The sequence below is a fragment of the Patella vulgata genome, chromosome 5, assembly GCF_932274485.2.
Source record: "Patella vulgata chromosome 5, xgPatVulg1.2, whole genome shotgun sequence".
NCBI lineage: Eukaryota > Metazoa > Mollusca > Gastropoda > Patellidae > Patella > Patella vulgata.
Window position 1 is genome coordinate 43,972,720 of NC_065883.2, and position 72,089 is coordinate 44,044,808.

At 35.6% G+C, this 72,089-nt stretch overlaps 2 pseudogenes; both read left to right on the forward strand.

The window, feature by feature from the left end:
• Positions 1 to 9,844: 9,844 nt before the first annotated feature.
• On the forward strand, positions 9,845 to 12,388 carry LOC126821481 (uncharacterized; annotated as a pseudogene).
• A 22,410-nt stretch (positions 12,389 to 34,798) lies between these two features.
• Positions 34,799 to 37,577, forward strand: LOC130012891 (uncharacterized; annotated as a pseudogene).
• Positions 37,578 to 72,089: the final 34,512 nt, after the last annotated feature.

Consider the following 72,089-nt stretch of genomic DNA (forward strand, 5'->3'; position numbering starts at 1 on the left):
GTAAGTCACAGAGTCCGGGGTGGTAATGGGCGTATTGTGTCCAAATTTCATTGTTTTCGGACAATCGGTGCCGATGTCGTGGCGAAATTCCACTTTTTTTCGCCCTTACAGAAGCAGTAAATGGCGGAAAAAAACGAACGACAATGTCAAAATAGGCGATTTCGGTTTCTAGTGTCGATACATCGTTACGGTCATTTTAAAAAATTGTCTTTTAAGGATAATGTGTATAGTACCAATACCTATCACATACGGAAGAGGCGATAAAATCTCTTTGCATTTGCAATTTCAAAATTAATTAAAACCAATAATAAATTCCGAAAATTGTTTTTTTGCTAAAACACTTTTTTTTAATGGGATCAAAATGGGGGTAAAGCACAGAGTCCGGGGTTGTAATGGGCGTATTGTGTTAAAATTTCATGGTTTTCGGACAATCGGTGCCGGTGTCACGGCGAAATTCCGCTTTTTCCCCTCATGGAAGCCGTAAATTGACTTGAGGCCAGGGTCCTTTAAGTTGTACAGCTGCACCCGGTGACCGATATTTATTTAACGGGGAATAAGTGATAATTCATATTATAGCAGTAAATAATTAAAATATTTCATAGGGATTATAATCATATGTATATCATGTCTGGGTATTACAGGGTTAAAACCAATATTAAATTCCGAAAATCGTTCTTTTGCTAAAACTCTTTTTTTTTAATGGGATCAAAATGGGGGTAAAGCACAGAGTCCGGGATGGTAATGGGCGTATTGTGTCCAAATTTCATGGTTTACGGACAATCAGTGCCGGTGTCACGGCGAAATTCCACTTTTTTCCCCTCATGGAAGCCGTAAATTGACTTCGAAAAAAAAACGACGAAAGGCAGGTGACAAGAACAAACGACTTGAACGAATGCAGGTATCACCTTGAAATTTTCAGGCTACCTAGGTACCAACGTGAAAAGTTGTTCGCCGGAATTTAGTACTCATGGTACCGTTGGTTCCTGTGTAGCGCATTGGCGAAACCAAACCAGCTAAACTCAAAAACAACCTTGTCGGCACGGAAAACATCAAAGTAGAAATTCGAATTTTTGAAATATTCAAATACCAAACATTCGACCATGATCCAGGCTATCCTGAAATGTAATAATGTCGGTAATAGGAGACACATTCTCTAAATCACGACCAATTGTGTATGTTTTCAAGCCCATTAATGTGGATTTTTCACTATTTTTCATTTTCAATTTAAAATGGCGTCCATCAGTTGACATAAATCAAAATTCTACTGCATACATTTTATGGGCTTTCCTTCAAGGATTTGGAAAATATAATCCCCTTGTCTGTAAGTAAAATATCAAAAAAGCCTTAGCGATATTTCACATTTCAAGATGGTGGCACTTCCGGTTTGAGCTACAAACTCCATTTTTTGTGTACGAATCAGTAGTGTCGTAACTAGTAAAGCAATACAATTTCAAGGCAATTGGACCTATATTTCGTCGATTTTTTTTAAAAATTTGATCCTTAATTTCATCAAGGGGAGATAATACAGAAAATTTCTAATGACATTTTTCAAGTTGTATCGGTAAGGTCTACTTACATACTGAATTTCATGACAATCGTGCAACTATTAAAGAAGTTGTCAAGTTGATTTTAACTTCCGGTTCGAAATCACAGCGACGAATTTTCAAAATTCGAAAATCCGAAATAGCAGATTTGAAGTAAATGATTCAAGGTACTCAAAGAATTTTTTTTTAGTAAAATAGGTCAAAAAGTCACAAAGTTACAGCAATGTAGGTCAAATGCATTCGTTCGTAAAATTCGGTAATTTCGGATGTGTAAAACGTTTTGAAAACATACCTATTCCAAAGCCACCACCCATTCTTGGGGGTGGGGGGGGGGGTAGTTCAAAGTTTCAGAAAGATCCCACGGTTAGATTCTGAGATATAAGATTTGCAGGAAAAACACACAAAAAATAATAAAATAATAATAATAATAACTAGATCTGCATAACAGATATCAAAGCTTTCATATAAACTTCACAAGGGGTTATTAGAATCTATGAATCAACAATCACTTTGACGGAAGATATTCTCTCGGCTAAAAAATCTTTCTTCTCTCAGCTACGAGAGATACGTAGAATTAAACCGGCCCAGAGCCGATCGTGTTGATAAGAAGCCGCTTATTTGACATTGACACATAACCGAAGGTGAATAGGCCTACCCGTCCAGTTAATACAATGGGCAATCTCACATCGGTCCACTAAAGAGAGGCACATACTAGTCGCCTCCTACTTCCCCAAGACATTTAGTCCAAACCTTGACTCTCATACATATAAACCATTTGGTACTACATGTACATGTATTTCGTACTTATATCATATTAAACCCCTCTACCGCCATATTGAATCACATAGTATTTTAAAACGTTCTATATCCTAACATCTTTATGAAATCATCGACAAATCTAAACTTGGGAACTCCAATCAATTTTATTTTTACATCATTCAGTTTTTTTTAAATAAGTAATTCTATCACAAATTATAGTGAAGACTGGACCACTAAACTAGTTACCGATCAGTTTTTCTTATAATGCGTTCTACATTTTCAAAGCAATGATTCTTATAATTTGCGAGCCGCCATGACACCGGCGGATATTATAACTTCGATAGGCGAGAAACTTCAGGTAGCAGTTGAGTTTCATCAAATCATATAATTATGCGGTACGGCTTCACCTTTATTTCAATGGGAATTGGTTTATTATATGTGCAGTGCAGTTTTAGGTCAGTTTATGTGTAAATTAAGGGAGCTATACATAGGCCAGTAACCTTTTTGTAGTCATTTGACTAAAAAAAACTTGCGGAAAGGAACTCCGTAGGACAAGCCACTACTGTTGCAGGAGTAAGGCGGAAGACATCAGTAGTGGAACCATTTCTAAGTTAATCCCGAAGTGCGTCGTTATTGTAAGAATATATAAAATGGGGTTTACGGTCCCGCTTTTTTGCTGTAGTTTGAGTAATGAGTTAGAGCGTATATTTTGTAGTCAAAAAATCATTGCAAATAGAAGACCTCATCACCACCACCACCACCCTGTAATACACTAGCTAGCTTGTGTATTTCCATATTCCATTTCCGAGAGATAGATAGAGAACACGCGAAATATAAAGTGATTTTTCTTACAATCAGGGACCATGATTCATGAAGTTATGATTCGATATGCGCAAATATCGAAAGGAACCATATCTTTGGGTTATAAACATGCATGTCAAGTTTCATCAAAATCTTCCACTGTGAAAAACCGGGGCTAAGTCATCTGAAATCAAACAAATTTTACAATGTAGGTAGTGAAAACAAAATGTTATGTTAAGCGTTGTTCGAGGGTGGGGTGGGTGCATAAAATTCCAAATGCAAAGGGTTATTTTTCGTGCAGGCCAATATTCACACAGGATTTCGATTTTTCGTCCTACCCAAAAAACTGCACGGAAAGTTAGTTGTCGGGCCTTCGGTCAAGAACCACGGACAAAGGGAGAGAACGAGGACCTCTGTTTTGCATACCATCCAAGCGACTAGGCACTAATCCTTGCACCATGGACGAGGGGACGGGCGTTTTTCGTCCCATCGAAACGACTAGACACAGATCCTTGTTCGGCCTTCCATACTCCACCACTGTAACCGGGGAACCACTTTGACCTCGGGTTTTCGTGCCATCCGAACGACTAGACACTAATCCTTGCAAGGCCTTCCGTTCTGCACAAATGAGCCACTCTGGCCTCGTTTTGTCGTAACATACAGACGAATAGACAATGTTTCATAATTTAGTCATGTTCGCGTGGGTGGGTTGGCAGCAGAATTGATATGTACATGATTGTGACACGAGGAGGAGGGGGGGGGGGGAGCGGGTTGTACATAAATCACACAAATCAGAGCTTTGTAATACACGCATATACTTGATATACTAAATACACAAATGGCTGAATTTCGAGACATTTCTGGCACTCTTTTAACACATAATGAGTACATTGCATTAATTTCTATATATCAATAAAATATGCCTCAGACCCATTGTATCATATATGATACACTAAATTTCGACATTGATTTTCAGAAAAAAATATTGTTTATTTTTAAATTTGAATTAGACTAGTAATAAAATATATTTTCTGGCAACAAATAGCATATAAATAAAAATAGATTTACTTTCTGATTATTTTTTTAAATGAAATCATTCCAGGGCTTTTATTGACATTTCAGAAAATGTAGAGTTGGTCCCATGCACTTGAGGCCAGGGTCCTTGAAGTTGTTCAGCTGCACCCGGTGACCGATATTTATTTAACGGGGAATAAGTGATAATTCATATTATAACAGTAAATAATTAAAATATCCCATAGGGATTATAATAATATGTATATCATGTAGGTGTGCATATCTGATATGCTGGGTATTACAGGGTTAAAATTGTGACCTCTGTAAATAGGCCCGTTCCTTGCATTTAGTTTTACAGTTAGGAGTGCTAAAATTGAGAGAGCGAAATGGTGTTGATCGACCACTCGACACAAACTAGGTCATTTCGAGACTAACGTATGGTTAAATTTTATTTCAATAATTCGCTTGCGCGTAGGGGTCTAGCAGTGGGAGGAAACCGGGTGATCCTGAAAAAACACACAGGTTGGACGGGCGACCTACTCCTTGTCACGTACGGAAAGATGCCCCAGCAGTCAAAATAGGTCAACATAGGCGATTTCGGTTTCTAGTGTCGATACATTGTTACGGTCATTTTAAAAAATTGTCTTTTAAGGATAATGTGTATAGTACCAATACCTATCACATACGGAAGAGGCGATAAAATCTCTTTGCATTTGCAATTTCAAAATTAATTAAAACCAATATTAAATTCCGAAAATCGTTTTTTTGCTGAAACTCCTTTTTTTAATCTGATCAAAATGGGAGTAAGTCACAGAGTGGTAATGGGCGTATTGTGTCCAAATTTCATGGTTTTCGGACAATCGGTGCCGGTGTCACGGCGAAATTCCACTTTTTTCCCCTCATGGAAGCCGTAAATTGACTTGAGGCCAGGGTCCTTGAAGATGTACAGCTGCACCCGGTGACCGATATTTATTTAACGGGGAATAAGTGATAATTCATATTATAACAGTAAATAATTAAAATATTTCATAGGGATTATAATAATATGTATATCATATCTGGCTATGACAGGGTTAAAACCAATATTAAATTCCGAAAATCGTTTTTTTGCTAAAACTCTTTTTTTTAATGGGATCGAAATGGGGGTAAAGCACAGAGTCCAGGGTGGTAATGGGCGTATTGTGTCCATATTGCATGGTTTTCGAACAATCGGTGCCGGTGTCACGGCGAAATTCCACTTTTTTCCCCTCATGGAAGCCGTAAATTGACTTGAGGCCAGGGTCCTTGAAGTTGTACAGCTGCACCCGGTGACCGATATTTATTTAACGGGGAATAAGTGATAATTCATATTATAGCAGTAAATAATTAAAATATTTCATAGGCATTATAATAATATGTATATCATGTCTGGATATTACAGGGTTAAAACCAATATTAAATTCCGAAAATCGTTTTTTTGCTAAAACTCTTTTTTTTTAATGGGATCAAAATGGGGGTAAAGCACAGAGTCCGAGGTGGTAATGGGCGTATTGTGTCCAAATTTCATGGTTTTCGGACAATCGGTGCCGGTGTCACGGCGAAATTCCACTTTTTTCCCCTCATGGAAGCCGTAAATTGACGAAAGGCAGGTGACAAGAACAAACGACTTGAACGAATGCAGGTATCACCTTGACATTTTCAGGGTACCTAGGTACCAACGTGAAAAGTTGCTCGCCGGAATTTAGTATTCATGGTACCGTTGGTTCCTGTGTAGCGCATGCGCGAATTCAAAACCAGCTAAACTCGAAAACAACCTTGTCGGCACGGAAAACATCAAAGGAGAAATTCATATTTTTGAAATATTCAAATACCAAACATTCGACCATGATCCAGGCTATCCAGAAATGTAATAATTTTGGTTATAATTTTGTTAATAGGAGACACATTCTCTAAGTCACGACCAATTGTGTATGTTTTCAAGCCCATTAATGTGGATTTTTCACTATTTTTCATTTTCAATTCAAAATGGCGACCATCAGTTGACCTAAATCAAAATTCTACTGCCTACATTTTATGGGCTTTCCTTCAAGGATTCGGAAAATATAATCCCCTTGCCTGTAAGTAAAATATCAAAAAAGCCTTAGCGATATTTCACATTTCAAAATGGTGGCACTTTCGGTTGGGCTACAAACTCCATTTTTTGTGTACGAATCAGTAGTGTCGTAACTAGTAAAGAAATACAATTTCAAGGCAATCGTACTATATTTCGTCGATTTTTTTTAAAACTTTGATCCTTAATTTCATCAAGGGGAGATAATATAGAAAATTTCTAATGACATTTTTCAAGTTGTATCGGTAAGATCTACTTATATACTGAATTTCATGAAAATCGTGCAACTATTAAAGAAGTTGTCAAGTTGATTTTAACTTCCGGTTCGAAATCACAACGACGAATGTTTGAAATTCGAAAATCAGAAATTGCATATTTGAAGTAAATGATTCAAGGTACTCAAAGAATTTTTTTTAGTAAAATAGGTCAAAAAGTCACTAAGTTACAGCAATGTAGGTCAAATGCATTCGTTCGTAAAATTCGGTGATTTCGGATGTGTAAAACGTTTTGAAACGACGAATGTTTGAAATTCGAAAATCAGAAATTGCAGATTTGAAGTAAATGATTCAAGGTACTCAAAGAATTTTTTTTAGTAAAATAGGTCAAAAAGTCACTAAGTTACAGCAATGTAGGTCAAAGAAAAAAGAACAACAAAAATAATTATCAAAATCGGTGAAAAAGTCGCGAAGTTACAAGTCTAAATATAGTGAGAAACATTGCACCCGGGCAACAAAATAATCTGAAAACTAAAGGGAAATAACTGAGACTTGGATTGCTCTAATCGGAATGACTTTCCGTTCCAGGAGTTTCAGAAAAATGGATCAAGCCGTTTAAAAACCGGACGGATGAGAACATGAAACGAAAATGGCGGGAAAGAACTAAAAAGGGGCAGGAAAATATCAAAAAAATAAATGAAATAACTTTGAAAGGAACTAACATTGTTTGAATCAGATTGACCTTAGCTGTTAAGTTTGTAAATTTTGAAAATTAAAGGCATAAATTGTCCTGTTAACAACTTTGTCGGCACGTAAAAGGTCAAAGGCGAAATACGAAATTTTGAAAATTTTCAAACACCAAAAAATCGATCTTGTACTCGAGCTATGCTGAAATGCATTAATTTCAGAAATAAGAGACGCATTGAACATATTACAGCCTATTGTGGTTCATTTTCACGTCTGTTCAAGTGGATTTTTCACTGTTCTTCATATTCAATTCCAAATGGAGACCATCAGTTGACCGAAAATCTTTTTTGTTTTTTTTTGCTAAAACTCTTTTTTTTAATCGGATCAAAATGGGAGTAAGGCACAAAGTCCGGGGTGGCAATGGGCGTATTGTGTCCAAATTTCATGGTTTTCGGACAATCGGTGCTGGTGTCGTGGCGATATTCCACTTTTTTCGCACTTACTGAAGCCGTAAATGGCGGAAAAAGCCGAACGACAGGAACCGTGTGAAGAACAAACGACCTGAACGAATGCAGGTATCGCCTTGAAATTTTCAGGGTACCTAGGTACCAGCGTGAAAAGTTCCTTGCTGGAATTTGGTACTCATGGTACCTTTGGTTCCAGCGTAGCGCATGCGCAAAATCAAAACCAGCTAAACTCAAAGCAACCTTGTCGGCACGGAAAACATCAAAGGCGAAATTCGAATTTTTGAAATATTCAAATACCAAACATTCGACCCGTATCCCGGCTATCCCGAAATGTATTAATTTCAGAAATAGGAGACGCATTGAACATACTATGCCCTATTGTGTTTGTTTAGAAGACCGTAAATGTCGATTTTTCGCTATTTTTCATATTCACTTCAAAATGACGGCCATCAGTTGACCTAAATCAAAATTCTGCTCTGAACGTTTTTTAGGCATTCAGAAAATATAACTCCCATGTCTGTAAGTGCAATATCGCAAAAGTTATTAGGACTTTTCACGTTTCAAGATGGTGGCATTTTCGGTTCGATCGACAAACTCCATATTTTGTATATGAATCAGTAATTACTTGTCTAGTATCGAAAAAAAAATTAAGTCATTCTGACCTATATTTCGATGATTTTTTTGAAAGTTTTGATCCTTAATTTCATTAAGGGGAGATAATTTAGCAAATTTCTAATCATATTTTTGAAGTCTCATTGGTTAGATCTACTTACATTCTAAATTTCATGAAAATCGTACAACTATTAAAGAAGTTGTCAAATTGGTCATAAATACCGCTTCGAAATCACAGCGACGAATTTTCGAAATTCGAAAATCTGAATCTGCAGATTTTAAGTAATTGTCTCAAGGTACTCAAAGAAAAAAGATTTAGTAAAATAGGTCAAATAGTCACAAAGTTACAGCATTGTAGGTCAAATGCATTCGTTCGTAAAATTCGGTGATTTCGGATTCTAAAACGTTTTGAAAATATATTTAATCAACAGCCACCACCCATTTTAGGTGGGATAGGTAAAAGTTTCAGAAAGATCCTATGATTAGATTCTGAGAAATCCGATTTGTGGACAAAACACACACAAAAAAAATAATAATAACAATAATAATCTTAACAGAAACAATAAGCTTTCATATAAAATATGAAAGCTTAATAATAATTTAGTCTGAAAGCCTAATAATTTTAATAATCACAAGCTTAATAAGCATTGTTTAATGGTCGAGAGCGAGACATATATTGTAATTGTAACAACAAGATGGCCGTAGGGCCGAGTGTTTTTACAATATATTACGCAATGTCTTAAGCTCGTGACCATTAAACGACTTAAAATATACAGACACTGCTTTTACAGGGAAACACGTCACGCGAGTCCAATATTTCACTAGTATAGATAATGTACGATTGGCAAGTTGCCCGTACGACTATTTGAAATAATGGTACACCAACATCAAAGGGTGACGTCACATAATTATAATTTTAGTAAAAACAATAAAATTGGTAAGAAATTTGGAAACATCTTGAAAAAGAAAGACAGATAATCATTACCACTGAAATCATGTGGGCCGAGATAGTCTCAACACTTCAATACTAGTCTTGACTGTATCAAAAAATATATCACGATTAGTATTGAAAATGTCGAGAATATCTTAGAACTGAAAACAAACCACGAGAACACCAAAATAGCTTACCTATACCACTTCGCATTGCAAAATCATGGAGGCGCTGATACAAATTGTATCTTGCATTCTTGCTCGGGTGAAATAGACATCCCAATCATTCTCCTCACCAACGATGATCCAAAAATACACATTTTGATCAGTAGATGAAGAAAAAATGTTCTTTGTGAAAAACAACAAACCTTTATTACCATCTTGCCATTGTTTCTTTTGCTGCACATTAAACGCAGCAATTATTTTGCAAAAATTTGGAGACAAGCTGCAAAACCAATGATCGAACAAGATGACCCTGCAATGCATGGCTGGAATGGAGATCTGGGGCATATCAAAAGGATATATGCGAGCTGTTGATCAGTAACCAAGAAGATATATTATCCCGCTCATATGAACTTTGATTTTGAATCTTCTAATGAAGACATTAACTATAGCGATGTTCGCCATTACCGGATGTGATGTCATTCGAAATAATTGGTTGGCAGAAAGTGGTTTCAGTCAGCGCGGTTTATGGCAAACATGGCTGAAAGTACGTGCGATAATGTAATGTTTGGCAATTATATATCAGAGTATTTCCAGTCTTTGGCGTTAGATGCTAAACATAGATATAAATGTAAGCTATCTTAAGACTCGGAAACAAAGTTTTTGCCAGATCCATACAGTTTAAAAGACAAATGGAGTGGTGATCCGAACACATGGCCGGACCTGACTTTTGGTGACATTTACCTCTACCTTATCGATACGCCATCATTGTACACTAAAGAATCCACGAAAGCTTGCTTATAAATCATTAGAGGCGTATAAGTAAGTTGAAATTTAAATCAAATATAAATATATTTATATATAATTATACCATTTATCGATCTAGATAAACAGCTTCATTTCATGTACTGATGTAGGTTTTATCAAGCATTCAAGATTGTGCGTAAAAACGTAATAAATTGGTGCAAAGTATTTTAATAAGTAAGGCCTACCAAAGTACCCATAGCAAAGCTCTCTTATTTATTTAATTGGAAATTAAAAATATCTGAGTGCCACATCTTAATAACACTGAAGATAACCATAATGTATAATGTACCGACATAGATATATAAGAACATAAAACAGTTTTACCCCTACACTAGTACTTACTGGCATTGTGCTCTGTAGGCCCACACACAGGCCTATTAATAATCAAGTATTGAAGTATTGAAGTAAACAATTATTGTTATTACAGATTTGATCAAATCTATCATTCGTTACAAATTCATGGAAAAATATTCTTAATTACTTTTTACATTATTAAATATGTGGTCAGTGGACATGTACAAGCATTTATGTCACATCCAGTATCAGACACCTGTCCATATGTAGCACTCAAGTCGAAAGTTGTTCCATCACAGAAAGCCAGAAACAATTCACATGAACCATGGGTGTACCTCGAGAAGAGCAATGGTACTGTGTATTGTGCACACTGTACATGTATGGCAGGGTAAGATACAAAAACCAGTGTTCTATAATTACTATTGTCTGTCCCTGCTGAATGCCTAAAGATGGGTGTAATTAGCATGAAATCTCTTCTACTTTTACAGAATACTTTTGTAATAACCTGTTGCTTAATAGGCACTCATATTTCTTGTTTTCCATGTTACAGACTAGGTGAAGTATGTAGCCATATAGGCCATATAGCAGCACTTCTTTTTACAATGGAAATGGCAGTAAAGATGGGTTTGACACAGAGCAGCTCAAAGAGTCAAGCTTTCCAACGGAACAGTACATTTCGCAAGGAGGTAAGTGTTAAAACTGTCAATTACTTGGGTTGTCGCTGTGGCTCAAGAAGGCACGGCTCATTAACCAAATCTTGGGTTCTCTCCTGGTGTTGGATGGTTCCCCTAGTCAGTGATGAGTTGTTCGAATGGAACGTAAAAGAACCCTTGAAAGTTTGGAATTTGAAGTAACAGTAGGCTGTAACATAACTGTCCTGACATAATTTCCCTCTTGGCACACTCAATGACATATTATGCTTCTGTCTTCATTGGTCCATTCCATTTACTTTCTTTATTTCTAAATATTTTGTAAATAATTGCATTTCATAATTGACAATTTCATTTCAGGTTACATCCGCAACAGTAACAGTAAAGGGATTGCTTCTGTTCAAGCTACTTGGACTACTACTTTACCACCTTTAGAAGTCCTGGAGTGGAAGAACTGTATTCTATTCTACCAAATGCATCCTTTTTTACATCCATTTCCATTCTAAATCAGCATACCAGTACCAGTACCCCAGTCAAAATTGTAGAAAAGTACCCTAAGTTAGTGGCTAGCATTACAAATGATCTCAGTGATTCAACAGATGATGAGATATATGATAATTATAGTGTTTCCGACTATCAAGAAACAATTTAGAATCGGTAACACTAAATCAGTCGATTAGTCCTCTGTGGTATCAGCATAGGTTGGGTCGTGTAACAGCTTCAAGAGCCCCATGATATTCAAACTAGGAAAGAAACAACACTACCTGATAATCTAGTGAAACAAATAGTTGGATATACAACATATGATCTTTCAAAAAAGCAGCAGTCAAATGGGGTATTGATAACGAAGAGGAGTGAAGAAAGTTGTTTACCAAACACCAGTCAGCAAATCATATAGATTTTGTTTGTTTGTGGGATTAACACATGGTTCAATTTTATTTCAATAATTCGTTTGCTCGTAGGGATATTTAGCAGTGGGAGGAAACAGGTGGACCCGGAGAGAACCCACGAGGTTGGACAAACGATCCTGCTCCTTGTCACGTATAAGCCGTCAATTGAAACAACGCCACTTGATTCAGTGACAGACCTCGTGTTCACAAGTTTTTCGTAATGGGGACCAATTGAGGGGTGGGGACTCTATGAAACATTGGTGACATAAAGAGATGAAACGGGTTCCCGGGTTGCTCCTCGCGTTATTCTGAAAACCTTATGAACACGAATGAGGATACACATTAAATCAGTTCTTTACTTCATATATTGGTGTGAAGCATTGCGGTTAATGAGAGAACGAACACTGTCGTTTCCTTCTGATCCAGAGACCCAATCCCTCAACATTATACACATTACGAAAACATAGTGAATCCGATAGAAGCAATAGTTTTTAACATATGTTTTAGGGTATTAACCATTGGGTTCACAAGCAAATGTGGGTAACACTAAGACGCTACCTCGCTAGCTTGGAGGTCGCGGGTTCGCTCCCGTTGCTGGCCGAGAAAGTTCATCTGGTTTTTGTCAGTGATGCAGGGCGGAGGGCCAGACAAGGAGAGCTGTCAAGTTCGGATTGGGACAACAACCGAGGTCCCGTGTACACCTTAATGCTCCAAACACCCAATTTGAAAATAAAGCATGTTGAGCATCTTTATCGATATGCGGTCGGACTTGAGGCGGTAGCCCTAGAACTGCGAAACAAATTAGGTCATTTCGAGACTAACACTTGGTTCAGTTTTATTTTAATACTTCGCTTTTGGGGGTGGGGGGGTGGGGTGTATTTAACAGTGGCAGGAAACAGGTGGATGCGGTGTTGGACAGGCAACCATACTCCTTGTCACGTACAAGCGGTCAATCTAAACAACACCACTTGACTCAATTACAGACCGCATGGTTTCACGCGCACCACTAGACCACCCAACCCGCATTTCGCTGGAACGGCAAGTCACATAACACTGAAAAATCGATAGGGTTCATACTCTTATGAAATGAAATGAAATAGGGTTCAACGTTCTACTCTTTTGCTTTGACTGAGCTATTGAAGGTTGGGCTGCTTCATAGAGTCTCCACCTCTCACATGGTCCCCATTACGAAAACCTTGTCAACACGAGGTCTGTCATTGAGACAAGTGGCGTTGTTTCAATTGACGCCTTCTACGTGACAAGGAGCAGGGTAGCCGGTCCAACCTCGTGGGTTCTCTCAGGGCCAACCTGCCCCCCCCCCCCACTGCTAAATACCCTACGCACAAGCGAAGTATTTAATTAAACTTGAACCATGTCTTAATCCCAAAGTAACAATTAAGATCACGAATGGTTTTTTTAACAAATTTTTATTCTTTCAATTGGGTGTTTGGAGCATTGGGGTCATTAGGCGACGTGTTAAATCGTAAATCAATTAATTCGATTATTCGAAATAATTATTTAGTTATAACGATTTAATATTTCGTTATAACGAATTAATATTTCATTATAACCAATGAATATTTCGTTTAAACGAATTAATATTTCGTTATAACGGGGGGTGGGGTGTATTTAACAGTGGAAGAAAACAGGTGGATGCGGTGTAGACGTACGATGTTGGACAAGCAACCATACTCCTTGTCACGTACAAGCGGTCAAACGAAACAACACCACTTGACTCAATTACAGACCGCATGGTATCACGCGCACCACTAGACCACCCAACCAGCATTTCGCTGGAACGGCAAGTCACAGAACACTGAAAAATCGATAGGGTTCATACTCTTATGAAATGAAATGAAATAGGGTTTAACGTCCTACTCTTCTGCTTTGACTGAGCTATTGAAGACTGGGCTGCTTCATAGAGTCTCCACCTCTCACATGGTCCCCATTACGAAAACCTTGTGAACACGAGGTCTGTCATTGAGACAAGTGGCGTTGTTGCAATTGACGCCTTCTACGTGACAAGGAGCAGGGTGGCTGGTCCAACCTCGTGTGGTCTCTCGGGGCCAACCTGCCCCCCCCCCACTGCTAAATACCCTACGCACAAGCGAAGTATTGAATTAAACTTGAACCATGTCTTAATCCCAAAGTAACGATAGAGATCACGAATGTTTTTTTTAACAAATTTTTATTCTTCAAATTGGGTGTTTGGAGCATTGGGGTCATTAGTCGACGTGTTAAATCGTAAATCAATTAATTCGATTATTCGAAATAACTATTTCGTTATAACGATTTAATATTTCGTTATAACGAATTAATATTTCATTATAACTAATGAATATTTCATTATAACCAATGAATATTTCGTTTAAACGAATTAATATTTCGTTTATAACTAATGAATATTTCATTATAACCAATGAATATTTCGTTTAAACGAATTACTTATTTCGTTTAAACGAATTACTTATTTCGTTTAAATGAAATAGGTAATTCGTTATAACGAAATTAATATTTCGTTAAAACGAATTAATATTTCGTTTAAACGAATTAATATTTCGTTATAACGAATTAATATTTCGTTATAACGAATTAATATTTCGTTATAACGAATTAATATTTCGTTATAACGAAATAATTATATAAGAGTGGAATTATGCACGAAAAAATTATATAAGAGTGGAATCGTGCACTTAAGGGGCTCCGTAAGATACAATGTCAGATGCATATTTCCAAATTATCTTTCTGTGACTTTGTTGTGTACACTAAATGTAGGCCAGCTCCCATTATGGTTATTGTACGCGTTCCAATTGATGTAGCATTTTGCAAAACTTTAATTTCAAAGTGCGAACTGTTCATTATTATTAATGTTTATTATTAAGGAGCTTGTCACAAAGGAATTGGAAAATCAAAAAGAAGAGACATCAGCATTTAATAACCAGAATAGAGTCAATGACCCTGTGTATTTGTTCGTAGGCGGAGTATGGACGCATGATCAAGTGTGAGAATTCTGATTGTCCGTATGAGTGGTTTCATTATAAATGTGTTATTGTTAGAAGAAAACCAAGAGGACAATGGTTTTGCCCAAATTGTGAAATATAGAAAAAAATATATTTCAGAAATATACCGGTGTTTTATTCAATAAGTAAATAAATAAATAGGTTTAGTGATTATAATAAAAAATAAATTAATATGTTTAATTAATGATTACAATAAATAAATAAATCAATACGCTTAATGATGACAATAAGTAAATAAATTAATATGTTTAGTGATGACAATAAGTAAATAAATTAATATGACAATAAATAAATTAATATGACAATAAATAAATTAATATGTTCAATGATGACAATAAATAAATAAATTAATATGCTTAATGATGACAATAAATTAATATGTTTAATGATGACAATAAGTAAATAAATTAATATGTTTAGTGATGACAATAAGTAAATAAATTAATATGACAATAAATAAATTAATATGTTTAATGATGACAATAAATAACTAAATTAATATGCTTAATGATGACAATAAATTAATATGTTTAATGATGACAATAAGTAAATAAATTAATATGTTTAATTAATATGTTTAATGATGACAATAAGTAAATAAATCAATATGTTTAATGATGACAATAAATAAATAAATTAATATGCTTAATGATGACAATAAATTAATATGTTTAATGATGACAATAAGTAAATAAATTAATATGTTTAGTGATGACAATAAGTAAATAAATTAATATGACAATAAATAAATTAATATGTTTAATGATGACAATAAATAAATAAATTAATATGCTTAATGATGACAATAAATTAATATGTTTAATGATGACAATAAGTAAATAAATTAATATGTTTAATTAATATGTTTAATGACGACAATAAGTAAATAAATCAATATGTTTAATGATGACAGTAAATAAATATAAATTAATATTTTATGATGACAATAAATAAATAAATTAATATGTTTAATGATGACAGTAAATAAATAAATTTTATGATGACAATAAATAAATAAATTAATATGTTTAATGATGACAGTAAATAAATAAATTAAGATGCTTTAAAATGATTACATGTATGTTTTAAATTAATGAAACAAGAAAAGAAATGGGGTTTAATGCAGTGCGCTATATATGAGGGTAATTTGTCAAGAAAACGCTACAGCCGACCCTTTGCCAGAACCACCGTCCATGGGCAATTCACGAAACAAGCTTTGGTTGAAGATTGTAAATTGCAGAACATATTGTAACATACAGTCAGCATGTGACACCATGTGTAGACTCATATTGCTACTAAGAATATTAAAGTTCTTTAGTCTCTCAATCGCTCTCTCAACATGAATTCTGACATGTACAATCTTTCGTGTCTATTCAACCTCTTTTACACTTAATTGGGTTTTTCCTCTTGTAAAAGATGGGATGATATTAATAAGGGTTGCATTTCTATTGGCCAGATCTTCCCCTATTAAAAATCCACTGTCTGGCAAAACCTGATCTTAATATTCTAGCATGTCTAAATAACTGCTACTTTGGTCTATAACTTTATCGGATGTTCTACCCCCAAATGCTCTTGAAACAAAAGAACTAACTCCAGTAGGAGTAATTGACACTAACAATTTTATTGTAATTAGACCATGTTTGAGCTCTTGCTGTCAGTTGTCCAGGTCTTTAAATAATTAAACACCTCGAAACAGTCAATGATGCTGACAGTTCTTGGATAAGAACGTTTAAAAACCGAGGGCATGTGTTTTATAAGGGTGTCTTTGTCTGGCCACTGAATCAAAAAGCTAATATTTCCTGCCTTGATTTAATATGTCGGATATTGTTGTAAGAGAAACAACAAAAATCTGTAAGTGTAAGCTAAGTCCCGATGTTGAAGATATAGACTAAGTTTCATCAGAATACAAATCAATACAGATGTTGGAGACATCACTTTACATACAGGTAATACACAGGAACAAAATGACAATAACCAAATAAATATAGCCTTTGATGAAATACCAGTGTACTGTAAAACACAGAATTTCCTTCTAACTGTTCATCAATTGCTGCCAACAGGTCTGTACGTTTAAACTAGACTTCAGCGATGTGTTCGCGGTTTGCAGTCTGCTCAGTTCTTTATACAGCTGTTCATTTTTAATTCTAAGCGAAGCAATTGTCTTGGTACATTGGTAATGTGGATCAATAACTGACTCCTCTATTATATGGAAACAAAAGTTAAGCTCAGATCAGTACAATGTAAGGTTCAGCATTCACTAATTATTTGTGACTCAATTATATGTAATATTGATTTTTTTTTAATGATCAATGAACAGTTTCATTTGAGAGTTTTAGCGAACACGGACACCATTTAAGTCTGTCAGTATATTCAAAAGTATAGATCAAGTATATCCTTGTGGTGGTAAGTTTTCTGTCTGTGATAAATCTAATAAAGCACTTGATTCTCAAAACGCTGGTACCTAACGTAGCAATACATACCTGACATCACCTTTTATTTCATTCCTCTGGTAACCCATGTGGAGAGATGGAACATAATCTGGAATTTCTGGATTACGATCGTCATTGCTCTTTTGCCCTGTAATGATAAAAAATAATATAGGCGAAGAAATAACATTGACGTCAGACAGGATTCTATGAATATTAAAATCATTATTCATCTATATTTTTTACAGATAGCCTATTTCATTAAAAAAAGAGAAATCATTACTTAGCAACCTTGCCAAGAGTTTTGATAATTGACTAGGCCTAAATGACAAAATAAAATTAAATATGAGCCTATAATATGAATAGGTCTAGGCGTATTTATATTAATTTATATTGTATATATATATGAATAACAATTATCTTACCACTAATAAAATGCCTGAAGCAAACACTGTCCAGTGTCATGATCTAAAGGTTCCCATTGCAGACCATCTTGACTTTCACGTTTAGATCTAATAGCTACAATCCACAATTTTCTTCTGTCAATGTGATCTGTTTTTTTGGAACCCGATAAAAACTTCCCGACTGACCCGAGGCTGGATTATCTTTCTCCAATCTGCTGGGCCTAGTGGTAGTAGGCCTAGTACAACCAATATCACAACACGATACAACCATTTTCATTGGAGATACGCAAAAAAATGCCTACGTACAATTACTAGACGAGCCTAACCGAAAGTCGCTCAGTAAAAAAACAACGTTAATCAGATTAAATACAGCATAAATGTCTCTCTATAAAAGCAACGTCAGTCAGTAAGCCATTTGTAAACAACCGATATTGCCAACCAATGACGTATATTGATATGTATACGTCATTGTTGCTAACCACTTGTGTCACCTGACTAATCGTGATGTCAAGGCGAACATCGCTATAAAAATAAACCAATAGGCCTAGTAATAGTAGCCTATTATTACTAATATCTAAACAAAAAACATGCCTCTTGTTTACTGTGGGTTTTTTTATTTACATTTCCAGATCTCTTGAATGAAGAAATTGGAACTAAACGAAAAAGCTAACGAGAAGCCAATTTTAAGGTCATCTTTGATTGATCCAAATGATTCCTGTCCGCAAAATACGCCCTCCGGCACCCACCCTCACACAGTTTGAATCTTATACACATTAAGCGATGTTTCATTAAGCTCTAAGAAATCAACGTGGCTTACCATCAACCCAAATCATTTGATTCATTACATTTCATCATAATATTAATAGTACCGTACAATGTTTATGCATCGAGACTTCGCCCAGAGGAGGCTGACATATTGGATTTCACGTCAAACTTGGTAACCTAATCTTAAAATGACGTCATCATGATTTTATGACGACAGGGTTAAAATGACGTTATATTATTATGATCATGGGATACGGTGCTCTAAAATCGATGTAAACAAGCCGGGTCGCGAATTTTTTTTTCATCTTCAACGGAATTATCAGTGAAATGAAATTCGATCGTTTGTCTGTTACCGCTCATTACTTCAGTCAGTTATATAGAAGGACAACTCATGTTTGTCATGTTTGACGTCCCGTCCCGTTTCTTCATGTGCTTGTTAGACATCTCCTGTAACAATGATATCTGTGTTAAAATTATATTTGGGATGTATTTAACGAGCTCTATCACATATTTTATAATGACTGACACCAATATTGTCCTTTAAGTTAATACTAGAGACAGGTCTTAGTAGTAGCCTATAGTAGTCAGCTACCCCTCCCCCCACCACACACCCACAAACACACACACACACACGCACACACACACCCACACACATGTAGTATTTGCTGCTTAGCGGCAGTCGAGTATATCGAGGCGATTTTTGTGTTGATATTAGTCAAACTTTCCTTTGTAATTTAAAAAGTATTAAAAGTGACGTTGTAAAATTATACACCGCTGCTAGTGCTAGCGTTCGATTTAATTCATTAAGTGACTGGTCAACGCTGTCTGATAAGGGGGGTCACTTGGCGATAATTTTGATCATCGGAACAGATTATAATGTAAGTAAGTGTAAATGATTTTATTTACTTTTTAGTTGATTTTGAACTCCAGCAGTGACTAAGTTTGATAAATGTCCATACACTCGAGTGACCATGTAGATATACACGTATGCTGTGTGTAGCGTACTCCTTTGCTTGTCATTTCGAATTCGACGGTTTGATTTTTGCTTTGCAAAAAAAAAAAAAAAAATAATAACAACCTCCCTCCCCCCCCCACAAAAAACCCCAAAAAAACAAAAAAACAAACAAACTGTGTATGAAAATTAAGTCTCTGTCCTCAGTCATATCTATGGTGGCCCATGGTCGCAATAGCGTTTTTTGGGTTATGAAAATTAAATGAAAAAAAAAAAAAAAATGAAAAAGAAAAGATAAAAAATAATGCCCGACGTGGCCCATCGTCGCAATAGTGTCTTGGGTATCCAGACCAGTATACAGCCATTAGACTTGAGCGACCAGAAACATTTTGTGGCCCATTGTTGCAGTAGTATCTCGATTATCATGTGTGTGATCTATGAAGAACGTATAGACCCGAACAACAAGAAACGAGTCTGTAGTTATCTCACATCAACATGTGAGTAACGTAACTTTGGCATGTTTATGTTCCCCTGGGCCCTGTTTATCGAAATCCAAATTTAGTAGATACTTCAATTTTGATTGGCTAAGCACTAAAATCACTCTAATATTATCTATTATCCAATCAAATACTAAAATTTGGATTTTTATCTTAGTTAAACAGGCCCCAGACGAATTCCACGTAGGCTATTATACTCCATTTTGTCTTTGAAATTGATGTTGTGCGCTATCGCACTTTCGCACCTCTTACCAGTTCCCGTGGTCGTAGCGGGAGACTAGCGATGACCTCAGGGAGAGCAGCGGTTTCACAAAACTGAAGCTAAAATCACTAACATAGATTTTAACTAAAATCAAAGTGAAATTTTAAATTTATGCGTTTCACGAAGATCGATTGTAACTTAAAAGTTAATTTTAATAGATTTTAGTGAAAATTACTTGTGCCTTGATGTGAGGTAACTATAGACTCGTTTCTTGTCGCTCGAGTCTATACGTTCTTCATAGATCCCACGCAGGATAATCTGAACGACAGACCCACCCTACATGTGCTTGTGTTTCGAAAATTTATAAAACATGATTAATATTTTTAAAAGATGAAAAAACGGAGCATAGCGAAGTGTCCTTGGATGAGAGGGTATATGGGGAAACAACAACTTTCAATAATTATCTTGCTCGTCTTTAGCGGAGGACCCGGAGAAAATCCACGAGGTTTCACAGGCCACCCTACTCCTTGTCACGTACAACCGAGGATTCGGAATCACGTCAGTTGACTCAATGACAGGCTTTATGATACAGCGTGCTAACCATTCGCCCCCCTCCCCCGGCTACTTAGTAGTTGTTAACTACTTTTGAAATTCGACAGTAATTTACAGTCCATTTACAGTTCGTAAAACGTGACAATTTCCGTTGGTTGAATCGCACCTTATATCACTACGCTCTGTCTAAGCTTCTATTAAAATTATTAATTATGTTTTGTATTAAAATTCCCGAAGAACACCCACAAATTTCATGTGTGACAATTCTAAATAGTTTCGGTCATACAAAATACTGCAATTTGGCACCGCCTAGGCCGTAGGAGATGTTTATGGTGAGGATCTCGACCTCAGGGAGACCAAGTGTTTTAAAAACATTTCAGCCTTTTGAGGGGAGAATAGGCCTTGTGCACTACCAAATCATTCTTATGTTTTAATAATCATAGAAGCTCTCTGAAAGTATGGGTTAAGGGATCTATATTGAATTATATCAATATTTGCTTTAAGCACGTGAAAGTAGGTTCCGTTTAGAAATCAGAATTCCTCTTTCATTCAATTCAAGTTTCAGAATTTCCCCAAATATTAGAAACCCGATTCATTTTTCATTCATTTCTGAAAACCAAATCAGTCGTTATTCCAGGATATTAATCTCTGAGTTTTTTCAACGGACGTGCTTACATGATATGAAATCTGTCATTTCCGTTTGATATATTCGTCCATTTAGGCCAGAAAATCTGTTTGAACGTGTTCACAACATCTCCCCCAACTCGTAACTTCAAAGAACGTTAATTTCAATTTGTGTCTAAATCTAATTTGGCTATATGGTTTTGTGCCAGATCAAAAACGGCGACAAACTATAATTGCCTTCTATTACACGCCATTAGTCCAATATTTCCATGTCGTAGATTTGTTAAGTAAACCCTGTTTGTCTCCATGTGCTACTGGATGCAATAAAATCGCTTTCAATGAGATAATGGCTCTGGACATTTCTACCCTTCTTAACTTTTATGAGCCTTCTAATCGCGTGTATGTTACAAGATGGGGAAGATGGCGGCAGGTGCAGCCACACACATGCGACGCTGTGCAAAATATCAACTATTAACAGGTTATTATATATAAACATTAATAATTCTGCTGTCCGGCGACGTAGAAACTAATCCCGGTCCACCGAAAAAACAGAACCCTAAGGGAAAGGTAGACTTTGAACAAGTAGATGATGAAAACATGGTCGACATATTGCGAGAAGTCTGTCGTGAAATGAAGGAGTTGAAAGCCAGTGTTCATGGTAATGTTTCGACACTAACAGAAACAGTTAATAAACTAACAGAAGAATTACAAGAAATGAAAGAAATTAACTGTCAATTGGTAGAAGAAAATAAAGGTCTGAAGAAAGTGGTGATGAAATTGGAGGAGAAAACTGATAGTTTAGAAAATGCATCAAAACAAAACAACATTGTGATGAGTGGACTGGACATTCAAGCAACAGACAATCCAAAAGATATAAAAGAAAAGGTAAATAAATTATTTAGGGAAACTCTGAACATCGCTAAAGAAATACCAGTCGACAAAATTATTCCTTCAAAGGATCGAAAATATTTGATTGTTACGTTAAACAGATTTATTGACAAAAATACAGTCATTACTGCTGCTAAAGATTTGAAAGATAAGGCGTACTATATTACCTGTGATTATTCATATAAGGTCCGCCAAACCCGCAAGAAACTAATCCGTTATCTAGTGAAAGCCAGAGAGGAAGGTAAAAATGCAAGTTTAAAATTTGACAAATTACTAATTGAAAGAAAAATATACTCAATACAAGCACTGGAAAATGGTGACTACTAGGATATAGGTCGGACCTGCTATGCACGAGAACATATTGATGGTGAGTGTAGTGACAATGAATGGCGATGTAAACAAAACAATCTCAAATTCGTAACCTGGAATGTACATGGACTTACTCGGAAACTGAACGATCCTGACTTTATAAATTATTTAAATGGGTTTAATGTGATATGTTTAACAGAGACATGGTGTTCAAATGATATCAATCTCGAAAAATATTTTCCATCTTTTGATGTTCATTATTATGTGAGAGGTAATGGTAAAATAAGAGGGGGCGTTATTGTTTTAATTGAACAGAAACTGAGATATGGAGTGACAAGAATTAAAGAGAAGTTTGATGAATCTTTGTTTTTCTTGTTTGGTGCTAATTTCTTTGGATGGTCTGAGAGTGTTATATACTGTTTTTATTACATTGCTCCTGAACGATCAACAATTTACACAGATTCAAGTGGAATTGAGCTTTTCGAAAATAACGTTTTGGAAGTTTATGAAGATTATCCTGAGTGCCTACTTGTTATCACTGGAGATTTAAATTCTAGGACTGGAGATGGATCACAGCAGGATTTTTTAATTGATGATAGTACTAAATATTTTGATACCTTAGATGCAGCTGATTATAGTGTGGATACTTTCAGTCTCCCTAGAAAGTCCAAGGACTGTGAGGTGAACAATTTCGGATTAAGGCTTCTCACAATTTGTGCCCTTTTGAATGTCCATATAGTGAATGGAAGACATTCCAATGAAAGTCCGGGAGCATACACGTGCATAACATATAATGGGGCCAGTGTTGTTGACTATTTAATAGTTTCATCTGACTTTTATAAATTGATACAAAACTTTTGTGTTATAACCAGAACCGAATCGGACCATCTGCCCTTAGAATTTGAAATAGCATGTAATATTATTGTTGCGCCTGATACTTCATATGATACAATACAGTATGATAAATTGGTTTGGAATTCTGACAAAGCTGATGTTTATAAAGATAATGTGAAATCCAATTTACATACTTTAGTTTCTCAACTTTCAAATTCACATTATGATGAGATTGATAAACCTGTCCAAATGTTTTGTTCTTTCATCTGGCAAACTGCTCACGATATGGTGTATAAACCTATTAAGATTTATGATATATCCAAAACGAAACAACCCAAATGGTTTAATCAGGAATGTCAGAATTTGAAAACTGAGAAGTATTTAGCACTAAATATATTTAGGAAGACAAACCTAGATATGCACCTTGACAATTATAAGGTGGTCAGAAATAAGTTTAAACATGTATGTGACTTGAGAAAGGTTGCATATAACCATGAACTTTGTGAAGTGTTAGAAAAAAGCTTGAATGATCCGGCTTGTTTTTGGAAAACCATTAAGAGCTTTAGGCCTAGGGCAACTATTTCTCACACTATTCAACCAAATGAGTGGTTCCACTATTTTGAAAATCTTTTGAATGTAACCCTTGATGATGCACAAACTGACCTTGTCTTGCAAGAAGCCCAATGTAACATTGATAGTTATACTGATCATTGCCAATGCCCAGAGTTATGTCCCCTAAATGATCCCATTTCAGAATCTGAAGTGAAACAGGCCATTACTAAAATGAAGGGTGGCACATCCCCAGGACCAGACGGGATTGGAATTGACTTTATTAAAACAATATCAAATGAAGTTACCCCAATTCTTACAATCATCTTCAATAAAATCTTCGACTCTGGTAATTTTCCAGACTCCTGGAGGAAAGTCCTGGTCATACCACTTCACAAGAAGGGAAGTAAGCTTGACTGTAATAATTATAGAGGTATATCGCTATTAGACTCTGTTGGCAAATTATATACATCGATATTAAATAACAGACTTACTCTTTGGTCAGAATCCCAAGAAAATTTCCATGAAGCCCAAGCTGGCTTCAGGGGAGGTTACTCGACTACAGACCACATTTTTACTCTTCATGGCTTGGTTCAAAAATATCTAAGTAAATCCAGAGGTCGTCTATACTTGTATGTGGATTTCTCTAAGGCATTTGACTCTCTCAACCGACAGAAACTGCTCTCCTTGTTAATAAACAAGGGAATCCATGGTAAACTATACAAATCGTTGAAGAGTCTCTATTCTTTGGTGTCATCTAGTGTTAAGTTGGGTTTCTACATCACTGATTATTTTCATTGTACTACTGGCGTCCGTCAGGGATGTATTTTGAGTCCTATTTTATTTTGTTACTACATAAATCAACTAATTGATATAGTAAAAAATGGTGACGTAAATGGCATCTTCACAAGCCAAGATGTTGAAGACATTTTCCTACTACTTTATGCAGATGATTTGTGTCTTCTGTCTGATACTGTTGGGGATGTGAGGAAGAAAATAAAACTCCTGGAAAAATTCACACAAAAGTTTGATCTATCTGTAAATCTATCAAAAACTAAAATTATGGTTTTCCGGAATGGCGGAAAATTACGAAACTATGAAAACTTTCACTTTAATAATCAACCTATTGAAATTGTTACCTATTATAACTACTTAGGAGTAATATTTTCCTCCAGGCTAAACTGGAGTAAGTGTATCCAAAATCTTGCTGTGAAAGCTGATAAAGCCCTTGTACCTATCAAAAGTCTGATTAGGAAATCTGATTTTCCATCTATGAATCTATCTTTTAAAATGTTTGATACAATTATTAAACCCATTCTTTTATATGGCTCCCAAGTTTGGGGGTTTGAATACCGATTAGACATTGAGAGAGTTCATGATAGTTTTTGTAAGTTTTTATTACATATACATAAAAGCTCTAGTTCTGCTGGGGCCTTGGGAGAATGTGGACGACGGAATATGTCTATCGATTATATCTCAAATTGCATCAAATATTGGTGTAAACTTTTGTGTATGACAAAAGAACGCTATCCGAAACAGGTTTATATCCTTCTATGTAGACTTGATGAGATTGGTCGTGTGACATGGGTTTCGAAGGTTCGCATGCTCCTATGCTCTCTTGGTTTTGTTTTTATATGGAATTCTCAAACAGTTGGAAATATTAAGTATTTTATGTGTCAGTTAAAATTAAGATTAAGGGATATAAATCTTCAGGAATGGTCAGATAAAATTTCAAATTCTGAATCCCTCCAAATATATGTCATTTAAATTAGATCTGTCTCAGGAATCTTATTTATCATTACCAATAAGTGCACATATTAAACGGAATGTCACTTTGCTGAGATTGAATATATTGCCACTTGCAACTGTTCTTTTCAAACGAAAACAAATCACTTCCCCACTTTGTAAGTTATGTGAGGAGTCTGATGAGGATATAAGTCATTTCCTTTTCCAGTGTACAGTTCTGGCGGAACTTAGACAACAGATAATTCCCCAAAACTTTCTCAGAAACTACAGTCAATTCAGTCTAGGCAATCTTTGTAATACAGAGTGCCAAAATTACATAATTGCAATTTCACAGTATATCGATAAAGCTAGTCAATTGAAAAAAACGTTGATTGATATTGTTGACATTATTGATATTGTATTTTACTGTTATTGTTGTTACCACCACCATCTTCCCACATTTTTGTTAAATGATATTGTATTATTTGTATCTTTGGGTCCAAGACCTCTAAATACTGAATAAACAAATTATTATTATTATTATATGTTACAAGATTGTGAAGAAAAAATTCGTCAACAATTTGTGCCAAGAGTTGGGATGTCAACTTTTACTGCTCTAGCAATGGTGTTCCATCTTGATTTCACTCCATCAATCACGTGAAATTTCCCGCGTTTCGTACATCTTGTCTCAGACTAATACTAAGTTCGCACCAAGAAGAGCCCCGTTTCCCGCCCTGGAACTGGTAGATCGTTCGCGACATCTTAAATGATTAAGGTCAATGACTTCAAACTTCATTATGTAGGCCTTTCCGGATGGGGAGATTACTCGTTTCTTGTCGCTCGGGTTATGCTAGACTGGATAACCTGCTCTAATACGCCAGACTCGCTCCTACGTCACAGGGCAAATCAAGGAGTATTAATAGACTGGAGATGGCATGACGTCACAATCTTGAAGCCGGTCACGTTAGCTGGCCGCCATCTTGGTTGACCCAAAACAAAGGAAAGCCTATCTATAGACGTGACGACTATTAGTATTAATACTCGACTTTGAATAAAATCATGCCGTCGTGTGCAGCATATGGCTGCACTAAAGTCAAAGTAAAAGGCCAGATATAAAGATCGACAACATTCTGTTACTTGTCACAGGTAAGTTTTACTGTAAAATTATTATTAAAAGTACAAGTTTTATTTTGAAGACGAGCGGTGTCCATGTCGACCTTGCACTTATCTTTTGACATTCATTGTTGTCAACTAAGCCTACTTGTCTATTGACCATTGAGGCAGTCTGTCAACACTACCCTACCCCAATGGGCCATTTAATTGTCCACCTGCCATTTTTGGCATCACAAATGTCATCTTTGAGATTGCGACAGTGCGACATTATTTAAGGTCTTCCCTATCTAAGAAGGCCAAGGCTAAGCGGCAAGCAAAGCACCCACTTGACTCCCTTGACGTGAGTTGACTGTCTAGGGCCGTAGGCCCTAGCCTAGGTCCGCTGAACTGAAGACGTGATGTGAAGTACTGTATAGGCCTATGTATACAATTGATAATAATTACTTTATTTGACATTAAAACTAACGAGGCCTAAGTTACTAAGTAAATGTTTTGGATAATTCATTAAAAAGAAAAACAGGATACAGGCCTATCCTATCTATGATACTATAGTAACAATAATAATTAATATGCTAGTTTGAAATTATTTTATTATTAGGCCTAATAATATGCTAGTGATAAGGGAGATAATTTAAAATAATAAGAATATCACAGATAAGAGGTAACAAAGTGTAAATTAACTACAAAAAATCCTGTTTTAATTGGTTTAATAATAATCTTCCTAATTAAATATTGAATTAATTTAAAAGCTCAATACCACTCTTGTTGTAACTGAATAATATGTCTCAATCTTTATTCTGGTCAACAAATTGTACTATTTTACAATATTCCAATTAATTGATGATACAAATATCATCTTAACACACCAAATTTAAAAAATTGGAAAAATTCAACTAAATGATTTGAAAAGCCTGACTTAATGGATAATTTACACAACAGGTAAGACACTAACACATCTAGTACTTAGAATAAGACTATTTTTTTTTATTTTCTGGAGCTGTCAAGCCAGCAAGAGTGTTATTGTCCCTTTAAACTATCCAGTTTTGAAAATATTTTCTCCAAAAGCTTTTCGCAGATTAGGATGTATTTATTACTTCCCTACGTGTATAAAAACATAAAAAGCATGGAAAACGGATTAATAAATGATGCATTCAGGTTTTATAAGTGTACGTATTAGTTGCTACACTATATGCCTATAGGATATAAGCTAATGTTTTGGGTCAACCAATATGGCGGATAAGCTCCGCCCACGGCTTCATTCTCGGCTGCGCTAAGAGTATGACGTGCCGTCTCCATACTATTTATACTCCTAGGGGCAAATGCATCAAACATGACGGAGTTGCAAAGTACAATGCGCAAAGACGAGTGCGCATCGAGTAGCTGACTGTATCTATTTATATCGTCAGCTGTGCTATAAATATCGTCTGCTGCTATTTATACTTATAATGTGGGTTGTATGGATTTGGACTTTACGGTTTTACTTACTTAATAATTAATGGGATGTTGCGTTCATTGAAATGTATGGAAACCATATATTATATTTGTAAAGATTAAATCAACATTTAAAAACGTGTTTGAAATAAAATTAAAATTTTGCATGTCTTTGTTTACTGTTCTTTATTGTAATCATTTAATGAAATGTCCTTTAATGAATAAATGAAAAAATACCACAAATTTTAAAACGTTTTTATTTAACAATGTTTCAGGCACTTTAAGTTTAAGCCTGCCAGGAAATCCAAGATTAATAACACAAAAAATAGAAAACAAAGTTATATGCCAGTCTGCGAATGCCGTACCGACCAAATCATAATGAAATGGGGTTTAACGTCCTACCGTACTGCTTCTACTTGGCTAATGCAGACGGACACATCCATACAATGTGTTATGAGGGGAATTTTGCCCGGGTAGCGACACTATGTTCCACTCTTATCGAATTCCTACTGCCAAGGCATTTTTACGTGCACGTCAGTGTATACAGGGGGCCCCGGTTTTTCGCACCATCCGAACGACTAGACAGCTGTACTTGAAGATCCCCCCTCCACCCGCCCTCCACCACTGACAAGGGGAAACCACGCCGGAAAATCAGGATGAACTTTCCCGGTCAATGCCGTACCTATATTAGTCTATTTTGTGATTTGCTTTACCCTCGGGCAGTGATTTTAAACAGAAGTTTGAAAGGATATACGATTTCTCTCCGTTATGTTTAATGTCCATCACATCTCATCCCATTCTTAATTGCATCCTGTATAAGGTATAAGGGAATTATGAGAAAATATCTGATAAATCTTATAAAGTGCAGTTTACGAAAGTTATCTGAAATGTCAAAATAATTTACTCACTTTACACAGGCCAATGACAATAAAACTGTGTAAATATATATTTTTTTTATATATATACTATTCAAAAAAAGTAGGGGATATTTGATTTTTAAGTGTTATTAAAGTCACCTAATGAAACTGACGAAGAAACAAATGACAAAATGAAATGAAGTTCACATTCATCGATTTATTCCAAATGATCGTTAGACTAAGTAAGGAACAGACTGACCATTATAAGGGTAAAATGATACCCGGGGTCAAACAGCAAAGTTACCACAGCATCACAACCAAGTCAGTAACGGGTAAATCCTCCTCTGTTTGCCAAACAAGCATTGATCCGACGTGGCATACTCCTAATGAGACGTATAAGGTCATTTTGGTCCAGATTGTCCCATTCCTGTTGCAACGCAGCAGCAAGTTCTTGGACATTGGCAGGACGTTGTTGACGTTGACGTAACGGCACAACATGGACTGCCAAGATGTTGTCCCGGTAGTACTGGCCTGTAACACGCCCTGCAACAACATGTAAAGCCGTTCTTCCAGCAACAGTGATGCCTCCCCACACCATAACAGAACCACCCCCAAATCGATCATGTCTGATGACGTTAACGTCTTGGAAGCGCTCGTTTCGACGACGCCACACCCTCCTACGTCTGTCCAAAAAATCAACAGTGAACCTTGACTTATCTGAAAACATCACATTGCTCCAGCGTCGATTATCCCAGTGTTGACGATCCCTACACCAACGACGTCTTGCCTGAATGTGATGATCTCTCAAACAAGGGATCACGCGAGGACGTCGGGCGCGAAGGTGACCCCTATGCAGTCGATTCCGAATCGTCTGGCCACTCACTCTCACACCAGTGTCTGTTTGAAGACGAGCGCTGATCTGATTTGCTGTGATGACACGATTTCTCAAGGCCAAGGTACGGATAAATCGATCCTGGGCTTGAGTTGTCGCCCTTGGTCGACCTGAGCGTGGTCTGTCCTGTACAGATTGTGTATCACGGTATCTGGACCATAGCCTGCTTATGACAGACTGAGAAACATTCATCGTCCGCGCCACAACCGCCTGTGTTGTGCCGATCTGTAGCATGCCAAGGGCACGTAACCTTTCATTTTGGGTAAGCCGACGCATATCAAAATTTGTTTTCTGGTCACTAAAACAATTAAACTGATGTTTCCACCCTGGAATTCAATGCCACAATGACTGTAACATTCAAAGTCAGAGTCGTGCAAATCTTGGGTTGGACCCCCATGATGATCCCAAGCATCACCTGCATTCCATGCGGTAGCTATTGGTGCGTTTGGGCGTCACATGTAACTGGAAATGTTTCTTCTGTTAGGTTCTATAGTGACTTTTTTCGTAGTCATTTGCATATTTTAGTATTATGCCCCCAAAATCAAATATCCCCTACTTTTTTTGAATAGTATATATAAATTTGTGGCGTAAAATAAGCCTATATAGTGGTGTCGCATTAATACCGTATGCCTACTTGCAAACTCAAGTCATAATTCAGTGTTTATCAAATCAATAAATTCATTTAAGTTAATGTCCAATCTATATGTAGGTTATTTTCTTTTACATTTTATAATTAATATGACTATCTACATGTATTAACATTGGCTATTCTACAGCTAAAAGAAGTTGAAATATAATACTACTAGAGTCATATAATGTCCCAGAAACTATCGTTTGTCAGGATGATTAACGGTAATTTTAATAATGTATGGCACCTTGTTTAGAATAGGCCTATACACAGAATTGCACTGTAACGTGAGCCTATATTTATATCAATATGACTGTTATGTCTCCGGATACCAAAAAGAGTGGACCAAGCCGATGCATGTTTTGTTGTGGACTCAGCAAAATTGTTCATCAGACCAAAGTGGTTAATTTTAAGGTAAATTTATCACTTTCCCTTCTATGCCTTTGAGTGTACTTAAATTCTACATGGCCGAGTGTCACTAGCTGGTGCGGGGGAGTTCTCTCCCCGCAAGCCGTTGGAAACAATATGCTTTTGAAATTTGGTCAAATCGGAATCTCATTAAGTTTTATCTGACAATATTTCTGAGGGTAATTCGATGCATTGTTTCGCCATAGTAAACCCATGCCATCGTTAAGTCTGCCTACCAAAAAGTGGATATGGTCGCATTTCATGCTTGATTATTGTTGTTAGTACCACTGGCAAATATTGAAATAACCGGTTGCCTAAAATCTGCTGAATCAGTTTCAGTGCGCAAAATTCCACACGACCTCTGTTGTTTATGAATCATATACTACCCCCATCCCTGACCAGCTTGACATTTTTGAAACTCGTAAAATGCGGCCTACAATATTTTCTTTTCAATTTTATTTAACAAGATTATTTGTGCGAAATAAATAATTAAGATTATAAGAGTTGTGCATGCCATGATTTGGCGCAATATAGCCCGGTGGGTGCTGACGTGCCATAAAACCACATTTCATTCATGCATGCCATGAGCACGGTTACGGTACCGTGTACATGCAAACCCACTGTCACCACCGCACTATGTATAAATCTTTTGTAATAATAATAAAATAATCGGTTGTCTAAAATCTGCTGAATCATTTTCATTGCGGAAAATTCCACACGACTTCTGTTGTTTATGAATCATATACTACCCCCATCCCTGACCAGCTTGACATTTTTTAAACTCGTAAAATGCGGCCTACAATATTTTCTTTTCAATTTTATTTAACAAGATTATTTGTGCGAAATAGCACTACCAGTAGGTGCAGATGATGTAGCAGTAGGAGAGATGTCACCAGTTCCAACAGTAACCTGAAAGAACCAACCCATATAAAATAATTTACTAAACTTATTTTCTAATGTACTATTTGCAGGGGGCAACATTTGTAAAATTTTCTGAAACTGGTCTTAGTCAATCCATCATCCGGAGACTTGATACAAGAGATTTTTCAATTGCCCATATACGTTGGGGTTGATATTAAGAATAGTTTCAATTTGATTAAAACACAGATCCTATTTCGTTTCGTTTTTATAGTTCAAAATTTTGTTTTACTTGTCTTTACTACACTAGGATCTGAAAGAGTTGTTATCATTGACGCGTGTTCTGAATAGTGTGAGGTATTAGCCAATGAAACGGTCTGTTACGGCGAGCTTTAGGCATGTTTTGCACGGAACTGTGGGTAAGTCCCTAGAAACACTAATGCTGATTGGTTAATCAAATGACTGATGTCATAGGTTCACTTGCCGCCCGTATGACCTCTGACGTGGCCTATCGCAACAACTAGTCAGATCTTCATGTAGTGTAGGTCATCGAAAGTATAAAAAAACGAAACGAAATATAGATCTGTATTTTAATCAGATTGGAATATTTTGAGAGGTGGCCCCTGATAGAAATGTCCTTCATGTACAAATTCAGCTTTAAAAGGCCCAGCAAGATCCATTTTTGGTTCCGAAAATGATCATATGATGAAGTTGAATTTTTGACCCTATGTCATATTTTTTATTTGAGGAACTACCCTGAGGCCTTGTAGGAACTTGGCTCTCTTGACAGCCAATTTCCTCATTATGGACAGCATAATATTTCCGGCGTATACATAGAATAGAAGAAAAAAATTCTAAAATTATTAAGAATTTTTTAGTGCTGCCAAAGTTTAAAAAAAGCAGAGAGCTGGCCTTTAGTAAAGGTATTACAGCTATATCAGACTCAATGCAGCTGGTTTGAGGACTTCTGAAGTCCATCGCTTAACTCAGTCACCTGGAGTATCACCGCACAACTGTTTTTGGCTAATTTGATTGTGGTCGAGGACACACACAAGGTTTCCATCGATATTTTAAAGTGACCATTTCTTCCCTCTTTTTTTCAATAGTATTTTATTTCACTTAGCCGTTCCAATAGGAATAAGTTGATTCCAAGTGACACAACGCGGTCTTTGTATGACTTCTCCTTAGATGTGGCAGCATGCATCCTTTTGGAATATTCCATTTAATGCAGCTTCGTCGAGAAATCAGCTCGCATTCGGTTCTCACATCACTTATTGCTATGTGATGTGCTAAAAGGTGGACCTTAATGTCCTTAGTACATTTTTCAATCGTATGAAGTGATTCTCTTGGTCATATCTGGGATAAGTACCACATTTAATGGCCAAACATGAGGAAAAACCGCAATTTTGTGCACTTCCGGGCACGGTCATCTTGGATTGGATACCAAGCCTCATCAAAGAGACTAGTTTTGCTCGAGGGGAGTTCAAGCTGCTACCAGTGAGCGCGGGCGAATGATTTGGTGAAGAAACGGAGAGAGCATGGGCGAATGATTTGGATAAGAATCGAGGAGAGCTGGCTTACCCTGAATGAAAGTAGATGGCCATTTCATAGAGAATGAGAGATTTACAATAGGGAAAACTCACCAACTTTGACTTATGATTTCGCATTGATTGAAGAGAGGTGACAGAGATTTTATTTCTTATATTCTTATATTTCTTATAGAGCTAATCTTAGCAGGTGTATATTTTCTGTTTTATTCACCATATCTTACAATTTTGCTGATCATTGCTCCCAGAGAATAGATGCGACTTCGTGGTCTTCACACTGGGGCACAGGAAGACCCCCACTAACATCACCAATCACCACCATTTTCATCTAAACCCTAGACTCGCCACAATAGGTGGCTGAAAATTGACCAAAAATGACCTGAAAAATGGCAAAATTGGCCAAAAATTACCCAGAGGCTGTTTCTCAATAACGGTGAAATTTTGAAATCGGCCCTTCTGGCTGTGAAGTAGTCAGGGGGAGTCCATAAAATCCCCCGGAGATGAACTCGATCTGCCGACCCCCATCTTCCCAAGTCTGCACGATTTTGCATGGTTTGTCTTTGCAGTAGTTAAGACATTTGTCTTTCCAGGAATAACAATGTAACAGATCGTTTTTACATTTTACATATCAAGCTGCTTACATATGGTACAATGTATAATAGAATAATAAAGTCATTCTCTCAAACCTCATCCAACCAGACTCGTTTGGGCGAGTCCGCTGATAGAAATTGCTACATCATATGATGTAGGAACTCAGATGCCATGATTTCTTTTATAGGACTCATGGACATCACACAAAGGCTATTCATGACCCTGAACCTGTGCAATTACTGATATGATTGGTTGCTTAAGCCAAATGATGCGATTAGTAAATTTCCAATCACGTGTGATCTGGTAATATTTTGTTGACACATAGAACCAGCTATGTTTTGGTTCTATAACTCTCGTTATGTGTCAACCTGTCACTTATATTTTTTGTGGATATTTAGTACAATTAGCCAAAGACATTAATTAATAAGATATAATGCCACCATAATTATAAGCGCAAAAATTCTAGCAATACTGATACATTTACCATAATCATAGACTAATAACCAATTCTGTGGTTGTTGCGTAATACATGTAAGCCAGTGAAATAGGGTTATTATGCTTACATACCCTAACCATCAGTACCGTTACGTTTCTCCAAGCAAGACTTAAGCCAGGGCTAATGCTAGTGGCATTATTCAGATGATGGGTGGGAAGGACAGCATTGATTCATAAGAAAATCGGATTTTATTCTGACTGCATGTGCAAATCAACATAAACTCTCTTATTAAGAATATCTCAGTGTCTGGTGATCCATCTTTCTTCCAGAGCCAAGACAAAGGATCTGCATCTCCCCAAGTTTGCCACAATGATAAGGATCAAGTCCACACATAATCATTCCGTGTATACTGCAGACTCGCTGAAATACCGTGATGTTTCTGATCAAACAGTTGAAGATTTCAAGGATTTATTCTCAAGAGGTCATTCCCCTGCATCCGCTCTCAACACGTTCAAGTTGGAACGGGACTACGTTATCAAAGCGGCTGTCCAGATTTACAGTTTTGCCACAGGTAATATCAATATCCATAGACAAAGTGGCATAGTGTCTGATGATCCATCTTTCTTCCAGAGCCAAGACAAAGGATCTGCATCTCCCCAAGTTTGCCACAATGATAAGGATCATGTCCACACATAATCATTCCGTGTATACTGCAGGCTCGCTGAAATACCGTGATGTTTCTAATCAAACAGTTGAAGATTTCAAGGATTTATTCTCAAGAGGTCATTCCCCTGCACCGCTCTCAACACGTTCAAGTTGGAACCGGACTATGTTATCAAAGCAGTCTGTCCAGATTTACAGTTTTGCCACAGGTAATATCAATATCCATAGACAAAGTGGCATATATAGTTGGCATAGTCTGTTGAGAGTCAACCGGTCTAGTTATTCTAATGACACATGGCAATTTTGATATCAGGGACTTTTGTTTAGCCCCAAACAGAGAGAGAGAAATGGGGTTTATTTAATGTCCACTCTATGACAAACTAGGTCATTTCATGACTAACATACGGTTCAATCTATTTCAATAATTCACTTGCACGTAGGGGTCTTTAGCAGTGGGAGGACTCGGAGAAAACCCACGAGGTTTGACAGGGAACCCTACTACTTGTCACGTACAACCGGGGAATCAAAATCATGCCAGTTGACTCAATGACAGACCTCATGATACACCCCTAAACCTCAAACAGTTATTGTTTTACACTGGTGTAGGGGAAGAAAAGCTATTGACTTTTGACAGGGTGTCCTTTAGAAAAATGAAGCTGATTGTGACATGTTGCCATACACAAAAGTTTACAAAAGAGAAGCGTTTACTGTGTCCTTTTCTCACTGCAATTTTATATTTTTTTCAGACTGTACAGGAAGCTATATGAGAAGTCCTATGGTGCTGCCTCGGGAGAACAAATGCTGTTGGATCTTGATGGTGCTATTCAAACATACAACAAAGATCAAGGGCTACAGTGTGCCAAAATGACCCCAAATAATGGAAAAATTGCCATTGCCTTGTGTACTCCGTTGATGCGTCGTATTCACTCAAAGCATCCATGCAGTGCAGAACTCGTGTTCGTTGATGCCTCGGGAGGTATGGACCGATTCGACTGTCGAAATTTCCTCCTACTAACGCATAGTGTGGCTGGGGGCTTACCACTCGGCTGTCTTATCACAATATTAGAGTCAAGGGAGAACATCACTTGTGCGCTAGACCTTTATAAGGAATTACTGCCATCAGATGCATTTTATGGTCGTGGTATACGAGGACCTGCAGTTTTCCTCACAGATGATTGTGATGCTGAACAGCAGAGCTTAAATACAGCGTTCCCAGATGCCCGACTCCTGCTCTGCAAAGAACATTGACCACATCTCCTCGGCCTGGTAAAAGCTATGGTTTATGCTGATACTGTTGACCTCTTGGAAGAATCATATGCTGAACGTTGTGCTGATCCAAATGGGACACACTATGATCAGTTCCATGCACACGCTGAAAAAGTTTATGATCGTAGGCGTGATTGGGCGATTTGTATGCGCAAGGCCATTCCGATTCGTGGTAATAACACAAATAACTATGTTGAGGCTGCCATGCGAATTCTCACGGAACAGATATTCGATTGTGTCAGGGCTTATAGCCCAGTGCAACTGTTAGACTTTCTCCTTGACTGGGTACTATGAGAGGAGACTGGCAGACTTGGCAAATGGTAGACTGGATGTGACTATTTCTAAAAGGTATCTTCCCGGGAAAGGGCATATCATGCCAGACTCGATCACTTCTGTACTGGAAGCACCACTGTTCTTTCAAGTGAAGAGACAGTCCCAGACAAAGTATACGATGTTGATATGGAACATGGTATGTGTACGTGTGCTGTTGGGTTGAACGGTGCTCCATGTAAGCATCAATATATAGTCATGAAGTAAGCATCGAAACATAGCGTCAAACAATTTATTTCCTATTCATAATGAAAGTCAGTGGCGTCATTTGTTCCACATGGCAACATGATTGGAAAACTGCGTGCCAGATAGCTGGTTCCAACCACTCAAAGCAAAGCCAGTAGGAGGCAATACTGATGTAGTGTGATAAATCAATGTGCACAGGTGCTAGGGGATGTCACTTGAACTTAAACCACTAGAAGATGAAATTAGGTCGACAGCAGACAAATTGATAAGTATGTTGAGACAGGATCCAGGGGAACTCAAAGGGCCCATTAAAACATTCATCAGTCAGTTCAATGGTCTAAAAACAGAAACTTCTATCATCTCCGCTCTGAAAACATTTGGGAAGTACACTGGAGCAGCAGAAGCGCTTGTGACAAAAATCAAATTGACGAATTCAGGCAAGGACCGGTTAAACAGCAAACGGGGCAAGACAATAAAGGTGCAGCCAGCTGGTTTGAGTCGAAGAAGCATAACTGTGATTGGTCGGAAATTCTTGCATTCTGGGCGCCCACCAGCTTCAGTTGCTAAGGCACCTGATAACAAGAGAAAGGACAGTAGTTGTCAGATCCTTCCAAAGAAACGACCAAGGCGAGCACCTCACTGCCTGAGTCAATGTATGAACAATAATGAAAATATTGGGAAAAGCCATTCTTCAAAATGGTAAACTGTCTCAGGAGAGTAGTGATAAAACTTGTGTATAGTTTCACTACCAGGAACTTCAAAACCTTGACTGAGTTTGATCGTGAACATTTTATGCTTAGACTAAGTACTGTATAGATAACCAGTTTGATTGCACAATACTTTCATAGTAAAATATCGTTTCCTATTGTAAGAAAAATAAGAAAATCATCTTGTAATAATCAACTCAATGCCATCGGATACTTGAGATTTTAACTAGATTATAATGGTTCGGCCATTTAATGTTTGAATTTAAAAATGGAGAAGCGAACGTAGGTACAGTGATTACGATCAATATCAATGCACACATCTTGTCAAAACTATTTCGCTCGAAAGTAATTTGATTGAAATTTTCAATATAATGTCCTTGTAAAATATTAAATATTAATCAGTGTTCTCCATATAGTTATTGTAAACTATAATTTAGTTTTTATACGCCCATATTTTCATTTGGGCGTATTATGCCGTCGCCCCTGTCTGTCCAGACGTCCACAATATGTTGGTGGACACTCTACAGGTCTCAATTTTTATCTGATTCTGACGAAACTTGAAATATAGGTCTATCTCCCAAAGACCTCAGTTCCGTTCGATATTGGGACGTATCGGACCATAACTTCATGGATTATGGCCCCTGATTTTTTAGCTAGAGGTCACAATTATTATCTGATTTAAGTAACCGCTCAAATATATAACTGTTATGTCGATTGAGTTCGAATTTCGTGAACATGGAACCAAAATTACCGGACAAAGTGGCTGCCCCTCATACGCAAATAGGGTAAAAAAAATATGGTATATCAAGGTTGTGGACCCTCTAGAGGTCACAATTTGAACGTCTTTGCTAAATTCAATGATCAATATTCTATGCCAAGACTGAACAAAGCTAAGCAATTTCATTTCGGACATGATAACTTTTATTCTAATTGAGGTAGAGTTATGAAACCGATTGTATAGTTTCGCTACATTATGCAAGAGCTAAATCTGATTATTGCAAGTCTTTATTTAGGCTTAGATGTCATAGAAATTATAAATTAGATCTTTACACAATAAGCACAAAATCCACTTTGTAGACAAACGGGTGGCTTGGATTCGGCTTGGATTTAAACAGGATTTCATTTATTGATTAAATTTTTAAATGGCGTCGTATGCGAAGATTAGCCGTTACGTTGATGTCATACTCCCGGAAATTTTAGATCAAGGCTAAATGATAGAGTGTACAAAGCGAGGCCGCTGTTGAGCGAGGCCGCATGTCAGTCAATTTGATTGAAAGTTCGATATATAGGGCCTTGATATTATGTTTAGTTGTGGTTAAAATGAGAGTTTGGATGTCGGTATTATACGCTCTTTTGTCACTTGCGTTTACAGAAAAAATTATGGAAAACATCGCAGCTAATATCACCCCAGTTGAATTGCAGCCCCATTGGATCACCGTTTCCTATTTGTCTGCTTCGGGAGTTACGTAGGCCTACCAGTTACAGTACACTGAAAAAACTCTTGTGTTGGATCTCAACACAAGAACTTGTGTTAAAAATATTCAACACAAGCTTGTGTCGTTTGGCATTGCATTAACACAAGTTTGTGTTCTTTTTAATGCATTAACACAAGTTTGTGTTCTTTTTAATGCATTAACACATAACTTGTGTAGATTTATAAAATCTTGTGTTTTAAGCACATTGGTGTTTTTACAGTTGCTTCAGTCTGCGTGGGAAAAAATTAGTTGAAGTCTTATTTAATTTAATTGGTTAAAATCGAAATTTATTGGTTAACTGAAAAATAATCAATGAAATTTAATGTCATAGGTTAATTAAAAATCGAGGGGGGTTGGGATGGCCTAGTGGTCTAGAGTGCCGCTCTAGCTGGCCAGTCACCTCTGGCTTGCGGTTGTGGTTTCGATCCATGGTGTGAGCGTATGTGGCTTGGAGATAGGGGCGCCTTACACCCGGTACTCCGGTTTCCTCCCACAGGAAAGACCCCTGCGCGTGCGCTAAGATAATAAGAAAAATGAAAAATAAGACTTGTCTGCGATATCACCTTCGGTGGAACCGGACGTTAAACACTAAAAACAACAACAAATTAAAAATCATTACCAAATGTATCTTCTCTAAGTTTAATATACTTTTAGTGGCAAATTCTTTATTGGATTATAATAGCGACGTTCAGTTCAGGTACATTGCATTAAGGTGGCCATTTTCCTGAGCACCGATGTTAGCCGACTGCTACAGCCATCGACACCGGAAGTACCGCATGTATTTCTAAAAAGGCGGACAAAGCAAGGGGAAAATAGGTAGGTTAATTCAGCAATCTTTTATGTATTTTATCTATCTACATTTTCTGAAAATTTACACGATTATCACTAAAAGTCCAAATATTTATAATTACATTGTTCGACTTGGGTCAGTAGGTAAGAATTTGTCCTAAATCTGTATGCTCCACGAGAGAGAGTAATTTAATTTTTTGCTACGTCGCCATCTTTGAATTTGATTTGGGAATTTTGGCCAAAATAGAAATTAACTCGTGCATAAACTAGATTATATTTTTTGCACATTTGTGTTATTTGTTTGGTTGGAATGAAATCTACATTATGTAAAAATTTTCAGCCACAGTTAATATGATTAGATTATTTTTTTTCGGTCAATGATGTATGTTAATGGCTCTCCATTCTTCCAGTTTTAAGCAGATCATTTAAAATTTACCAAGTACTCCACAAAGAAGGACCGGTAAAAAATTTTTTTTTCTACTAATGAATGCCCTTTGCCTATAATTATCATTTTATGTAGAGATAAAGGGAAATGAATTTATATAAGCCCAGGTTTGACCCCACAATTAAATATTTTATCTTCTGGCTGTTGCTATTGATTGAATAAATGTTGTTAGAAAAAAGATACAGCCCCACAAATAGTATTTTTAAGATAAGTATTTTTTTTCAGTCAATGATGTATGTTAATGGCTCTCCATTCTTCCAGTTTTAAGCAGATCATTTAAAATTTACCAAGTACTCCACAAAGAAGGACCGGTAACAATTTTTTATATTTTATATTTCTAATAATGAATGCCCTTTGCTACGGAAGCTCAAATACGAACTACTTTTTGTTTTTCGATTTCCTATTTCTATTTTTAATTTTTTATTTTGAAAAATAATTTCTAATTTCTATTTTTAATTTTGGATTTTGTAGAATTATTTTTAATTTTGTAAATTAATTTTTAATTTTGTAAATTAATTTTTAATTTTGTAAATTAATTTTTAATTTTGTAAATTAATTTTTAATTTTGTAAATTAATTTTTAATTTTGTAAATTAATTTTTGATTTTGTAAATTAATTTTTAATTTTGTAAATTAATTTTTAATTTTGTAAATTAATTTTTAATTTTGTAAATTAATTTTAATTTTGTAAATTAATTTTTAATTGTGTAAATTAATTTTTAATTGTGTAAATTAATTTTTAATTTTGTATTTTAATTTCCATTTTGTAAAATAATTTATAATTTTGTTTTTCTCGAGGACCATTCGGCAAACCTCGACAGATTCCTTGATCATCATCGTGTCATGTTGCTCGCCTGTACGGCGTAGCTTGATATGCCTCTCCGCTATACGCCTGAGATTGTGGTACGGTCGTAGGTTTACTGATTATAAACACGTGTCGCTTAACAAAAACAGTTCTTAAAAAGGCGTGTTAGTCGCAATTTTCTTTAAAGGCAGCGCGTTTGGAAGGTGTGCAGTCGAGGTCAAATAAAAGTATAAAAATAGACGAGGTAGGCCGAATACATGTATATACAAGCTTCTGTTATCAACGAAATGGGAACACTGAATAAGATAAAATGAAATGAAATGGGGTTTGACGTCCGATTGTTCTGCTACGACTGGGCTAATGAAGACGGGCATACGCGATACAGTGTGCTACGAGGGAAATTTTGCCCGGGCAGCGGCGCTATACGGCCTACTCTTGTATCGAATTTCAACTGCTAAGGGGTCTTTTACCTGCACGCCAATGGGTGGGCCTTTAAGTTTTCGTCGCATCCGTAGTCCCGAAATGACCTAGTCTGTGTCGAGTGGACGTTAAACCCCATTTCTCTCTCTCTCTCGTCGCACCCGAACGACTAAACAGCTGTCTTTGTTAGGCCCTCCGTCCTGCACCATTTACAGGGGGAAACCACGCCTGAAAATACCGATGAACATTCTCGGCCGACAGTGTCTTACTCGCATAGCCACCGTGGGTCCCATGGCGACAGGGAAATGAAGTGTGGTTTAACGTCCTACTGTTCTGCTTCGACTAGACTAATGAAGACGGACATACGCCGTACAGTGTACTATGAAGGAAATTTTATCCCGGCAGCGACGCTACGGCCTAATCTTATATCGAATTCCAACTGCGAAGAGATCTTTGACGTGCACTCCAATGTGTACACGAGTCCTCAATTTTTTGTCCCATCGCAACTACTACCAGTAAGAGAGAGAGAGAGAGAGAAATGGTGTTTAACGTCCACTTGACACAAACTAGGTCATTTCGGGACTAACTTAAATTAGGGTTTGATTTTATTTCAATAATTCGCTTGCGCGTAGGGGTCTTTTGCAGTGGGAAGAAACCGGAGGACCTGGAGAAAACCCACGAGGTTGGACAAGATGTAAGTGAACCGGGTCGGTCTGATGGTTCTGAAAACAAATTTACAAAATTAGAAATTATTTTACAAAATTAGAAATTATTTTACAAAATTAGAAATTATTTTACAAAATTAGAAATTATTTTACAAAATTAGAAATTATTTTACAAAATTAGAAATTATTTTACAAAATTAGAAATTATTTTACAAAATTAGAAATTATTTTACAAAATTAGAAATTATTTTACAAAATTAGAAATTATTTTACAAAATTAGAAATTATTTTACAAAATTGAAAATAAAAAATAAAAAATAAAAATTAAAAATTAAAAATTGAAAATATTGTACAAAATTGAAAATTATTGTACAAAATTGAAAATTATTGTACAAAATTGAAAATTATTGTACAAAATTGAAAATTATTGTACAAAATTGAAAATTATTGTACAAAATTGAAAATTATTGTACAAAATCGAAAATTCAAAATAGAAATTCGAAATTACTTTTTTCAAAATTAAAAATTGAAAATAAAAAATAGGAAAAGAAATAAACAAAAATAGTTCGTATTTGAGCTTCCGTACTTTGCCTATAATTATCATTTTATGTAGAGATAAAGGGAAATGAATTTATATAAGCCAAGGTTTGTTTTCCGATCCCACAATTAAATATTGTATTTTCTGACTGTTGATATTGATTGAATAAATGTTGTTAGAAAAAAGATACAGTCCCACAAATAGTAATTTTAAGATAGCTATATTCAATAAAAGTATGACATATTTCAAATATGATATTCTGCATATTATTATAAAGGAAGTATATACTTCATTCCTACTAGAAAAATACTGCATTCTCCCCCCCCCCCCAAAAAAAAAAAACATTCACAGAGCATGATACACACAACAAAAATGTGAGGGTATCACAAACTGGTGGGTTGTCAGCATGATGTATTGATTAGTCCACCGTGATTTATAGCACATGATTATAGTTTTGTGCTTATATTTTACATGTTTTAACTAATCATGGATTCTTGTGATTGTCGCTACAATCAAATCAAAACTGTAAAGTTCATTCAAGTCAACTAATATCTAGCATATTTATTTCAGTAACCTACCGCCAAAGGAACAGTTGGAAATGACTATGGAATTTTTTTTCTCAGAGATTGCCAATCAGATAAAGGCTATGTAAGTACCATACATTCTAGTTGTTCTTCTGCATGCAATGTCTTGGGCTCTGTCATTTCAAGTACGATCACCGAGGAACTTTTGACAATCGCATCAATTGAATTTCTTTGACTTTTGTTAAGTGGATTTCTTGATGTTTCCAGTCTCATGTAGTACGCCCTAACTTCTTCATATATTAAGCTTTTACTTGTTCATATGTTACACCCTTTTATACAAAAACAGTAGTACCTAAAAAGCGTTAAAATGCATTAGTTTTAAGTCCCAAAGGCGCTAAAATATAAATAATATATTCAATCTAATTAAAATATAGATCTATATTTCGTTTCGTTTTTTATACTTTCGATGGCCTACACTACATGTAGATCTAACAAGTTATAGTGGGAGTTCACGTTCTATGACGTCAGGTACCAGGCAAGCGACATTTGACCCGATAACGTCAGTCATTCGATTAACCAATTAGCGACCGCCATGCTTTTTAAAATCTACTTTTGCTTTGTTTTGATTTCTATCGCTGGTAATGTCTACCCACAGTTCCGCGCAAAAAAGGTCAAACGCTCGATTCAACAGACCATTTGATTGGCTGACCCCTAATTTCAAGCAGAACACGAGTTAAATAACAAGTCTTCCAGATCCAAGTGTAGTAAAGACAAGTAAAAACGAAATTTTGAACTATAAAAAACGAAACGAAATTTGATCTGTGTTTTAATCAGATTGTAATATATTAAAATACTGTTTGCAATATTGTGTTTCCAATTGCCTTGGTGGAACTAATTAATAAAACATGTCAATTTGTCAAGGGGCCTGTGATGTACAACAAATGACCGGATTTTCAGTTGTTAGTATCCCCTTTTAAGGAATTATAACTTTTTTTTTATCCAGGAGCAGACAACAGTTTCTTTTAAAAACAAACAAGGGAACTATACAGAAGATATGTCAAAAGTCAAAAAAGAATGCAAACCCAGAATGCTTGGTATGTTAATTTTACTTCCATGCATATTAACTAAAATATCACTACTGGCTTAATTAAGTAATGACCACAACAATTTTATTCTACAGTTGGCTGATACATTGTTACTGGTACTTTAAATCTGTCTACTATAATTGTAGTGTACATAAATTAGCATTGCTTGAAATAAACAGCTTAAAATAATCACATTTGATCACTTTGATGCATTGAGAAGAATTGTTGATCTTTTAGAGGCATTTAGTAACTGGATAGAGCAATAATCTATAACACATACTTATGGAAGAACAATTACTGATTTATTTGGGCGACGTTTCGAAGAGTATTCTCTCAACGTTTTCAAGCAAGAATTGTTGTTGAAAAGTTCTTTTCTTCTTATTCCAGATAAAGAAGATAATGACATTAATGACAACGAAGAGCTACTGTTAGAAGTGAAAGCAAGCCATCTAGATTGTGAGAGAAATTCAACACATCAGCAGATTTAGTAAGTATTTGGATTACTAAAGAAGTTCAATCCAAGTCCCTAGGCATAAGAAATTAAGATGAAACGATTCATTTATGAGATAAGTAAGATTGTAGTATTGTGTAAAAGAAAACAGACATGTATGACGTTACTGTATATGTGTACTTATACTGTAGATAGCAGTATAGACATGGTAGCTTTTAAAACGTTATATCCAGATTGTTGTCAGGCAGGGTGGAAATAGAAAATGGATGTACCCCCAAAATAACTTGATATTTCCAAGTAAATGGGCGCAAAGTTCATGTAGTAGGGAATATGCCAAGAGTGAATCTAACTAGACAGGAAACAATATGTGACACTCAGTATTTGACAAATGAATTGTGGACCATAGAAAGTGTATTTATAGCCTACTTTCTATTTTTCAGACTGAGGCATCCTTGGAAGAGTGTATGCTGTATGATAACAACAAAGAGAGAACCCAACCATAGGTTTTGAATATTAAAACAACAAATTATTTTATGATTCTAGAAAAATAAGTTATCTGTTGCATTTGGCCTGTGTTTTTTTTAAAATCCTTTTCTGTTTTTAATTTAATGGGATATCCTTTCCAGAAAGTTGTATATAATATATACTGTAAAGTATTAAATAGGCTTTATCTAGAAAGCAAATATAGATTTAATATACATAGAATTACAAAACAACCCTTGAGCTGTAACTTCCCCTTGCTTATGAAATAGGGTTTAAGTTTAACACAGTACTTTTCTGCTCCAACAGAGCTAATGAAGATGTGTTATAGGGACAATTCTGCCCTGGCAGTGCTATAGCCTTCTCTTATGTCGAATTTCAACTGTTAAGTACATGCCAAGGTGTACACAGGACCTTGTTATTTTTGTTTTGTTATGTATTTTTTTTACTGAGGAAAGGGTTCTATATTAAATTTTAAGTTGGTAATATTGCATATTTCTTTGGTTTGATGTTCTATGAATGCTGGTTATTTCTAGATGCCTCACGGATAACTTGAAATATGACTTTAAAACCTGTATATATGTTATAAATGTATATTATAAATGTATATTATATTCCATTTGTTTAGTGCATAATTAATCTTATTAAAATTGGTTTGGTTATTGAATTTCCATATATTTAAATTATATCTTTTTGGGGGCTGGGGTAGAAATATTGGGTACATATCTATTATGTTCCATTTGTATATAGTGCTGTACAGTTTTTGAAAACATGTGATTTATCGGTGCCTGTTGTTTGTTTTGTTTTTGTTTTCTTTGCTATTTTAAGGGGGGAAGGGGGGGTAAATTTAAATAGCTATTTTTTTGTTGTTAGGGGAGGGGGGTATTTTTTCATTATATAACACAAATTTAAATTTATTTATATTGGAATTAACTTTGTTTATTAATGTTCAAAATATCGATTTAGTTTTAAATTAGGTATCAGTGATTTAATTTTCATTTAATGAATAAATAGTATTTTAAAAAACAAATATATTGTTATGCCATTTATCAAAGTTTGCAGAACAAAAGGAGAAGTACTGCATGGGAAAGGTTGCTATAATGATTATGAAATGAGAAAATGTGTTAGTTTTACACAACGGCTTGTGTAAACATTATACACAAGTTTACAAGTTTGTATGAAACAACACACGTTTCATGAATTTCAACACAAGTTTCATAAATTTTAACACAAGTTTCATAAATTTTAACACAAGTTTCATAAATTTTAACACAAGTGATGTGTAGATTTTTACACAAGTTTCAACACAAATTTTAACACAAGTTTTGTGTTGTGTCAACATTTAACACAAGTTTGTGTTGTTAAATAGTAACACCTAACTTGTGTTTGTGTTGTTTCAACACAAGTCTTTTCCAGTTTTTCAGTGTACAAGAATACACACAGGCTAACAAGAAGTCAGCTACAATTATGCCTCATTGATTTGGTCCATATTAAAAACACTTATATGGATATACTACTTCTGAATTCATGCTACGTTTCGATACACATACAGATATCGTTATCAAGCAAATAATGATATATAACAAAAATGTGGTACATTCCTTTCAAACTTTCGCTTCTTAATTATATATTAAGTCTTATTTTTAATTTGTCGTAAAAATAAATGTGATACGAATTGAATTGCAACCCTGTCTCAACCGAATAGGCTAACGGTACCACAGCCATTGAAAACGTTACTTGATAATCGAGATTATGCAGATGGAGTTAACGCCTGTCAATCAAACGATCGGCCATTCTCGGAGACGGTGAAGAGAGGGTTGACTCCTATTTCTAGTCAAAAATTACAATGGTGATACCTTTGTTCAGAATAAAATAATTTGACTGAAATTTTCAATATATTCTTCTTTCATCATCTATTTTTGAACTGTTATAGCAAGAATGGCCTACTCTCTATTAAAATCTCCCAGAATGTATCTTTAAGCTCTATCACAAATATTTTCTACTTAAACTAAGCATAGATAAACAGTTTGATAAAAGACAAATGTTCAATTAATTGATATGTGCCATCTGTTTATTTGGGGATTTCAGAGGGGGGACATAAGCCTCACTATTGGCTTGTTTCACACAGAGTTGTCTGTGTTTTTATTTTTTATTTTCATATCATCATTTCAGTGGCAATGTCTTATGGGAAATACATGATTTTAAGTCCTGGCGTGGATGGAATAAGCCCGTAAACTTAAAAAAGTCACTAGCGTGGATAGAATAAGCCTTTTTCAAACATGAAATAAGTCAACAGTTAGGCTTATGTTCCCCGTTGATATCCCAAAATAAATAGATGACACATATCAACTAATTGAATTGAAGTTTTGTCTTTTATCAACTGCTTTTCTATACTTAGTCCAAGGAGAAAATATATCACCTTTCCACCATAATGAAGGTTGAATTCAAATTTCGGGAAAATCGAAACTAGATGGTGTAAAAGTATGTAATATGAAGGTTGTCGACCCTCTAGAGGTCACAATTTGTATCTGATTTTGATGAAACTTAAAACATATGTTTATGTCCTAAAGATCTTAGTGAAATTAACACAATAAATTAAACGAGAATTCAACAGTCCGTGCACGAAGTGCCGTCAGTCAGTGTCAATACGGCGATGATTTAATATTTGTAAGTTGAGTGTCCGTTAACCCGTCCACGGTTAGGGTAATACCGGTACTTGACTTGTATATTATTTAATTGATTAGAATAGATCAGTTTTACTCATTGGTTGTTTATGTTGTTTTATTTACCTAATAATCAACTAGCTTGGTTCGCCATCCCGACAGTGATTAGTTCGAGTTCAAATTCTTTATTCCTTTCAGCCAAAGACTCATCAGGTATAACATATAGTACAAACAAATAAATAAATACAATATGTACAAAAACAATATAGTTCACCGATGTTTTTGTAATAAAGAACAATAGTATTGTTTGTTGATTAGCGTTATGATTTTAGACAAAATGGTAAGTTCACCAATGTTTTTGTAATAAAGCAGACCTGTATTGTTTGTTAATTGACTTTATCCCATGATTTAAAAAATTGGCGATGGTTAGTATTGGGTCAAAAATAATTCCTTAAATAGCGCCGGAGCCCCTTTTAGATAAATTGAATTCGCATAAAAACAACAAAGAGTGGCTACGTGCGATTTTATTCTTTGATCTTTGATTCACGGGACATTTCTGTTATTCAAACAAATCTGCACGAGAATGACAACATACAAGTTGACAGTTACCATTGATTTGGGGTTCATGTAGAATAGGCTCTTCTATCGAGCCTACAGTTATTCTTTTCTAAAATAAAATGAATGCCTTGGATTTTCGTGTGCATTTGATAGCGGTTATACTTTACTAATATTCTCTGACATCGGAGACTTGTGTCGCGTTCATTTCATTTTTGCGGTAAGTATGAACTTCTTATGTCTGATTTGAAAGCGCTTTCGACTCCCGTTGCAAGTTCTATTTGTCTTATTTCTATTTGGAAGACCGGTAACCTAAATACAGTTATAGTTTGCAATTTTAAAGTCTATCTTTGCCGTGATTCGAGAGTAATTCTTAACTATGCACTCTAAACATGTATAGTCTTATGCAAACGTGTCCTTCAAAATGTAGTAGACATGCAGCTTTACATGACTGGTTGGAAATGTAACCGCATATATCTTGCAGAATATGTGAACACGTGTTCTTACTATACAACTTTACCTAACGCGTCCGTATTATTAACGAAAATATTCAACATTCACAACATCGTGGCAGTATATCGTTTTGACATCGATTATTTATGACAAATATAACCGTTAATTTTGCATGTAAAATTACACCGAGGCCTATCGTGTCCCGCGACTATCGTTGCACACGGTAGCGACTGCTACACTGTACGTACTCGAGATAAGATTTTGTTTACATTTTAAACAATAGTTGTTTACATTTTAAACAATAGTGAAATTAACACAATAAATTAAACGAGAATTCAACAGTCCGTGCACGAAGTGCCGTCAGTCAGTGCCAATACGGCGATGATTTAATACAACCAGCAGTCAGTAAACCGGGTCCAGAATCTTTCCGGACAACTGGGCCGGTATTCATGATGAAAATACCGGACCGAGAGCTATTTTATCGGTAATGACCGGCGGTCCGACGGCTTTCGCATGGACTGCTCCCACAAATAAATAATTGTTATCCATAAAGTTTTTTTCTTTTGTTTCCCCATTAAGCCATCATAAAGAACATATATATGTGTTCTTTCCTTAGATCTTTTTGTTAGTGTCGAAGGACAGAGGGTCAATGTATAGTCGTTTGGATGAGACGAAAAGCCAAGGTCCCGTGTACACATTGGCGTGCATGTAAAAGACCCTTGACAGTTGGAATTAGATGTAAGGGTAGGCCATAGCGCCGCTGTCTTGGCCAAAATTCCCTCATTGCAAACTGCATGGCATATCCATTTCATTGTATACGTCCCTTAGGAAAGTCCAAGAGAAAGGCTGATAGAATAAGACATTTCAAGCCAGCACAAAATTGCCTTTTAAGGCGAAGCAACCACCAAGAGATATAACCAAGTGTTGACCGTATGTTTAATAAAAAAAACAAAACAAACAGATCCACATGTCATTATCTTTCTAAGTTGGATAATCGAGTTATATCATCACAAAGTGCCTAGCACCCGGTTTCGAGGCGAGGGTCGTAGGTTGAATAAGCCAAAGACACGCCCCCATCTGCATCAAAAAGCACCAAATTCAGCTTTGCAATGAAATAACTCATAAACCAACATAGAAAGTTAATGAAATTTGGCATGCTCATATGTTAGGCATTTGTCGGAAGGGCATATCCAGAAATTTTTGCAGGTGGTTTGTCAGCTGGTTCCTGAGACAATGTATATTTTGGGGGTGGGGGCCCTGGGTTCTCTCCTCCCAGCCTTGAAAAGTTTTGAGAAATACAGAGTCATGTCCTATATGACTATATATTAGGATCCTATAACGGTAAATCACTTGGATCTTTTGGGGTATAGTCTGTGCCCTGAGTAACTTGCGGTCTGAAAGTCAGGGGCGGCTTTGCATTGGATATATACAGGGGAATTTGGGGTTATTCTTCTGAAAGTTTTTCTTTAAAAACCTGTAACGGGTTATTCTTCCAGGGTAGGGTTGGTTTTTTTTCATAAGAAGAAAACATGATATAAGGTTTTTCTTATGGGATATTCTTACTTTGCGTAAATGTAAACATAGACGGTTTATAAGCAAAATAAAGTCCTCGACTTGGTTAAGGGGGATTGGATGGTCGAATGGTTAGCACGCGCGCGCTGTATCATAAGGCCTGTCACTGAGTCAACTGGCGTGGTTTCGAATCCCCGGTTGTACGTGACAAGGAGTAGGGTCACCTGTCCAACCTGGTGGGTTTTCTCCGGGTCCTCCGATTTCCTCCCACTGCTCAAGACCCCAACGCGCAAGGGAATTATTGAAATAAAAGTAAACCATATGTTAGTCCCAAAATGACCTAGTTTGTGTCGAGTGGACGTTAAACCCCATTTCTCTCTATCGACTTGGTTATATAATATATACTGGGGAAGAAAGACTTCAGCAAAAAAAAAACCTCGACATAAAAATGTCGGGCTGCAGGCCGTTTTTCTTTTTCTCAGGTTATTTTCTTCAGCTTTTCTTTCTCCACCATAACCCCAGACTCGTGCTTTACAGAACCAACAAACAAATGCAACAACAACGACATTTTTATCGTGAAAATAGATCGCATTGTACTCAGTATTAGTAAGCTAAATTTCAAGTCAGGCCTTAAAGAACTAGGCAAAGTTATAATATTAAGATGGAAATTTCAGTAAGAACTTTTATTGTCAACTCAATAGTCATACTAGTACAAAATTAGCCAAATTGACCTTGTCGTGTTTGTATTACATCAAAGAATCGTCATGACATGTAGATACCGTCTCATAACGTCTCATTATACACAGACAATTTCCAAGATGCATTGCGCGTCGCCGTGTTTCTATATAGGCCGCAATATAAATTTAACACAGAGATCATTGCTACGATAGATGCGTAATGAAGGTTTCAACAATCGGAAGTGACGAACGCAAAAGGAAAACACGAGTTATCCCTATCTGTATAACTGACTGAAGTGACGAATGATAACAGATACATGGGCGAATTTCTGCTCACTAATAATTCCTTCGAAGACTAAAGGGGGGGGGGGGGGGTGGCCGAATGCAATGGTTAGCACGCGCGCGCTGTATCATAAGGCCTGGCATTGAGTCAACTGGTGGGGTTTCAAATCCCCGGTTGTACGTGACAAGGAGTTGGGTCGCCTGTCCAACCTCGTGGGTTTTCTCCGGTTCCTCCGGTTTCCTCCCACTGCTAAAGGCCCCTACGCGCAAGCAAATTATTGAAATAAAATTAAAACCATATGTTAGTCCCGAAATGACCTAGTTTGTGTCGAGTAGACGTTAAACCCCATCTCTCTCTCGAAGACTAAAAGTTGTTGTATGAGACTGTGAGAGGATATCTGACAATTCATCAAAAGAATTGACTGCAACTAGATAAAAGAACAACGAAAGAAAAATAGAAAACGTCCGTGCATTACCATATTATGTTTCTATAAGGTATGGAATGAATAAAAACAAGGGAATGTATGGACTATTTCTATTTTTCTCGCATTCTCTTATCTAATGACATTCAAATACTTTATCGAATTGTCAGATATCGTCTTACAGTCTCATATATCAACTTGGTCTTCGAAGGAATTATTAGTGAACAGAAATACGCCTGTGTATCTGTTATCACCCGTCACTTTAGTCAGTTATATAGAGGGATAACTCGTGTTTTCCTTTTGCGTTCGTCACATCCGATTGTTGAAACCTTTATTACACATCTACCGTAGCAATGTGTTAAATTTATATTTGGAATGTGTTTAACCAGTTCTATCACATATGTGATAATGATTGACACCAATATTGCCCTTTAGGTGGCATTAAAGCGAAATAGCGAAAATGGCAGTGTCTGACTGGAACAATGACGTAGATATATAGATAGACCGCGCAAGGGCTGTTAGAGTCGAAGGCAAGAAACAATGACTTCCGCCCGTGGCAGAAGACATCAAAATGGCGCATTTTTAGTATTATGTTACACTTGACGTATATTATTTTATGTGAATAAAAATAGTTAGTTCATGCTGCGCAGTTGGCTGTACAAATCGCGATACCCCCGAGAATAGAAAGAAGGACATTACGTTTCATTAGTAAGTCATTTTGAACTTTTTTAGAATGTTAAATTATAATAACCTTCGACTTCATAAGATCACGAAGGTCAAATAATATAGGCCTAGACCTAATCTAACAATCTGCTACTACTGCTAGACTACCAATAATAGCCAACCCCACTACATAACCATAAATATACTCAGCCAAATTAAAAACTTGACACTCGGGATTTTTGGGACTAGATTTTTAATATTTGGTTTAAGGCAACTATTTTAGTGTTATCTTGTGCACAGACGACCTTGACATCAACAGAAAGCAAGAATACGTCTCGCCGAAAGTCTTTGACATTGATAACGTTCGTGATGTCACAGTACCCCCAAAATGAAATTCACAGACTTGGAGAACAATCGGAATAAAGTGTTTAGTAACGGTTGTGGCCCCCTCTAGCGTCTCGTACTGCCACACAACGTCTTCTCATAGATCTCAGAACATTAGTAAACACTACCCGAGGAAGACGTCGCCACTGCTCAGCAAGAGCATGTTGAAGGTCCTGCAACGTCAGTGGTGGATTCACTTGCTGACGAACACGTCGACCCAGTTCGTCCCAGATGTGTTCAATAGGATTAAGGTCGCGGCTAAGCGACGGCCAATCCAGGACTTGGACACCGGCATTTCTTAAAAAAAATTCTGGGTAGCAATTGCTGTACGGGGTCGAGCATTGTCTTGTTGAAACGTTAGTCCAGGCCCATGTCTCTGCATAAACGGAAGAAGAACAGGTTGCAAAGTCTGATCCCTGTACTGGACAGCATTTAAGTTCCCTTGGACAACAACAAGAGGAGAACGTCCGTGTGCACAAAAAGAACCCCAAACCATGACGCTGCCGCCACCAAATCGGTCAACTTCTCTGGCGCATACTTGAGCGTAACGTTCACCTCGTCTGCGGTAATCTCATTCTAAGATTAATTATTGTCTGGCGTGAACAATTAAAGGCTCTTGCAACAGTGACCGCAGACTGACCAGCATAGAGCCTACCTATAGCACGTAGACGTTCTACATTTGAAAGGCGCGGCATTTTGTAACAAAGATGAAAATAACAATTTTAATTTGTTTTCCAGTTCAAGTTACGTGTGCGTGTTCAGTTTAAGCAAACTTGCATCGATTGACCTCACGAGTTTGTGTTTGCACGTGTTTTTCAGGTTTTTCATTTTATATGCTCAAAAGTCACGTGATCCACGTGACTTTACAATTTTATGAAATTAAAGGCTTCTTACTACTTACTATCGTTAGAAACACTTTAAAATTGATTTGACTTAACAGAAAAAAAAAAATTGTTGAAATTCATCAGTGTCAAGTTTTTAATTTGGCTGAGTATATAAGCTTACTTTAATACTAATACAATTTGTAGGCCTAACAATGATTAATGAGTAACAAGGTCAAAACAAATGGGTAAATATGGCTATGGATAGATTTACTTGCTACGTACTGCATTCATCATAGTATTCATAGTCAATAGGCCTATTATTATATAGACCAACATAAATGCTGATAACACCAGTATCATTAATCATTGGCATAGGATTTATATTTTTTTTAAACTTTTGTGGATATTTTTTTTTATCTTTTCAAATTACACTCACATATTTATTCTTTTGTTTCAAAATTCCTAAAGAAAGTCATGGTTAATTGCTATTAACAAATTAGACCTGGATGGAAACATTCAAGTATCCAGACATTTTGTTCACAACACTTTCAGAAGATGATTTCATGATATCAAAACATGCTGATAACAAATTGTTGAAAAAGGGCAGTGTTCTATCCATTTTTTCTTGGAAGACATCCACAAATGTTAAGGTACTGGTATGGTATGTTTTAATAAATTCATTTTTTTTCTAGAGTAATGATAATAGTATAAAATGTCTACTTTTTAAAATGACAACTTTCAACTACAGGTGTTTTGTAATTTTGCAATGATGGTTATTATGCAATTTAGATTGAAAAGGTACATCGTCCACCCGAGTGTAGTCTCATTTACCCTTTTCTTTTATTTATAGATTGTTTCAAGACAGACCTCTTCAAGCAAAAGGGCTAGAGTAGATGTAGAACCCTCAACAGTTATGGAAGAAAGATCATCTCCATCATATTTACTATCCATTGAACACAATTACCATCATAATTTATATACAATGAAACAAAAATTAGAAGATGCCACCAAACCAATAGACTGGAAAACACAGCCCATCAACTTGCCTTAACCAAACGCAGAGAAAAACGTACCTCTTTATTCCTTATTCGTTATTCAACTTTATATTCGGGATTCCAATATGCAGCTAGCCATGACTAGAATGATGGATGCGAAGTATCCCCCATCAAAACGACCTCTAGACGAAAAACAGTTCGCATTGTTGTTCAAGCAGCGAATAACGAGCTGTGTGTTATTCGTTTTTCACCTCGTTATTCGGGATTCACATATGAAGGTGTTTATATATCTTTAATGAGGATATTTCAGGATTTAATTCTAAACGATCACTAGACAACTATATAATAATGGATTGCAAAGTATCCCCTAGCAGTAAAAAACGTATTAAATGACGTATAGTCGGTAAATAAACCAGACTGTTATTCAAGCGGTGAATAACGAATAACGAATAACGAGGTGACTTACCTCGTTATTGGCGAATAACAAGGTACAAGCTACCTCGTTATTCGTTATTCGTTATTCAACTTTATATTCGGGATTCCAATATGCAGCTAGCCCTGCATAGAATGATGGATGTCAAGTATCCCCAGTAATATAAAACACAGAAAAACGACCTCTAGACGAAAAACAGTCCACATTGTTATTCAAGCAGCGAATAACGAGCTGTTTGTTATTCGTTTTTCACCTCGTTATTCGGGATTCACATATGAAGGTGTTCATGTATCTTTAATAGGGATATTTTAGGATTTAATTCTAAACGACCACTAGACAACACTAGAATAATGACCCCTAGACGAAAAAAAATCCACATTGTTATTCAAGCAGCCAATAACGAGCTGTTTGGTATTCGTTTTTTGCCTCGTTATTGGAGATTCACATATGAAGGTGTTCGTGTATCTTTAATGAGGGAATTTCAGAATATAATTCTAAACGATCACTAGACAACAATAAAATAATGGATTGCAAAGTATCCCCTAGCAGTAGAAACGTATTAAATGACGTATAGTCGGTAAATAAACCAGATTGTTATTCAAGCGGTGAATAACGAATAACGAGGTGACTTGTACTACCTCGTTATTCGTTATTCGTTATTCAACTTTATATTCGGAATACCAATATGCAGCTAGCCATGCCTAGAATGATGGATGCCAAGTATCCCCCAGTAGTATAAAACACAGCAAAACGACCCTAGATGAAAAACAGTCCACATTGTTATTCAAGCAGCGAATAACGAGCTGTTTGTTATTCGTTTTTCACCTGTTATTCGGGATTCACATATGAAGGTGTTCATGCATCTTTAATGAGGATATTTCAGGATTTAATTCTAAACGATCACTAGACAACAATAGAATAATGGATTGCAAAGTATCCCCTAGCAGTAGAAAACGTATTAAATGACGTATAGTCGGTAAATAAACCAGATTGTTATTCAAGCGGTGAATAACGAAAAACGAGTTGACTTGCCTCGTTATTGGCGAATAACGAGAGGTACAAGCTACCTCGATATTCGTTATTCAACTTTATATTCGGGATTCCAATATGCAGCTAGCCATGACTAGAATGATGGATGCCAAGTATCCCCCAGTAGTATAAAACACATAAAAACGACCCCTAGACGAAAAACAGTCGACATTGTTATTCAAGCAGCGAATAACGAGCTGTTTGGTATTCGTTTTTCACCTCGTTATTCTTCATATGTGAATCCCGAATAACGAGGTGAAAAACGAATAACAAACAGCTCGTTATTCGCTGCTTGAATAGCAATGTGGGCTGTTTTTCGTCTAGAGGTCGATTTTCTGTGTTTTATACTACCGGGGGATACTTGGCATCCGTCATTCTAGTCATGGCTAGCTGCATATATATAAAGTTGAATAACGAATAACGAGGTAAAGATACATCAACACCGTCATATATATGTGAATCCCGAATAACGAGGTGAAAAACGAATAACAAACAGCTCGTTATTCGCTGCTTGAATAACAATGTGGACTGTTTTTCGTCTAGAGGTCGTTTTTCTGTGTTTTATGCTACTGGGGGATACTTGGCATCAGCCATTCTAGTCATGGCTAGCTGCATATTGGAATCCCGAATATAAAGTTGAATAACGAATAACGAGGTAGCTTGTACCTCGTTATTCGCCAATAACGAGGCAAGTCACCTCGTTATTCGTTATTTACCGCTTGAATAACAATCTGGTTTATTTACCGACTATACGTCATTTAATACGTTTTCTACTGCTAGGGCAAACTTTGCAATCCATTATTCTATTGTTGTCTAGTGGTCGTTTAGAATTAAATCCTAAAATATCCTTATTAAAGATACATGAACACCTTCATATGTGAATCCCGAATAACGAGGTGAAAAACGAATAACAAACAGCTCGTTATTCGCTGCTTGAATAGCAATGTGGGCTGTTTTTCGTCTAGAGGTCGATTTTCTGTGTTTTATACTACCGGGGGATACTTGGCATCCGTCATTCTAGTCATGGCTAGCTGCATATATATAAAGTTGAATAACGAATAACGAGGTAGCTTGTACCTCGTCATTCGCCAATAACGAGGCAAGTCACCTCGTTTTCATTATTCGTTATTCACCGCTTGAATAACAATCTGATTTATTTACCGACTACACGTCATTTAATACGCTTTCTACTGCTAGAGGATACTTTGCAATCCATTATTTTATTGTTGTCTAGTGATCGTTTAGAATTAAAGATACATGAACACTTTCATATGTGAATCCCGAATAACGAGGTGAAAAACGAATAACAAACAGCTCGTTATTCGCTGCTTGAATAAAAATGTGGACTGTGTTTGTTCTAGGGGTCGTTTGGCTGTATTTTATACTACTGGGGGATACTTGGCATCCATCATTCTAGTCATGGCTAGCTGCATATTGGAATCCCGAATATAAAGTTAAATAACGAATAACGAGGTAGTTTGTACCTCGTTATTCGCCAATAACGAGGCAAATCACTTCGTTATTCGTTATTCACCGCTTGAATAACAATCTGGTTTATTTACCGACTATACGTCATTTGATACGTTTTCTACAGCTAGGGGATACTTTGCAATCCATTATGCTATTGTTGTCTAGTGATCGTTTAGAATTAAATCCTCAAATATCCTCATTAAAGATACATCAACACCGTCATATATATGTGAATCCCGAATAACGAGGTGAAAAACGAATAACAAACAGCTCGTTATTCGCTGCTTGAATAACAATGTGGACTGTTTTTCGTCTAGAGGTCGTTTTTCTGTGTTTTATGCTACTGGGGGATACTTGGCATCAGCCATTCTAGTCATGGCTAGCTGCATATTGGAATCCCGAATATAAAGTTGAATAACGAATAACGAGGTAGCTTGTACCTCGTTATTCGTTATTCGTTATTTACCGCTTGAATAACAATCTGGTTTATTTACCGACTATACGTCATTTAATACGTTTTCTACTGCTAGGGCAAACTTTGCAATCCATTATTCTATTGTTGTCTAGTGGTCGTTTAGAATTAAATCCTAAAATATCCTTATTAAAGATACATGAACACCTTCATATGTGAATCCCGAATAACGAGGTGAAAAACGAATAACAAACAGCTCGTTATTCGCTGCTTGAATAGCAATGTGGACTGTTTTCGTCTAGAGGTCGTTTTTCTGTGTTTTATACTACCGGGGGATACTTGGCATCCGTCATTCTAGTCATGGCTAGCTGCATATATATAAAGTTGAATAACGAATAACGAGGTAGCTTGTACCTCGTTATTCGCCAATAACGAGGCAAGTCACCTCGTTATTCGTTATTCGTTATTCACCGCTTGAATAACAATCTGATTTATTTACCGACTACACGTCATTTAATACGCTTTCTACTGCTAGAGGATACTTTGCAATCCATTATTTTATTGTTGTCTAGTGATCGTTTAGAATTAAAGATACATGAACACTTTCATATGTGAATCCCGAATAACGAGGTGAAAAACGAATAACAAACAGCTCGTTATTCGCTGCTTGAATAAAAATGTGGACTGTTTTTGTTCTAGGGGTCGTTTGGCTGTATTTTATACTACTGGGGGATACTTGGCATCCATCATTCTAGTCATGGCTAGCTGCATATTGGAATCCCGAATATAAAGTTAAATAACGAATAACGAGGTAGCTTGTACCTCGTTATTCGCCAATAACGAGACAAGTCATCTCGTTATTCGATATTCACCGCTTGAATGACAATCTGGTTTATTTACCGACTATACGTCATTTAATACGTTTTCTACTGCTAGGGCAAGTAGTAAAATACGGTACTTAAAGGGGTATTTCTGGTAGGGGTTATTTTCCCCTGTTTTGTTTACCTTAGCAACGTCTGAAGAGTTATCCCCCTTTTATTATGGGCGTGGTTGTTGACCCTAGTTACGATAGAATCACGTGACAACGACGTAATATGAACACCTTTTCCGTTTAAATTTGAATTGTTGGGTGTGTGTGTGTTTGTAATGCTGTCCGCCTTTTTTTGAATTGTGGATAGGGGGGGGGGGGGGGGTCACCGTAATGAGCGTGCGTAGTTCACCTCGAACCCGCGCACCGCCCACCCAGTCCAGCCCGCCCGCGTCCGCCCGCGCCCGCCCAGCCCGCCCGCGGACACTCTGATCATATTTTTATTCAATGTTTTATTTGTACCGCGCATGGGCCCCGCTTCGCCACGCCCCAACGTCTTTTTCGTCGTCGCATCAACCCAAAGACCAAAACATGTCCTAAAAGACATTCCCGTCAATTGTATAGTTAATTGTATTTGTTAATTGTATTTGTTAATTGTATTTGTTAATTGTATTTGTTAATTGTATTTGTTAATTGTATTTGTTCATTTAGTCTTGTTATTTCCTCATTTAGTTGATTATTTATAATCTAATTATTCATAATCTAATTACTTTTTTTTTCATGAATTCTTTTTCATAAATTCTTTTTCATGAATTCTTTTTCATGAATTCTTTTTCATGAATTCTTTTTCATGAATTCTTTTTCATGAATTCTTTTTCATGAATTATTCATAATTCAATTATTTTTTCATTATTTTATTAATTAATTTCTTTTCATTAATTTTTGTTTTCATTAATTCTTTTTTTTTTCATTAATTCTTTTTTTTTTTTCATTATTTTTATTTTTTTTTTTAAATTTATTGTTATTTATTTAAATTTGGTGAAATTATTTACTGGTCTGGTGGTAGTTCTCAATTTGATCTTTTAAATTTCACGACCAAAATTTGGTTTTAGATAAGAGAAATGAAACGAGTTTTAACGTGGATACTGACTAATAGGAACTAGATTAATATTTTGGAACTTGAATATTCTCAGATGTCACCAATCAAATAATTGTAGTCATTTGTAGTATTAAGTAATATATTAATTAGTATATTAATTGTTTATATTAATTGAGGTTAATCAAACTCGTGTACTTGTTTTAAAAAATACAAGCTGTACATCGTTAAGGTATGAGAAATGTTTTAAAATGATAATTTTAGTCATTATCGCATTAATTAATATGTTAATTAGTATATTAATTGTTTTATATTAATTTAGGTTAGTGTAACAACCCGAACGTACTTAAATGTTTTTATTCTAGCATTTGAAATATATTTAAGAAAAATAAAAGTGGTTACTTCTTTAAAAACCAGGTTAATATTACATTATGTATTTAAAAGATGTTTTAACAGATGTTTTTCGGGGTAGTAGGTGAACTTTTGACCGATATTCTAAAAAATGCCATGAACCTTTTTAAATAAGCCAATAACCTTTATTCCTTCTATGCCAGTTTTTTTTTTGCCGAGTTGTTAAAAAAAACTACAAGCTGTATGCTGTTAACGCGTAAGAAAATGGCTTTAAAAAAACAAAAATGACCAGATAATTGTAGTAATTAACGTATTAATTAATATGCGAATTAATATATTAATTGTTTTATATTAATCGAGGTTAATTAAACTCACGTACTTGTTAAAAGATTACAAGCTGTATGTCGTTAACAGATGAGAAAATGTTTTAAAAGTAAATGTAGTATTAAGTATTATTTTATGATCAGCAGTGGAATACCGCGTTTTATCAGTGAAATAAAAGTGTTATTCCACTGGCTAGTTGTTTTTACCTAAAATGATTGTAAAATCATAAAATAAATAGAACATTTGTCGTTTTGTCGTGAATAACATATTTTATTTCATCTCTAAGCAAGAAAACGTTTATATTTTCACGAATGCTACGCATTCGTGAAAATATAAGTTTTCTTGCTTCTCGATGAAATAAAATATGTTATTCACTCTAAAACGACAAATATCCTCTATATATATAAATTAGTATATCAATTGTTTATATTAATTGCGGTTAATTAAACTCGTGTACTTGTTTAAATAAATACAAGATGTACATCGTTAAGGTATGAGAAATGTTTTAAAATGATAATTGTAGTCATTATCGTATTAATTAATATGTTAATTAGTATATTAATTGTTTTATATTAATTCGGGTTAGTCTAACCCTAACATACTTAAATGTTTTTATTTTAGCATTTGAAATATATTTAAGAAAAATAAAATTGGTTAGTTCCTTAAAAACCAGATTAATAATATTAATATTACATTATGTATTTAACAGATGTTTTTCGGGGTAGTAGGTGAACTTTTGACCGATATTCTAAAAAATGCAATGGACCTTTTTAAATATGCCAATAACCTCTATATTCCTTCTTGGCAAGTTATTTTTATTTATATTTTTGCCGAGTTGTTAAAAAATTACAATCTCTATGCTGTTGACGCCTAAGAAAATGTTTTTTAAAAAATGACCAGATCATTGTAGTAATTAACGTAATAATTGATATGCGAATTAATTATATTATTTTATATTGATTAGGGTTAGTTAAAACCGACATACTTCAGTAAGATTTTTTTTTATCTTAGCCTATGAAATATATTTAACAAAAAATATAAGAGGTGACCTGTTTTAAAACAAACTGACGGCTAACACTAGATAATGTACTTAACAAATGTTCTAACCGATGGCTTTTGATTTTAAACTAGATAAAACATAATATCTTGCAGTAAAACATTCCATCCACATATATGTGTGTTACATACAGATGTGATCATGTGATCTGTTTTAAAAAAAGGAGCGGCTTATTTAAAAGCTGATGACGAAGCACCATTCCTTTGTTCAATGCCAATCTTTCAGTTCTTCGCGTGGTGGTTGACCTTTGGACCGATATACTAAAACTTAATCTGGAACTATTTAAAATATGTCTATGAACTTTTGTAAACTTTTCCATTGACCTGATTTCATCTAAAATGCAAATGACTTGCGAAATACACAATTGTCATTGGTTTTCTAGGTCTTGCATGAAATGGAAATTTACCGAACATGCAAATAATCTGTGACATACACTCTCTCATTGGTTCTGTTAGATGAACTTTATGCCGTCTGAACCGTATATGTAAATGACTTTGTTTCTGTGGTATATAACCACGATTCCATAAGACCTTCTTACCATTTTTCAAACTTGTGTATCAAAGGAATCCCTTCTATCCTTATAGATTTTTTTTTTTAATTTGATGGAAAGTTTGGTTCTGTAATCAAATGTTTGAAATTTGAACAATATTACATCTGCTGATAGTTTTATATTTAATGAAAGGTTTTAATAAAATGTGGTGGTATGATGAATCTGTTCCAATATTTGAATTATGAAAATAGTATGAACAAGTTTCCATGACCGAAATATGTTCTTAATATAAATGGGTTTTATTTTCGTTACACAGTATTTTAGATTCGATTTATATATTATAGCGGTGGTCACTGTTATCTTGTATGGAGTTATGACATGTTTTAGCACCATGTAATTTAATATCTTTGAGAACTAAAGAAAATGTCTTCTGTAAAGGCAATTTGGTGACTATGTTTAATTAACACCAGTCTTTTAGTTGTGACATATGTTTTAATCATCAAAAAAAAAGTCATTTTATATTCTTGAGAACCAAAGAATATGTCTTTGGCGTGGGAAAGTTTGGCATGTGTTATATAACCAGTGTCTTAGCTGTGTCAGATGGTTTAGCTATCAAATTACAAGGCAACACGACTTTGGTGTCATCTGATATTCTTGAGAATTGAAGAATGCGTCTGTTGCGTGGCAAAGTTTGACAGGCGTTTTTATTGCCAGTGCCTTAGCTGTGCCAGATGTTTAAAATGTTTTCAAAGTATTTGCTTTTTTTTGACAAAAGATTTTGGACAAAGAAAATTTGATTTTGCTTAAGTAAATCCATCTTAATAAATGATGACTCCCAACACACACACGCATGCACAAACACACACTCGGTTCCCAACATGCACACATACACAGATTCGCCAACCACACTCATAGGCTGTCACACCCACACACAACCCTCCCAACACACACACAGTGCTCAACATGCACACATACACAGACACACCCACTACACTCATGGACTGCCACACTTACACACAACCCTCCCACCACACACGCTCTAATTGACTGGGACACCGACACAAAATCACCCACAAATCATCTTAACTGTCAAATATAGAGAATGTAATTCAATGTTAAAAAAACGTACTTACCTATACGTGGCACGAATTATATACCCGTCATAAAATGTACACATTTCCCAGCGCTTGGAAATATATGACACCATACTATAACAGATGTGCTTTAACTTTTTTCCTTTTTTTTTTTTCTTTTTTTTTTTTTTTGCTGTGTTCGAACTGTTAAAAAATTATGCCGTTAACGTATAAGAAGTGTTATTTAAAATAAAAAGATAATTATAGCCAATTTTGTATTAAATAATATGTTAGCGTATTAATTGTTTTATGTTACTCGAGGTTAGTACAACCCCAACTTACCAACTTACTTGAATAAGGATGTTTCTATTCTAGTATTTGAAATATATATATTTAAGAAAAAGAAAAGTGGTTAGCTCTTTGAAAACAATGCTGACATTGCATTAGGTACTTAACAAGATGTTTTAACTGATGTTTTTATCGTGTCGTGGGTGATCATTTGGATGATATACTTAAAATATATGTGACCTATTTGAATATCTCAATATGAACTGTATATTCATACTCGACAGCTCCCATGCACACACACCCACACCCACACACTGCCATACCAACGCACAGATGTTGGCACAGCATTTTTACAGTGAAATATAGAGAACGTAATTCTAATTGAGCAAAATGTAATAACTTTTGCTTTCTTTTCTATCGTCGTTTTACAGGTCGAATATATTTCCTCAAATACATACATATACATTTACGGGACGGAACAATGTATGCTGAACCCAACATGTAACACTCATCTAGAGTGTCTACCGGTGGTATAATCATGTTATAAGGGAGCACGAATCTTTACCAAATGACCCCACTACAACACATGGCGCGAATTATATCGTTTAAAATTACCCGTCACAAAATTTACACATTTGTCTTTGCTTTGAAACAAAATCTAACCAATCATAAACATGTATCCTACACGCATTATACGAATTATATGTTATCTCTTGAAATATGTAACCAATCATACATTTTTCTTGTAAATATGAATAAATCAATCAATAAATAAAATATACAAATTAGTTCAAGTCGGCAATTAGTATAATTCAAAAAGTTAGATGCCTTTCAGGACTTACATACTTAATTGATGATGACAGGTAGATTATAGATTTGCTTAAACGTAACATAGTTCGTATCACCAAATCGACTAATGATGACACACACCCCTTTCACACACACACACACCAATCAACCAAAATATACAGCCTCACAAACATCCACCCACATCGCAGTGCACTTATTCACACATTATTTGTACATGTCAATCCCTTTGGCTGTATTACATTTTAACATATTCAATATCACAACAACGTTAGCATGCGGAATATTAACTAATATAAGTTGCGTTGAATTAACGAGTAAATTGTTAAATAATCTATTCTTTCATACAAAATAGTCTGAATTTTAATGTATTGATATCTTTAAAAGGTGGTCGGGTATCCAATCATTTACATCCCCAGATACTATAGATTTACATTGGTTCAAGCTAATTATTATTCGTTAACTCTTAACTGACTCATGGTACCATTACCGTTCAGTGCGAATTATTATTCGTTAACTCTTAACTGACTCATGGTACCATTACCGTTCAGTGCCAATGATATGTCAATGTGTAGATGTTCTGCTAATGACGGATTACCGTCCATATTGAAGGACAGTGGTGCAGATGTTATTGAGGGTATATATTGTGATGATGTTGTGTTAGAACGTCATAGAAATAGGCCTACGCATTATGTGGTTGTACTTTTGTAGTCTAGATAATTAAAAATTATTCACGATGAATGATTTTTAGTTAAACAATAAATGGAAACCACCATTACAGAAACCCCACTGGCTTCCAGTTCGAGCGAGGAATCAATTTAAAAGCCTTGTAAATGTGTGGATTAGGAGGTATAAAAAACTAACACAATATATATTTTCAAAGATATCTTTATATTATTCTATACATTACAGTCACAGAAATATAATGATAATAATGTACATTTGTAGAGCGCCTAATCCATCCAAAAGTACGCTGAAAGTGCAATGAGACAATCGTTATATACACAGTGAACAGAGAGTTCAATTCTCATCGCATTCTCGAAATAAGTGAGTCTTCAGCTGTGATTTAAAAGTAGTCAAAATATCACAGTTTGGGAGGTTTTCAGTGGTAAATCACAAAATATACAATTATGAAAATAGTATGACCAAGTTTCCATGACCGAAATATGTTCTTTATATAAATGGGTTTTATTTTCGTTACACAGTATTTTAGATTCGATTTATATATTATAGCGGTGGTCACTGTTATCTTGTATGGAGTTATGACATGTTTTAGCACCATGTAATTTAATATCTTTGAGAACTAAAGAAAATGTCTTCTGTAAAGGCAATTTGGTGACTATGTTTAATTAACACCAGTCTTTTAGTTGTGACATATGTTTTAATCATCAAAAAAAAAGTCATTTGATATTCTTGAGAACCAAAGAATATGTCTTTGGCGTGGGAAAGTTTGGCATGTGTTATATAACCAGTGTCTTAGCTGTGTCAGATGGTTTAGCTATCAAATTACAAGGCAACACGACTTTGGTGTCATCTGATATTCTTGAGAATTGAAGAATGCGTCTGTTGCGTGGCAAAGTTTGACAGGCGTTTTTAATACCAGTGCCTTAGCTGTGCCAGATGTTTAAAATGTTTTCAAAGTATTTGCTTTTTTTTGACAAAAGATTTTGGACAAAGAAAATTTGATTTTGCTTAAGTAAATCCATCTTAATAAATGATGACTCCCAACACACACACGCATGCACAAACACACACTCGGTTCCCAACATGCACACATACACAGATTCGCCAACCACACTCATAGGCTGCCACACCCACACACAACCCTCCCAACACACAGTGCTCAACATGCACACATACACAGACACACCCACTACACTCATGGACTGCCACACTTACACACAACCCTCCCACCACACACGCTCTAATTGACTGGGACACCGACACAAAATCACCCACAAATCATCTTAACTGTCAAATATAGAGAATGTAATTCAATGTTAAAAAACGTACTTACCTATACGTGGCACGAATTATATACCCGTCATAAAATGTACAGATTTCCCAGCGCTTGGAAATATATGACACCATACTATAACAGATGTGCTTTAACTTTTTTCCTTTTTTTTTTTTCTTTTTTTTTTTTTGCTGTGTTCGAACTGTTAAAAAATTATGCCGTTAACGTATAAGAAGTGTTATTTAAAATAAAAAGATAATTATAGCCAATTTTGTATTAAATAATATGTTAGCGTATTAATTGTTTTATGTTACTCGAGGTTAGTACAACCCCAACTTACCAACTTACTTGAATAAGGATGTTTCTATTCTAGTATTTGAAATATATATATTTAAGAAAAAGAAAAGTGGTTAGCTCTTTGAAAACAATGCTGACATTGCATTAGGTACTTAACAAGATGTTTTAACTGATGTTTTTATCGTGTCGTGGGTGATCATTTGGATGATATACTTAAAATATATGTGACCTATTTGAATATCTCAATATGAACTGTATATTCATACTCGACAGCTCCCATGCACACACACCCACACCCAGCCATACCAACGCACAGATGTTGGCACAGCATTTTTACAGTGAAATATAGAGAACGTAATTCTAATTGAGCAAAATGTAATAACTTTTGCTTTCTTTTTCTATCGTCGTTTTACAGGTCGAATATATTTCCTCAAATACATACATATACATTTACGGGACGGAACAATGTATGCTGAACCCAACATGTAACACTCATCTAGAGTGTCTACCGGTGGTATAATCATGTTATAAGGGAGCACGAATCTTTACCAAATGACCCCACTACAACACATGGCGCGAATTATATCGTTTAAAATTACCCGTCACAAAATTTACACATTTGTCTTTGCTTTGAAACAAAATCTAACCAATCATAAACATGTATCCTACACGCATTATACGAATTATATGTTATCTCTTGAAATATGTAACCAATCATACATTGTTCTTGTAAATATGAATAAATCAATCAATAAATAAAATATACAAATTAGTTCAAGTCGGCAATTAGTATAATTCAAAAAGTTAGATGCCTTTCAGGACTTACATACTTAATTGATGATGACAGGTAGATTATAGATTTGCTTAAACGTAACATAGTTCGTATCACCAAATCGACTAATGATGACACACACCCCTTTCACACACACACACACACCAATCAACCAAAATATACAGCCTCACAAACATCCACCCACATCGCAGTGCACTTATTCACACATTATTTGTACATGTCAATCCCTTTGGCTGTATTACATTTTAACATATTCAATATCACAACAACGTTAGCATGCGGAATATTAACTAATATAAGTTGCGTTGAATTAACGAGTAAATTGTTAATTAATCTATTCTTTCATACAAAATAGTCTGAATTTTAATGTATTGATATCTTTAAAAGGTGGTCGGGTATCCAATCATTTACATCCCCAGATACTATAGATTTACATTGGTTCAAGCTAATTATTATTCGTTAACTCTTAACTGACTCATGGTACCATAACCGTTCAGTGCGAATTATTATTCGTTAACTCTTAACTGACTCATGGTACCATTACCGTTCAGTGCCAATGATATGTCAATGTGTAGATGTTCTGCTAATGACGGATTACCGTCCATATTGAAGGACAGTGGTGCAGATGTTATTGAGGGTATATATTGTGATGGTTTTGTGTTAGAACGTCATAGAAATAGGCCTACGCATTATGTGGTTGTACTTTTGTAGTCTAGATAATTAAAAATTATTCACGATGAATGATTTTTAGTTAAACAATAAATGGAAACCACAATTACAGAAACCCCACTGGCTTCCAGTTCGAGCGAGGAATCAATTTAAAAGCCTTGTAAATGTGTTAATTCGATTTCTTCTGACACCGTACCCGAGTATTTAAAAGAACTTTGCTTTCTATGCTCCCCGCAGTTCCAACCTGTGTACTTCAAGTGATGGCAGCTTATTGAGGATTTCGAAATATAATACGCTTTCTGGTGAATATGTTTTTAATGTCAGGGCCGCTAAGATATGGAATTATCTTTCAAAATCTCTTCCATCCAGGGCTTTAACATTCCATGGTTGTTGACTGTCATCTTATCATATTTTAAATGGTCGTTAATTACTTACCAAAAGATGCACCATTTTCTACTCCCTCAGTCAACATTGGTTTCTTTCTTTTAATTGGCGTTTTCGTTAACTTCATTTCGTTTCTTTTAAGATAATGCCAGTAATTCTTTAAGTGAGCCCGCGTTCTAACAGTGAAATTTGGCTGTGCACAGAAACGTTTTTCAATTTCCTCCCAAGCCTGTTCTTTAAGAGCCACTGAATGTGTGTCCCTTCTGTTAGTACCAAGTATATGAAGGAATTCTTTTACTTCGTCCAGCAGGAATATTTCTCTAAAACTGTCATTGACGGTGCGCGTTTTCTTTTTTCAGCCATCACGTACAAATTATGTCTGTGTACTGAGAAAACTATCACAATTCATTTTTTATATATAAATAAAATACTTACAGCAACATGACTCAATAGAATGAAATGACCAAAAAGCGAGTTTTCAACAAATCTTGTCCAAAGTTTAGTACAAACGGTAGCTGTATATGATATACGGTCAAAATCGGCAAGATTGCATTTGTTCATAGTTTCACTATAATTACGTACAAATCACAACATGTTTATCTGTGTGTCATTTTATATTTCAAAAGGAAATAAATGTTTTTATTAGTTATTATATGTACTCACACTACATTACGATTCATTACTGGGCGTACATGGATCCCAAGTTAAGTGAAGCAAGATTTGTGTATTATGGGGATAATGATCGCGTGCAGTGTTTCAGTTGTAAATTAATATTGAAGGATTGGGAGAAATTCGACGATCCATTCCACGAGCATGCTAAATATCAACGAATTTGCCAATATATGACCATGATTAAATTGTCTTTGAGTGGTGGATACTGTTGGGAATACAATGGAATACTAGCTTGTGTTGTACAAGTGTAAAGCTGAATCTATTGACGCTGCTAAGAAAGTCAATTGATAGTATGGGTAGACCCTATTTATTCCTAATCGAGTCGAATTTCAACGAAGATAAAGTCAAACAATGTAATATAGACAATATGCCAATCATAACACTAGATTTTGAACCCTATTTCTTAAACCAATGACGTTTTATCATCTCGGTCATTTCCGAACCAGTGAGTGTGCGTGAAGTAACGACTGAGCAGAACCTGCGGTTGAACCTGTTAAATGCAAAAATAGACTCGATCGTAAACGAACACAAGCTTAAAATGTAGATTCTTCGCCAACAAGTCATTGAAAGATAACAAAGTCCGTTACGAAACCACTTGAAAAAAAACCTACAAATAACAAAAACACTTTGCCATTCTGTATTCTTTGTGATGTTTTCGAAATATATATGATTTTAAATTTAATTTTAATTCGATGATCATTTGTGTTTCAACATTTTAACGACTTCTTTCTTTGTATATTTTGTGATTTACCACTGAAAACCTCCCAAACTGTGATATTTTGACTACTTTTAAATCACAGCTGAAGACTCACTTATTTCGAGAATGCGATGAGAATTGAACTCTCTGTTCACTGTGTATATAACGATTGTCTCATTGCACTTTCAGCGTACTTTTGGATGGATTAGGCGCTCTACAAATGTACATTATTATCATTATATTTCTGTGACTGTAATGTATAGAATAATATAAAGATATCTTTGAAAATATATATTGTGTTAGTTTTTTATACCTCCTAATCCACACATTTACAAGGCTTTTAAATTGATTCCTCGCTCGAACTGGAAGCCAGTGGGGTTTCTGTAATGGTGGTTTCCATTTATTGTTTAACTAAAAATCATTCATCGTGAATACTTTTTAATTATCTAGACTACAAAAGTACAACTACATAATGCGTAGGCCTATTTCTATGACGTTCTAACACAAAACCATCACAATATATACCCTCAATAACATCTGCACCACTGTCCTTCAATATGGACGGTAATCCGTCATTAGCAGAACATCTACACATTGACATATCATTGGCACTGAACGGTAATGGTACCATGAGTCAGTTAACGAATAATAATTCGCACTGAACGGTAATGGTACCATGAGTCAGTTAAGAGTTAACGAATAATAATTCGCTTGAACCAATGTAAATCTATAGTATCTGGGGATGTAAATGATTGGATACCCGACCACCTTTTAAAGATATCAATACATTAAAATTCAGACTATTTTGTATGAAAGAATAGATTAATTAACAATTTACTCGTTAATTCAACGCAACTTATATTAGTTAATATTCCGCATGCTAACGTTGTTGTGATATTGAATATGTTAAAATGTAATACAGCCAAAGGGATTGACATGTACAAATAATGTGTGAATAAGTGCACTGCGATGTGGGTGGATGTTTGTGAGGCTGTATATTTTGGTTGATTGGTGTGTGTGTGTGTGAAAGGGGTGTGTGTCATCATTAGTCGATTTGGTGATACGAACTATGTTACGTTTAAGCAAATCTATAATCTACCTGTCATCATCAATTAAGTATGTAAGTCCTGAAAGGCATCTAACTTTTTGAATTATACTAATTGCCGACTTGAACTAATTTGTATATTTTATTTATTGATTGATTTATTCATATTTACAAGAACAATGTATGATTGGTTACATATTTCAAGAGATAACATATAATTCGTATAATGCGTGTAGGATACATGTTTATGATTGGTTAGATTTTGTTTCAAAGCAATTCGCGCCATGTGTTGTAGTGGGGTCATTTGGTAAAGATTCGTGCTCCCTCATAACATGATTATACCACCGGTAGACACTCTAGATGAGTGTTACATGTTGGGTTCAGCATACATTGTTCCGTCCCGTAAATGTATATGTATGTATTTGAGGAAATATATTCGACCTGTAAAACGACGATAGAAAAGAAAGCAAAATTATTACATTTTGCTCAATTAGAATTACGTCCTCTATATTTCACTGTAAAAATGTTTTGCCAACATCTGTGCGTTGGTATGGCAGTGTGTGGGTGTGGGTGTGTGTGCATGGGAGCTGTCGAGTATGAATATACAGTTCATATTGACATATTCAAATAGGTCACATATATTTTAAGTATATCATCCAAATGATCACCCACGACACGATAAAAACATCAGTTAAAACATCTTGTTAAGTACCTAATGCAATGTCAGCCTTGTTTTCAAAGAGCTAACCACTTTTGTTTTTCTTAAATATATATATTTCAAATACTAGAATAGAAACATCCTTATTCAAGTAAGTTGGTAAGTTGGGGTTGTACTAACCTCGAGTAACATAAAACAATTAATACGCTAACATATTATTTAATACAAAATTGGCTATAATTATCTTTTTATTTTAAATAACACTTCTTATACGTTAACGGCATAATTTTTTAACAGTTCGAACACAGCAAAAAAAAAAAAGAAAAAGAAAAAGGAAAAAAGTTAAAGCACATCTGTTATAGTATGGTGTCATATATTTCCAATTTTATGACGGGTATATAATTCGTGCCACGTATAGGTAAGTACGTTTTTTTTAACATTGAATTACATTCTCTATATTTGACAGTTAAGATGATTTGTGGGTGATTGTGTGTCGGTGTCCCAGTCAATTAGAGCGTGTGTGGTGGGAGGGTTGTGTGTAAGTGTGGCAGTCCATGAGTGTAGTGGGTGTGTCTGTGTATGTGTGCATGTT